Source organism: Micromys minutus (assembly GCF_963924665.1).
Source record: "Micromys minutus genome assembly, chromosome: 25".
NCBI classification, from domain to species: domain Eukaryota; kingdom Metazoa; phylum Chordata; class Mammalia; order Rodentia; family Muridae; genus Micromys; species Micromys minutus.
In genome coordinates this window covers 16,457,748-16,529,836 of record NC_137960.1, presented here as the reverse complement: position 1 = coordinate 16,529,836, position 72,089 = coordinate 16,457,748, and the positions used below count along the sequence as shown (strand labels likewise).

Genomic DNA, 72,089 nt, shown 5'->3' with positions numbered 1-72,089 from the left:
TAAGAAAGCCAGTCTTGCTGGACTAAGGGTTTACTGTTATAAGGCCATTTGTTCTTAATGATATGCAAATGCCCTTGTCTTCAAATACAGTCAGTTCTGAGGCTTTCATATATGTATATAGGTTGGTGGACACAATTCAGGACATTACATTCTGATGAGGTATCAGGAGAGAGGCAAACATCAGTCAAAGGCTTCACATCATCTTCTGAGGAAAGAATCCAGTTTTAACTATACAGAGGATAGTTGTAGCCTGGTATAGTGTATGGTATTTTTATTTTTCCTTGTTGATTATGCATGATGCTGTAGGCGTATGATGGAGATGATGTGTGTTCAGAAGAGGAGAATTATAGAGGTTGTGTTTGTAGGTCAACTTGGTTGGGTCACAGGACAAGAATTCAAACATTGTTCCGCATGTTTCTGCAAGTCTGAGTTTGGATGAGAATAACACTGGACAACAGTGTGTGCAGGTCTCATGCAGCAAATCAAAGATGTGAATAGAAGAAGATGCCGAGTTTTCCTCCAAGAGAAAAAGATTTCTTCTGCCTGCCAATCTTTTTGCTCTGGATGTCAGAGAAGTGAGATCCACAGTTACTTCCTGTTTCCATGGATCCCTCCTAGTCCTCAGTGTCAAACTGGATCTAGACTCTGAAGATTGTGTGGATTTCAGTTGATTCTGTTTCTCTTGAGAACTCTGACTCATGCAGATGTGAATCTGCAAAGCCAGCTGTCTCTTCCTCCTAACTTGTTCATGTGTGTTGTGACTCTTGCCTACTTAGTTATGTTTGTCATTCTGTTGTTGCAAAATTTAGAAATCGGAAAAATCTACGCCCATAATTTCTAGTTTTATGACTCCTTGTGTGAATCAGAAGCTTGAGTAACCACACAATATTTAAATTACTAAGAAAAAAAGTTTTCTAAATTTTATGATACATATGTCACATGGCCTAGGGGGAATCATCTGAAAGCTGTGACATCTAGATTCCCTCTCCGTAAAATGGGAATGAGTTGTATTCCCTTTCATCTCATAGAATCTCTTTAGATCTCATGATAGTACATGTCAATGTTCCTTAAACTTATGAGTCTATTGCATAACAGAGTTTGGTAGGAATTCTGTATGATATACATATGACTTTGTGAGGATGGGTTTATTTTAAATTAAATGTTTCCAAAAGTGGTGCTGGAGGTACACCTCAGCAGCTAACAGCACTTGCTATTCTTGCAGAAAACAGGGTTGGTTTGCCAGCACCCACATGGTGGTTCATAGTCATCTGCAACTCCAGTTCCAGGAAACCTGATGACTTCATCTGGCCTCAGCAAGGGCTGCATGCACATACACACATGAAAACAAATACTATTCATACACTAAAAATAAACAAACCTTTAAAATTGTTGATACACTTCTAAAACCTAGGAAACATCTTTTCGAGGTAGACTCCTTGGGGTAACTTCCAGGCAGCTAAGGTCATTCCTCCCATTCATTCATTGTCTTGGCTGACTTGGGAAAATGAGCAAAGATGCACTCTTCTGGTGAAGGTTCTAGAATTCTTCCATGACCAATGTTTCCATACAGCACCAGAGAACCAGAGGAGGCACATGCACCATTGTTACCTCCAAACTCCTTGCTAACTGATTGATCCTGTGGGCTAGCCTGTTCTATAAAGGTCGTGTCTTACATAACAAAGAGGTATGGATGAAGTTAAACACATGGAGTGTGAACGATTGCTGTTAACAATGAGAGCATAGATTCACCTCAGTCAGCTTTTCTAAGATGTTTACAGCATGTCTTTTAGCACGTTAAGCCCTAATGGTCAGAAGGATGGGCTTTTCTTTTTTGCTGTACAGAACACTAAACCGTGGGATTCAATCAACACTTCAGAAAAGAGTGGTTTTCAGGGAAGAACAGCATCAGATAAAAATGTCAAGAGTAGAAAGTGTGCCAAATTAATCTACTTCCCCCTCCATCCTTTCTCACCTTCCACCCACCACTCTGAGCGTGAATCCTTCTGAGAATATTTTCTCAACTTATTTTTTTTTTTTTGTTCAAATTACACAGGAAAAAAAGAGTTGTGTGATTAAAGTCAGCAGAAGGTTTTGTGTTTCTTTTTGTCACTGAGTCATAAAGAAAGAAAACAAAACACACTCAGCTCGACCTAAATCTAACCAACCACATAACTTTATTAAACACAGCATCAACAGAAAGAAAATGTCTAGTGTTTTCCCAGGAAGGAACAGTGCCAAGCACAGAGTAATTTTCTGGCTTTGTCTTTGGTATCTATAAATTTTGTTCCATGTGGTTCACTATGTTACTGAACAGCTGTTGATATTAAACATGAGGAGAAAAATCAGAAATAGACAGTGAAATGCATCAGGAGTTAGCAGATACTAACTAGCCACACTCCACCAGGACCCTACTCATAACTGTTTTCAACCTCAGACTAAGCAAAACATTTTCTTTTCTATTATTCTCTCCATTTTTTTTGTGGCCAAATGTGTATTGGATACAAAACTTGCTCAGACCAAAACTTGGCATGTGAGCTCTTGATTTGACTGCAGTTGGGTTACCACCAATTTGCAAAAATGGAGTATGAATAATAATCTTACTTCTGAGAGTGCAAAGTAAAATAAATCTTTGCTTTGCCATCTTATCAAGAAATATAAATCGATCTGGCATGCAAGTCAGCCTTAATTTCTTATGTAAAGGTTCCAGATGTTGTTACAATTCTGTTTTATAAATATAACCAACATGTTAGACGAAATGATATCTAAAGATGCCATGAATCTCAGACATGGCTCTCGCTCAAGGAACTCCATCCAACCCTTGAGCCACTGACTCAGAAACTCAGCTAAGTTCACTTGAGAGCATTGCTTCCGTGTATACTCTTCTGGTCTTCAAAGGTTCGTTGGTGAACCATGGACTGCTCCAGTTGGATATCAGTTCCCAGCAGCTCCCCCACTACTTGTACCTTTGATTCCAGGGCAATCTGAGGCCACTCACTTTTACAGGCACTTACACTCATGTGCACACACTGCCACGTAGATATGCATCATTAAAAATATTAGAAATAATAAAGGCAAATCCATAAAAGGGGGAGTTGAAAAACAACATCATTGTCTGCACTGAGAGTAGCCTGCCAGCTTGACAAGCAGAGCAAGCCCGGACCCTCACCCAGTGTTGCTCCTTTCCCTGATCATGACAGGCATTTGGGCAGGTGCTCTTCCTGTTTGCAACCAGCCGTCCCTCATAAGAAGTTATCTCTAACCCACGTCCTTTCCTAAATCTATATACTTAACACAGTGAGTGTGCATGGATGGACACTGAAGGACAACTGGCAAGAGTCTGTTCTCCCTTTCCACTGTATACACAGGTTCCAGGGCTCATTGGGGTGGTGCTTTGGCAGCAAGCATCTTTACCCCAATGTGTTGGTTTCACATTGGCCACCTTAGGCTCATATATTTGAATGCTTGGTTCTCAGTTTGTGACCTGTATAGGAAAAATTAGGAGGTATGGACTTTGTTGGGAGATGTTTGCCACCAGAACAGGCACACACCATACAGAGTCTCTCTCTCTCTTTCTTCCTCTTGCCTGGGCATCAGATATAGGCTCCCAGGCACCACTTCAGAGCCATGCCTGTTTGCCTAATGTCATGATGCTTGCCATAATGGTCATAGATTCACCCCCTGAAATGGAAAGAAATCCCCAAATTAAATGCTTCCTTGTTATCAGTTGGCATTGTCCAGATGTGAGTTCACTAACCAATGTGTTGAATTATCTCATCAACCTTCCTGGCTATTTTTTTCTCACACTTTAGATTTGTAAAGTTCTTGTATACTCCAGGGCATGGAGTGTCTACAATACTGAAAGTTGATTATTGTGGATTGTATAAGGTCATTTCCATGTATGTATATAATATGCTTGATATATATCTCCTGAGCTCTCCCATCTCTTCCCCTCTCTTATCCTCCTCATTGATTTTCTTTTTGCCTAGATGGCTTCCTTTATACTTTCTCATATATGTTCATTAGCATCTCACATGTATGTATCAAATCTATGACCCACGACTGAGAGAAAGCATGGTAATCATTTTCTGACACCAACTTAACAGACATGATTTCTTCCCGTTGCAAAGGCTATCACTCTATCCTCACATCTGAAAACACTCCACTGTGTACATACACCATAGCTTTATGTGTTCCTCTGTCGGTGCACACCTAACCAAAGTACCACAGAGTACCATGTCTTTGTGACATGGTAGCTAACATAGTAAAGAAATAGCCTACAGAATGGGAAAACTTCTGTATATCTCACAGAGATGATGAATCGAGAATATACAAAGAACTCAGAAAACACTGTAACTACCAATCAAGCAACACAATTCATGAATGGGCTAATTCGATGAGCATGTGGTTCTTCAAAGATAAAGCGCCAATAAACAAGAGAAAGATGATTAACCTCACTACCCTTGGAAGAGATGCAAATAGAAATTATTCTGAGACTCCAGCTCACCCAAGTTGAAATGGTGGTCCTCAGGAAAGCAGATAAAACAAGTGCTAAGGAGGATATGGGTATAGGGGATTTTCATGTACTACTTCTTAGAATTTAAACCTGTCCAAACTCTATAGAAGACAAAAGGGAAGCTTCTCAGAAGAAGATCCATTGTGTGGTCAAGATATCTCTCTCTTAGGTATTTGTTTCAAACCTCATCATCCTTTTTGAAGTTCTATCCTCACCTGGAGTCAGTGGCAACAGATGTTTTTAAATTAAATTAAATTTTATTTTAGTGTATCCATGTAGTCTCTCTCTCTCTCTCTCTCTCTCTCTCTCTCTCTCTCTCTCTCTCTCTCTCTCTCTCTCTCTCTGTGTGTGTGTGTGTGTGTGTGTGTGTGTGTGAACCACATGTGTGCTGGTTCCTGCAGAGCCCAAAAGTGAGAGTCAGGTCTACTGTCCCGTGTGGATGGTGGGAACCCAACTCAGGTCCACTGAAAGAGAAACAGGCATTTTTAATTGCCACCCCTCCAAGTGAGCATTGGATTTTGATGTCCCTTGCTTCTCTTCATCTGGGACCGTCTTCAGCCTCACTCTTCCACCCTTGTCCCAAGCCATCTGTGCTCAGACTTCATGATCCTCTTATATTACATTCAGTTTGAACAGGTTTTACTTTTCTTTTAGCATAAAAAAAAACCTGACTTCCTTGATGTCTCTATTGTTTTCCAATTTGTTGAATTTCTCTCCCTCCTCACCCCTTTTATTTGTCTCATGTATTGAATAGTTTGAGACTGACATTGGAGTTGCCATCAGTCATTTTGTGTCTCCCTCTCTTACACACACACACACACACACACACACACACACACACACACACACACACAAGGTCATATTTTCTGCTGCCTCTAAGAAGGTGAAATCCTAGGCACTGCTGCCCCATTGTTTCCCCTTTTCTACCCTTAGACAGCTGCAGGTTACTGGAAGAAATAATACAACCTTATATATTGGTGTTAATGTCAGATTAGAATCTCCCATTGGTGTCATGTATCCTTTGCATAGACTTGGCTTTCTGGTCCTTAGAGTCAGGCCCAAATCTTCTCCAGGTTCCTTCGGTTCTCACTCTCAATCCCAACCCCTCCTTTCCCATAACAACCTTATGTCCTACTTCAGTATGACAGCTGAGGTCATCAGGGTTGACTCATGCCAACTTCCTGCCTCTCTTCAAATTTTACTTTATCTTAACCCACACCCTTCCTTCCTCCCTGGAATCCCAGTAGACTTGGTGCTGCTTTTCCCAATTTGGAATCACCTCCCCCTCCCCTTTCTCGCCATGAGTTTAACTCCTCTTTTATTTGGTAAGGCTTCTCACTTGGTTGCTGTTCTTGAAGAGGTTTTTAAGGCCAGTCTAATGGTTGGGTTGGCGATTGTCTTTGGAACCTTGCCAGCACATACATGTACCCTTCTCTTGGTGACACCAGGGCATAAATCTGTCAGTTTGTCTGTTTCCTGTTGCGAGAGCCTTGGGAGGGGAGGGGCCAGATTCTACTCACCCAGTGCTTAGTGAAATCTTGTCCCATTGGGGCATAGTTTTACTAATCTGCTTTTTAAAAAAGTCACACTTTCTTTCTTAACCAAACCTGGCTATATTCTCTTAGAAGCCTGGACCAAAATCAAAACCCAAGCAGGCTAAATAGCTTGGTATGTGGCTCAGGGATGAAGAGCTTTCTTGGCATCCACAAGGCCTTGAGTTCTTCCCTCAACCAACCAACCAAACAAACAACCAAACAACCAAATAACCAACCAACAAAACAAACAAATAGGAACAAAAGCAAGATGAACAGATCCACAAAAGAAATGTCTCACGCTCTCATACCTTTTTAAGTTTTAATTAAAAACATGTGTGTGCCTTTTACTGAAAATATAGATACACACAATACCTATTTTTCTAGAACTTTATTGTTATTAAGAGCAGATGTTTTAGTTCACATTCTTAATGGTGTCAAAAGACAGGTTTTTACTTTCATTAAATAACATGTTGTGCCTCAGTTGGAAGGTTAGACTATATGAAATCTGTGGCCATTGCCACATAGAGGTACCAGTTTAGTCAATTATGGCAACAACAACAACAATAACAGTAATAATAAAAAATAGCAACACAGAGACTTTGCCCATGAAAAATATCAAAATAAATTCTGTCTGATAATCTAAAAAGTATTGTAATACATAATATTTCTTTTATTTGACAACTTCTAAAGACAAGAATTTACCTTTAAGTTGACTTCAAATAAAATCAAATAAGCAAATAAAATTGTGTGCAGTTGGCTTTTCCTGTCCAGGGATATCTTATCTGTGAAGTCAATGCACTGTGAATCCCAAACTTAAGACTCTGTAAATTTCCACAAAGCAAAGCTTGAAATATTTGTGTTGTCAAGGATCTTGCTGAGTCTACAGGAAGTATGGCCATAGTGAGAAGTCCCTGCTGTGCCCCTGCCATGTCAGGGACCCCCACCTTTCCTCAGGCACGGTCATTGACCTTGAAGCTTGTGCTAGCACTGTATAGTCGAACCTACATAAGAAAATTTCATCCGCACAGAAGGTGGGCAGGCATTCTCCTCGCCATGACTCCCCTGACCATGCAGGCGGTCCAAGAACACTGTGCATCCTGCACACCTTGTATTAGGTGTTACAAGCAACCTATGGAAGACTGGAAAGCATACAGCAGAAACTCATATGTGAGTGAGAATATTATCAACACCACAGTATTGTGTGGGATAATTTTAAGCATCTCTTGGCTTTTAGTACTCTGGTCCTGTGATCAATATTTTAGAAATACCAAGGGACAATTTTATTTATACACCACTTAACACAGTGGATTAATTGAATTATGTCCTGACATGACTTTTCACATGCATGATGCATACTGAGCACACACTGGCCTTTTCCCATCTCTTTGCCTCCCCCACCAGCCTCTTCCTGCCCGCAAGGCTTTCTGACACTCATGCCCACTCATTTTGCTTTGTGTCCCACTGAATTAATATTTTCCAGACTATATTTTAACTTGGATAACAGTTTTATATTTACAGAAGTTTTATGAAAGTAAGAACACTTCATTATGCTCCTTCAGTCAAAATTTCCTTTCGGGTCAACACTTCACGTTGTCACGCTACAATTTCCCAACCCATATGGAGCCAATGTCGGTTTGTTATTTACTCTGCTAGCCAATCTCTCACCACCACACATCCATCCCAATAGTTGTTACAAACAAGGCCATCTCTGTGTTCCAGCATCGCTCTCTAGATGCAGTGTGGCATTTACTAACCGTGTCCCTTTGGTTTTAACTGCTTTTAAGAGGATCTGTCCAGAGTCTCACAGGTTTGAGAAAGATACACAGCAAGACAGCTCAATCTGATTCTAGAGCATTTTTCATGGTGAGCTGAAAAGATATATTTTAGGGAAATGCCTCTCATTCATCATGGATGGACATGATCTCTATGGCTAACTACCGGTGATAGAAACCTTTACCTTAGTGTACACACAATTTTCTTACCAGTCCTTGGGTTGATTTCTGTAATAATCATGGAAGGGACAAAGCTGTCTGGTTCACTCTACTTTACAGTAAAAACCTGGAGGTAGGAAAAGGTGCTTTGAAATATTGGTTGCCCCATATACTCTGACTACCTCCTTGCAACTACATATACAAGATAGTAACTGATTTTTGCAGTGCTTTCTAGTATTACCTACCCCTGGGCTCCCAAGATTAGCTGCGTGCAGGGTTCAATGATCCGTGTTGTGTTTTCTATATGGTCGTTGTAACCAGCTTTGGGAGAATTCCACATCAGCATAGCCAACCAGCCAACCAAATAATCAGTGGTGAACTATACAACTAAATATCTTGATTTAAATGCATGTTTAAAATACAATTTTTTTCTCGAGCTATTATTTTTTATGTCAAACGTTTATGTGCCTTAAGACTCATGAGCACTTTTTAATACAACTTTTTAAGATTATGTGTGTGTGTGTGTGTGTGTGTGTGTGTGTATGTGTGTGTGTTTGTGTGTGTAGTATGAGTATTGATCTGTATGTGTGTCTGTGCATAGTGTACCCTAAGAGTTCAGAACAAGGCATTGGAAGATCTGAAACTGGAATTATAGATTATGGTGAGCTGCCATGTGATTGCTGGAGATTAAATTCTGTCCTCTGGAAGAACAACCAGTGTTCTTAAACACTGAGCCATCTTCCTTGGCCACTTTTTGATCTGACACTAAAGGCAATTTAATAGGTAATTGTCTTATAAAAAAAAAGTGATTTGTGACTTCAAAAGACTACACCATGTTTGAGTGTGTACCAGCTGCTTACTGGTCAATCACAGAGAAAGCAGAGCTTTCTCTATATCTGGTTCTACTTAAAACAATTACTGTGGTTATAAATATTATATATATTCTTTATTGCTATACAAATTAATACTTTTAGCCATTAAAAATAATGAATATGTTTAGCCCGTAGTAGGATCCAGACTTTTCGCTAATGATCTCACTCCGTGCTCAAAAAACTACAAGTTAAATCCCACTAGTGCATTACTAGTGATGTATTTATAAGTGTTGCCATTTTCCTCTTAACCCAGCTAACTTTCAAATAATTGAGACTGGACTATTAAATATATATATATATATATATATATATATATATATATATATATATATATATATATATATATACATATTTAACAAGCTTTAAGTGCTCAACAAACCAGCAGTGTTACACTATTTTTAATTCTAGAAGATAAATCAGGTTACCTCCCAGGCAAAATCCATGTGATACTTGCATTTTAGTACTGATCTGGCTCTCTGGGCTCTGGGTGTTTTCTGGTGATAACTCTTGCACTCTCTCCTGGTGGAGAATCCTCACTTCCTCCTTCCCCTCCAGTGCCTGGAAGGAAGTCCAGCGCTATTTTTTCCCTTGTTTAGTCATTGGTTGATCAGCTAGCTTTATTGACCAATCAGGCAATGATTGGGGAGCAATGTTTACAGAACACTGAGAAAGGAGACTCTCAGAGTAAGTGTTGTAAGCAGATAGGGGACAAGGAAGTCAGCATTTGAATAACACAAGGACAGTCTTTGCTTAGTGCACAGTAGCATCATACCAACAGTACATTCTTTTCTAAAAGATTTATTTTTACTTTATGTATATGGGTGTTATGTCTGTGTATCATGTGCATGAAGTACCCATAAAGGACAGAAGAGGGGATAGTATCTCTTAGCTAAAGATGGTTGCTGTAAACTAAGTGGCTTACCCAACACTAACTTACTTTCCCACATTCTGGAGGCTAAATGTTTTAGAGTAATAGCCAAGACCTGCCAGATTTGACTTGCTCTGAGGCCTTTCTTAGTCACTTGCAGAGAGAGCTACCATCTTATTTTAACCCCCATGTTTGTTCTCTTGAAGCTAATTCTTCTGGCATTTCTTGGGCCCCGATTTCCTTTTATCCTAAGGACAACAATGAGATTGGATTAATGCTTAGACAGTTGTGGAAATTTGTATGTTTTGCCCTCTAGCTCTCTGTAATTTCATATCTTGTTCTGTCCTTCAGAAAGTAGACTGTTTATTGGACCAATGGCTCTGACAGAGGCTGGGACTTTCCCCAGTGCCCAAAATTATGAGACATGAGCAAACAGTTGTGTGAACAAACCAGTCTAAATATTTTGTTAGAGGAACATGATTAGCTAAGACAAGGTCAAGCTCTTTCTCAAGGTAACTAACTATCTTTCTCAAGATCTTAATCATAAAACCATATGCAGAAGATTGAAACTGGACCCATTTCAGCCTATTTTTGGACAAAGGCCTTAACACGAGGCCTGGGACCTTGATTTTATCATAGAAAAATGTGGAAACATTTCAGCATATAGACCTGGGCAATTACTCTCTGAATGAGACTAGTGGATCAAAAAAAAAAAAAAAAAAAAAAATGGAAAAATACTGACAATAGATTGGGTCAAATTGAAGTCTTTGCACAACAGAAGAAACAATATACAGAGAATAAATGGGCTACTCTTCAGAGAGAGACTGGGAGAGACTCTGTCAGGTTTTCATTTAACATAGACTGAGAATCCAAAATGTATAAAGAACTCAAGGTATTGAGAACACAAAACAACATGTAACCCTACCAACTATGGGGAAAATTCACCAGATACTTCAAAAGAAATGCAAACAGCCAAGGGGATACCTTTTTAAAATGTTTAGTATCCTTAGTCATCAGGCAAATTACAATTATATCAACATCCCATCTCACATCAGTCATAACAGTTATCACGGAGTGAAAAGAATCAAATCAATAAGGAACATTGGTAAGGATTGGGGGAAGGGATGTTCATGCACTGTTGGTAGGATTGTTACCTAGTCCAGTCACCATGACAACCAATATGGCAGTTTCTCAGAGTCCTATATGAATTATGATGCCTAGCTTTACCACTGCTGAGCTTGTACCCGAAGGCGTCAAATGGACCCTGATCATGGCACTGATCATGGCACTGTTGATGGCAGCCAAGTTTTGGAGTGATCTTAGGTGCCTGTCAACAGATGAATAGATACTGGAGGCATCTGGTAGAGAGATTGCAGATTAAAGAGCCCTATTCTCCATGAGGAAGAACAAGACAAGGATGCTGTCAGGAAAAATCATGGAACTGGACGTTTTATAAGCCAGCCTCAGGACGATCATGAGTTTCCTCTCACATGTCAAATGTAAAGACATAAAAGTAGAGTATGTATGTAGGAAGAGTAACGTGGTCATGGAATCAGGGTGATGAGCATATGGGAGACTAATGTAATATGCCCTCAGGAATGTTGTTCACATGTCTAAAAGCATCACACTGACTCTATTTTGGTATGTATTATTATAAGTTAAGATGATGCAGGAGGACAAAATATGACTTGTTCTAGATATAGTTGCATTCTGAGATGCCAGGTGCTAAGATTTTAATATAACACAGGAAGGAGCGCTGTTCAAGTATAACCTACCTGGAATTCAAATTTAGCAATATGGATCTGGAGGCTAATTAAACCACTCTGATGTCCTGGGAGGCGTGTCTCACAAGGGTACCAAAAACTCTAGCAATGTTAGCATAACTTATCACAAAAGATGCAACTTCCTCACGGTTTTGCTGTACATGACAGAATAAGATATTAAGCTCACATACCCACAGGAATGACACTTACTGCTTTTTAATTGTCTTTTACCCCTGCAAGAAAGCCAACCGTAAAGGAACATTCACTAGTGACAGCTTCTGTGGAGACACAAGTGGGCTTTGTGTGCTGTTCATCTAACCCTTGTGATAACTCCATTTGTTGATTCTACAAATCTTTGTTAAGTTCCTGTAGTCTGGATATTTTTCTAGGAAACTTTTCAAATAGTAGCTGGTTTAATTCTAAACCACAGACAAGAAAGTAATGTCACAAATTCAGTGAAGGGACTTGACCACAGGCACATCATGTAAGAAGGCTAAGGAGAGCCAGAACCTGGAGAAGACAAGTAGAATTTAGACACATTTAGATACTTATCTGAACTTTAGCATGTTCTCTTTTGCTAGCTTTCAAAATAAGTGTCCACTTACTGATAATTACATTTGAATTTGCTTTTTTTTTTTAAAGAAAAATATTCACTACTCAGTTCCCCGCCACCTAATGATAAGCTTCTCACTAGTCTCCTCTGCTCCATCATCAGAAACTTCTGGGGATAGCTGTGCTGTGGCTTGTATTTAAACCATGCATTTTAAGAGAGTAAATAAATCTGCTTGCTTTATGTTCTAGTTTGTGAATCAGGAATCCAAGGTAATATGGACCTTTAAAATGATAGAAAAATTTCATAAGCCTGGAAGAATACAACCGAAGCAATACTAACTTGTGCAGGAATTGGGGAAAGGGATTTTAAGAACGCTCAGGCAGACTCAACCTTGGTAGAACCATTAAGTGGAAAAGCCAGGGGAAGTAAGATGTCCTGACACAGTGAAGGGGCTCAGCTGCTTCCCCAAGAACATGGGGAACCTGATACCAAACACTCAGCAGAAGTAAACAACAGTGGTGTCAGCTTGCTCAGCAGCTGTTATCAAGAGCAATAGAAACTGTCAATCATCTCTGTCTCCTTCAAGGGTCCATCAATGGTTACTTTAAAGTAACATGAGCAGGCCTCTCAAGGAAGGGACAGAAGGTAGATCTTGAATTAAGTGACGCTGTAGAGGACACCAAATAGAAGTGTCACTGTGGGTAGATGCAGACCAATTCTGAGGCCACGGCTGATGTGAGGGGTGGAGAGTAGAACCATGACCTGAGTCACATCTGTGAGGCACCCAATCTAGACACCACTGCCTGCTCCTCCTCATGGCACTCTGAAAGAAAATGGATCCGACAAAATGCAATGAACAGCAAAGGGAGCATACACTTTTATTTCTATCTATCTATCTATCTATCTATCTATCTATCTATCTATCTATCTACCTACCTACCTACCTATCTATCTATCTATCTACTTACCTATCTATCTATCTATCTATCATCCATCTACCTACCTATCTATCTATCTATCTATCTATCTATCATCTATCTATCATCTATCTATCTATCTATCTATCTATCTACCTACCTACCTACCTATCTATCTATCTACTTACCTATCTATCATCCATCCATCTATCTATCTATCTATCTATCTATCTATCTATCAATCATCTATCTATCTATCTAATGATGATTACTATCCCAGAAGAATGTAACTTCTGAGATCAACCTGTCCCTTTGGTAATGTCTAGTTGGAGATGTAACCTTGGACTGTATCCCCACTTCAAACACACAGATGTCTTCCTAATCATATAATAGGGTGAAGACAGTATGAAGCAGGAATGGATACTTGTATCATGGAACATATTCTGTTCCATGTAAATGCAGATATGAATGGTTCTACATGTGTCAGTCAATGTACCTGACATACATATGCACAAACACGTATGCATACATACTAATGGACCACAGTCTGTTGGATGGGTATTGCCTACAATTAGGGTATGTCTTCTCTCTTTTGTTAAACTACTCTGGAATTAACATCCAATATATCTTATTCTATATCTACACATCTAGTTTGTATCTAATCTGTATCTATAGATGCAGCTAGCTCTCTCTCTTTCTATATATATATGTATATCACCTATATCTATATCTATATATCTATCTATATCTAATCTATAGCTATCTACATCTAAATATTTAATCCATCATCTATATCCATCTGTCTCTATCTTCAACTCTATATCATCTATATCTGTATCTGTATCTGAATCTATATATCACTACTATTACTGTGATAAAACATCTGGCATAACTAACTTAAGGAAGAAAAAAAATAACCCTTCATAGTTTGGGGGCTCCTGTCCATCAAGGTTTGGGGAACCCGTGAGAGGAACATGAGACAGTTGCCTGTAAACAGAGAAAGAGGAAGCCCAGGGCTCAGCCACTCCACTCTCTTTCCCTGCTTCTTCAGCCTCTGACTACAGCCTGTGGGATGCTGCTGCCGACCATTGAAGTAGGTCTTCCCTCTTTTGTTAAACTGCTCTGCAATTGTCCTAACACATACACTAAAAGGTGTGTTTCCTAGATGATTCTAAATCCAATTCAGCTGACGGTAAAAGCTGGCTACAACAGCTTCTCTCATCCTGTGTGGTCCACCCAGGCACTGATTTCCAATGTGAAAAGACAGAGAGCGTCTTCAGTTCATTGAGAATATATCGACTAAAAAACACAGACAGCGAAACACGGGCTTGAGTGACGTGAGCAATCGGAAGATATAATTCAGGAGGACAGAACTACTTAAAAGCTGTAAATCATGTTGTTAAAGGTATTTTAAAAGGTGTTAGTCTACACCATGTGAGAATAAGGCGGTGTGAAAAAGAAGATCAATTCACGATTAAGTAGCTTTTCACAAATTGAAATAAGTTGACAAATTTCACTGCTGAACCTTAATAATAGTCAGAAGACAAAGGTAGACATGCTCAGAAACACCGTCAGAGGATGGATATAAAAGACACAAAAGAAGGCACCTGTCCAGTTTGGTTTTTGTTGCCATGATTAAACACTGAGCAAAATCAGTGTCTCCTATGAAGGAAAGGCTTTATCTGGCTTATATATAGTTCATGGAAAGAAAACAAGACAGAAACACGAGGCAGGAACCATGGAGGAACCCTGCTTACTGGTTTGCTTCCCCTGGATCATTCAGTTGTCTTTCTTAGACAGCCAAGCTCTGTCTGCCCAGGAATGTCACTGTGCTCAGTGGATTGGGCTGGCTTATATCAATTAGTAATCATGAAAGCACACATACAGACTAATCCCATGGGGAAATCCTTCCATTTCCACTTCTCGGGTATGCCACGTTGATAGCTGAATCTAACTGCAACCACATTCGAGAAGGCAGTAAATGTAATAGAAAAATGACCAAAGTGTGTGTGTGTGGGGGGGGACTAGCATTTAGACTCAGCTGAAGCGGAAGAACATAAAATATATGTTAAAGGTATAACAGTAGCCAAGAGAAAAGGTGTCAATAAAGAATGTTGATTGAGACTAATTCCTCTGGGGAATAGATGTGCACCATTAAGTAGTAATTGACTTCTTCTATTGTTGTCTTACACGTGCAGACACATATCTCTGTATCAAAATGATATCTACATAGTGTTCATATGAAGTCAAAGGGAGAAATGGAGATTGCCACTCCAGAGGAATGTGACTGCTGAGACCAACCCCTTGGTGACCAACCTCTGGATAGAGATGTAACTTTGAACTGTAACCCTACCATAAAGACACCATATCAGGGTGAAGGCAGCAGGAGTCATGGATATCTGCACCATGACAAGTTCTCTGTGTTGGCATGTAAACACGGATATGAACAGCTCTACATGTATCAGTCAACATACCTGCCGCCCTCCACTCCATGGCTGCTCAAACAGCTCCACCCAGAATCCCATGATGGAGGACCATGAAAGCTGCCCTACAGTATCCACTGTGTAAGGATTGTGGAAAGTGACTGAACAGGGCTGGTGTTGTGACCTGGTAAATGACCACCCCCTTGCTGTAACAAAATACTCAACTTTAACTCTGCAAGGGAGGGATGATGTATTTTGGCTCATGGTTTCAGAGTTTTCATAAGTGCTTGACGGACTTCAAGCCCATGGCAAGAATAGAATGATGAAACCGAGTAAAGCAAGTTCATGTCACTGATAAATTGGTGCCAGGAAACAGGGAGTGGAGACGAGATACTCCTTTAACGTGGCCAACTAAGGACCAGGCCTTCAACACGTGCACCTCTAGGGAATATTCCAGGCACGTGCCGCGAGTCCTGGTATCTAGCTTAGCGTTAAAGCAAGTGATTGGAATCCCTTTCCAACCTGAAACTGGAAGTCAACAAGGTCAGCGTTGCTGGGCAGTGATCCAGGACCCGGACCCGCAACACTGAGAAGAGGATGTTGCTCAAACCCACAGCCCACCTGGTCCGCTCATGCTCCGTTCTAGGTTCACAGGGAGTCTACCACTACCTTAGAACACGCCTTCCCGCCCAGCAGCTCCTCCTCTTACTTGAGCTGCGAAACGGCTCTACCCTGAAACCCAGATCACAGTATTTTAAAAAGAATTTTTGAAGGAATGGTATTCACTTTGCATTCGGAAGGGAAGAGGGTTCTGCTGACCGCTACAGGGGAGGCGATGGGAGGTGGCGGTTGAGTTTTGTGTACAACCCCAGCTGATATCTCAAGGACTATATACTAACACTGAGACTCTTTGTCAAGCTGTGTGGACATTTTAAATTGCTTAGTGTTTTTATACACTTAAAAGCATTCTTGAAGATCCTCAGATATTTCTCAAAGCCCCGCCCCTATTTAGATAGATGTAGAAGGAACGAAAGAAAACTTTTAAAGTGTCTTTAATGACAACTGTTTATCCTTCAGATCCAGACCAATCAAAACCAAGAAAAATGTTTAGAACACACTGAATGTCCCTTGTGTTATGCCCTTTCTGGAGAGCCCTTGCTGGGATACATGGGATACAGGGACAGAGAAGTCCCTGGCCGTAAGGGACCAATGTGTCTCTTGTCTCTGTCTGCTCCTTGACATCCTCCTCTGGAACAAAGAAAAAAAAAACTCATACCAGAGAAGACAAACTCTGTGTCCCTGTAGATCAGGATACAAAGAGTGTCCCTTCCACTCAGGTGTGAGCACAGTCAGAACAAATTATCCAAGTGGCAAATGTCCAGGCACTGCCCAATCCAAGTCAGGCTCAGGGAGACCGCCCATCCCTTCTCTATAGCACCCAATCTAAAACCCTAAGGCCACCTAAAACAAGTCCTTCTAGTAAGTCATTTCCAACAGCTAAAAGCTTTTCGAAAACTCTTAACCAATACGGCCTGTGTTCCATGGAGTGTCTTCCTCCAGGAAACCATAGTCAATCCAATTTGTCTGGCTTCAGGGAGATTAGCTTGTTTTTTTGCTGAAGGCTTTGACAGGTCTTAGGAATGCTGTGGCTCTCTCCTTCCCTCCTTTGCTGATTTTCTTTGTCTTGGTCACTAAATTAGTGGCAGTCATCCATGTTCTCCCTTTATGACCCTATGGATGTTTTCTGTGGGTCTTTGCTAACATCCCCTGTAGACATACCTTTTGGTTACTTGTATGGACAGGAGAATATTCCTGCTTCACAGTGCTAGGGCTACAGCTCTGTAAACCCAGTAGCCAAACAAAGAGGGAGTTAGCAGCACAGAGCTTCGAAGGCCCTTGGACAGCTTGGCAAGGTTTCAACAACCTAGTTCACTTCAACAATTTTGCAATCGTCTCTCCTAACCATATAGTCCTCCAGTGGACAAACATAACTCTTTACGTTTTTAATACATATGTCACTGAGATATTGAATTCGTTTTTAAAAACTGCAATGCAAATAATGATGATGATGATGATGATGATGATGATGATAGAGCCCAGAGGACAGAAAACAAAGAAACAAACATCACACAGGGCTTGGAGGACCTGACGTCAGTTCTCTCTTTGGCTCTGATGCTGAGAAATTAACTCACAAATCTTCATCTAAAGAGTTCTAGGTACCAAAGCTCTATCTCACCTGCTCGTATGGATCCGTCCCGCCCCCCCCCCCCCCAGCTCTCCCGCCCCTACCCCGTGCTCCACAAGAACTCTGAGACTAAGCTAAAGCTGCAACCTTCCTTTAATTTTTTTCCAGTTATGGTTTCACCCCGTAGCCCAGGCTGGCGTCTAATTCACAGCGATCCTCCGGCCTCCACCTCCTGGAGACCAGGAGCCATCAGCAAAGAATAAGTCACCAGGGTTACCCATGCTCTGAATGAGATGCAAGGAAAGGTCAGACTGTCCGTTGACCCGTGGTTCTGGGGAAGTTTCAATTCTTCAAATTGGGTGCAGGCAGGGGCGGGGAGGGGGGGCGCAAAAAACAAAAACAACAACAACAAAAAAAAAACCCCCTTCGGTTCTAAAACTGCTTGGGCAGCAGATTCTTTGATTCTCCGGAGTCCCAGCTTCGAGTAATCACGAGGACCAGTTGCTCTCCTCCGAATGGGGAGAAAAGCAAAGAGAAAAGCGTGAGCTCTGTGCCCCCTTCCCCCTTTTGGTAGCAAGCAGCAGCACCTTGGCCATCAGCTCGTTTCCAGCTCCTTGGAGTGGGGGTGGGTTCAGGGCATTCTTATGGACTCCCTGGAGTCCTGGGGGTGGGGAAGAGGACAGGGATTGAGGCTGGCCTCCAGCATCCACAGGAGGATGGGCAGTGTTACAGTATAACACTCCAGGGAGCCAGGGTGGTGCAGCCCCAGTTGCCTGCAGAGCCCAGCAGCCAGGGGAAGCTGGCTTTGGATTCCGTCCTTGAAGAGTTCTCTGGAAGTTGGAGGGGCGGGGCAAGCGGCGCTCTCCTGTCCTACTGGAGTCTTGCGCGGGAGTGTGAGCAACAACTCGGCCGGCAATCGGCAATCACAGTCCCAGGGCTTCCCCGCTCCTGAGCTGAGGTGGGCACCCGGTGCTGCCCACGGGGTCGGTAAGGCGCAGGCGCCGGGCTGACAGAGAGCAAGGGCAGAATGGAGGGGCTGGTCTTGCTCAAGGCCCTGGTCACCCGGCTGCTGTTCTTGTTGCATTCCCTGGTCGCCGTCTGGAGAGTGACCTGGGTGAAGGAAGAGCGCCGTTACTGGTTGCTGGCCCTGCTCAACCTCTTGCTGGTTCTGGAGACAGTGCTCACCCTCAAGTTTAAGCGCGGCCGAGGCTACAAATGGTGAGTACCCTCGGGAGGGAAGGGGCACAGGGTCCCGGGCATTGTTCCTCATGGCCCTAGCAGGCAGCACCAAAGCCCTTGTCTCTGCTGCCTGTGGTTTCCTCTCCTTTTGGTCCCCCTTTGGTTCTCGGTGGACTTTGCTCGGCACGTGGGATACTGGTTGCATCTTTTGGATAAGCCGGTAGTACATTGGGTCTCAGCGCAGCGCTGGGAAGGCTGGAGCCGGACGGATGGACCTAATTGGCTGATCAGTTAAAACTGTCTACCTTAGAAAAGTGGCGCTGATCACTGGGTACCCTGCTTTCTTAAGTTGGAGTGGGAGCCAGGGGCCTTTCATGGATGTATATGCAAGAACTATGATGCCTTGTGGGGCATTCGGGATCCTTGCAGAGCTGAGCGCTCCTGAAGTCTCAGCCTCACAGTGCCGCCCAACCCCCACCCCCACCCCGCCTCCAGCACCTTTGGTTTTTAGCCTCTTCCGTTCTCTGTTCTCGACAGACCTCACTGCGTCTGAGGTTTTAGCCACTTCCAATTTCTTCTAACCCCAAACGTCCCTGGCTCTCCAGTGTGGAACCAGTTTCAGGTGTCTGGGTTTGGTGTCTTGGGAGCTTGGCAGCCCACCGGGCTCCCGGATATGGCTTATGCTACAGACACTGGAGGAGGGACCAGCAGGTAGCAGTTTTGTCTTAACCTCAGCTTCGAAACTGAGAGCTGGCGGCTGCAATTCCCCCTAAAGACCCAATGAAAACGCAAAGACTGACAGAAAGGTTGCTTAGCTATTTGCAAAGAGCACACACAGCTGCCCACCCTTACCTTCCAGGGCGGTTCCATCTCAAACTGCTCCAAGTTAGGCCCCTTTCCACAAAAAAAAAAAAAAAAAAAAAAAAAAGAGGAGAAAGTAGTATCAGTTCATTATTAATTGTATTCACTTTGCTGTTGTATTAGCTGTCATGTTCCGGGACAGAGAAGCGCCCTCTACAACGGCGTGCACAACGGTTATATATTTCATGGTCACCGTGGGAAAAGATCTTTGAAGTTGATGTGAACCTGACTTAAAAAATCTCTGCTTCGGGGAAGTGTCTAGAATTGTTGATGCTGGGGTTCTTGGGGGGATTGGAATAGGGAGCAGAACCGGGATAGGCTTGGTAGTTCCTAAAATCTTTTCCACGGACAGTTTATTAAGCACGAGGCAATTTCTAATCGGACTTTTTGATATCACAAAGAAAATTCCTATTCACGTCCCAAAAAGAAGTCTGGCTCATCCGGGAGAAACAAAAGAGGAGAAAGTGTGTTCACCCCACACTCCTATAACAGATCAGTCTGAGATCTTTTGTCGTTGCATGGTTGAAATGCACTAGAGTAGGCATAGCTTCCATCACAGGAGGAAGTGTGAGGCCAAAAACTGTTCCATGTAAAGTTGTCCTGACACCAACCATGGGTGCTTCTGGGACAAATGTCAAGCTCAGACCCAGAAAGGAGGCAGAAAAACCCGAAGTAACCCCTTCTTTCCCAAGAGTAGGGAAGCCACCCTGGGCTGGTAGACTGTTAGCCTCTTGTGTGCATTTTGATGGCTTGCTGATCCTGACTTGTGGTATCCATACCCAAGAAGGGAACAGTCAGGACAAGATGTATGTGTGCCAGTCACATTGCTGGGTAACTGGAGCCATGTAGGATTTAAGGTGTGGGCTGCAGACTGGAAATGGGGTGTCGGAAGCGTTTCTTCTTACTTATTGTGTGACCCCCCAAGGAAGTTACTTGGTGTCTGTAAGCCTTACTTTCAGAACTGCAAATACGTATTTCACAGGTGGTTGAAGAATTACATGAACATAAATGTGTTGATGGTTAATGAATCACAAGAGGTTTCTTTTTTTCTCCTGCTGTTTCCCTTTTGCTTGTATTTAAAACATGCTATATTAAAATACAAGCTAGCCACATTGTGTTCCTGTATAAGTCAAGGGACTTTAACAGAGGGAGTATTGCTTCAGAACAAAAAAACACAGAAAGAATCTTGCATTTCACACTGGAGACCTGTGCCGTGTGTGGCACACTAGCGCAATGGCTCAGAGAACATTTGCTGGCTCAATATCCGTCCCAACTAAATAGTCGAAAGTAGGCAGAAAAAAAAGTTGAGACATCTGGGTTATAAAACTTCAGAAACAAATGAGTGTTTGCAACCTGGTGCAAATGACCCACTCAGAGTTCCTCCCAAGGCCAACACCAAACTTTGATGTTACCATACATAAGCCATAAGTCAGTCCGCAAAGATGGTCATTTGCAGTGTAGATAAAAACCACAGACAAATGTGAGAGAAAAAAACAAAATAATGCTATGCTAATATATATATATATATATATATATATATATATATATATATATATATATATACATAAAATTATCCTTGAAATATCAGGACTAGGAGATGGGTTTTGATTTGGGATCTTTTGCATTCTAGGTTGGAGTTTTCTGGGAAAAACAGCATAATTGCTTGCTATTTGACAGTGTTAAGAACAGTTTTTTATCCAAAATTTACAGCTGACAGAACCAAAGAGGGGGGAAAACCCAACAATGTCATAATATCTCTGCTGAATATATGCAAGGAAGCAACACATATTATCTATATGGGAAAATGGTGATTTTATTTAGTTGTATGTGTAGATTCATATGACCTGAGATAGTTAAATACGTGGGTAAACTTTTGGACCATGAGCTGTTATAGTTTATAACCTGCCCTAAGAATCAAAAGTATCTGCATGTAGAGAAATAAACAGAACCCTCAACAGCATGTCATGTTGGGGAAACACTATGACTCACATTAAAGGACTAACTGAAAGAATATGGTTTACTTATACTGATACTATTGAAAATGGTGTGGTTGATTTTAACCACTATACAGGAGGGCTAGCCACAGTGTGTCACCAGGACACTGCAGGTACATACAGACTTCTGTGCGATGGCCTATTTGTTAACAAGGATGGGCTCGGAGGACAATTACAGGTCCTCCATTTGGAAACCCTTGTTATTTCCGTCCAGGAAAGATAGGAGCGGACTGAGAGAAGAAGAAAAGGGGGGAAAGAGGAGGAATCGTGGCTTAACTCCTATGTTTTTTTTCCTCCATTACCTGTTAAACAATCCTATGAATTGACATTCAAACACACAGATGGGGTTTCAGTTGCCAGAGAGAAGGAGTCCATCTCAGAAGCTGCGACTCTCCCATATTAAAAGATTCATCGAATCCAACGGAATCCAATCACTGGCCATGACAGAGTAGAGCAAAGAGAACAGCTCAACCCTGCAGGCAGAGGTCAGGATGCAGAGGGAGTAGAAACTCCGATACAATGACAATTACACCCATGGACTTCCCTTGATCTATTCAAGGCTAATTTGAAAAATATTAATTTTGTTAATATTTAAGCCTGGTCCCTGAAAAGTTTTTAAAAAGTGGGGAAGGGGGATTTGGCACATGTCCCAGTGCTATAAAGGACAGCAGGGACTTAATTTTCTAATGTAGCAAGTGTGCACATGTCTCCAAGGACATCTTCGAAACCCCTTGGAAGGGAAACATGGAACTAAATGCTGAGCTCAGCTGCTCTGGGACAAGGAACATTACAGCATCCCAATGAGCTTGCCAGCTGGAGCAGTTGATGCTGGAATCCTATAGAATCCAGAGGGTGGATCTGCGACACACCCTTGTGAAACCCACAAGGAATCCCAGAGGAGCTTGTTCTTCATCCTCTCTATGTTACCTGGATCTTCACGTGCGTTTCTGCAAGATGGAAATCAGCAGCCCTTAGTTTAATTTTTTCCTCGATTTTTTTTTTTCAAAATTTTTGTCCGGGCAATAATCCAGTGGAACATTTAGGTAAAATCAAGCACAAGACAATATTTCAGTTGCTTTCCAGCCAATTGTGATAAAAGACTCCTCAGGGGATAGAAAAATTACCCAAGATTGTGACAAGTTTGAAGCCTGTTTCCTTGGAAGGAGGCAGTATCTGGAAATAAAAAAAAAAAAAAAAAAAAGAAAATAATGAAAAAGAAACCAAGTTATCCAGGGAGAAAAAAAAAAGTCATTGGAAGTCAGCAAAAATGGAATGTAAAAAAAATCGCATGAATATTTTCCTGAAGGAATTTCATTCTTACTAACAATATAAAAATAACACACTTAATATTTTATGTATTTCTGCACAAGTACAATTGAATTCATACTATCTAGTCACTGGCTAACTCTATAATTCATGATAATCAAATATACCTAATTTGCAATAACTGCATGCCTGAAACTTTAAAGTAAAAGGTAGTATTTTGATTAAGGGCCCAAATGTGTGGAATGAGAATCATTATGAATCTTCAGCTCTTGCCAAGTTTTAGGATCTGCCATGTTCCACACAGGTGATCCCCTATAATCTAACAATGTTAGGATTGCCTTAGCTTTCTTCTATTACTGTTTTCAGGAGGAAACTGAGACATGGGGTTGCTAATGGTTTCACCTGGGCTCCCAGCATTGGGAAAGAGGAGTGAGGGAGTCAGGAGCTCTCTTCCTTGTCTGCCTCAGTCTTCAACACTCCACAGGAGTCAGAGCCAGGTGAGCAACAGCAGGGAGAAGAGGGGGCATCAGGGCATTTGGGCAGCCAGGAGATCAAAGGGCTAAGGCCCACATCTGAAGGGAGGGTGCAAAGTTCATTTGAATAAAGGATGCTCACAGCTAGCTAGTGGAGCCTAGAAACATGATACTTCTCAGGTGGGTGTCCTGATCTTCAGCCTTCATTCTAGCATGAAGAACTGAATGCCAACACTCCTTGTATGTAGTAGATGTGCAAGTGTGTAAGACAGGGAAATAAAGAGAGGAAGTGCATTCCTGACCTCCGACAGGTCACATTTTTAATAGAGGGAATCACAAAACAACTAAGGAAGGATGTAATGGGTAAACTAGTGAGCTAGCATATCAGTGAACAGACGCTTGGTATAAACAATGAATGCCTATGCAATGTTAGCTTCGGAATGAGAAATATTCAGGCTCTGTCTGGTAGCCGGGAGGTACCATAGAGGATGTGATGTCTGAGCAGAGGTTATAGGAGTGACCAGGTCCATAAGCCTTACTTTTCTTTTGCTGTGAAGAAACACCAGGGCTAAGGCAACTTACAGAAGAGTCTGGCTTCTGATCTAGAGGGTAGAGGTCATAATGGTAGGGAGAGCAGGATGCCACAGGGATGATGTCAGGAACCAGAAGCTGAGAGCTCACATCCTGGACCAAGACCAGACACAGATCAGGGCCAGTGAGCTGAAAATGGTACCAGGCTTTGAATCTCTAAGCCTCCCTCAGTGACATACTTCCTACAGCAAGACCACACTTCTTAAACCACCCCAAACATCTTTATCAACTGAAAACTAAGTATTCAAACAGCCTCAGACTGCGGGGAGTGTTTCTCATTTAAATCACCAAAAGGACTCAGGGATATTAGTGTTATCCAGGGAGAAAAAAATAATAATCAAAGGAGATCGTCCTGTGCGCTTTGAAATACTGACAATGCACTGTCAAAAGACCTGTCATCTCTTTGCTCCATGCCTTTAGCAAAATGTGGTATTTGATTGGCCTATCGCCTATCTGGCTCTTGGCCACGTGAGCAGTGTCAGGCATGGGTTTTATCTCATGGAGTGGGCCTTAAATCCAATCATAAAGTGTCGTTTGTCTTCAATCCCATTGATCTTTGGAAACTCAAGTGGGGTGAAAGAGAGGGGACCATTTGAGGGGAGACCCAAAGACTTCCAGGTGGCCAACTGGTACCATGAAAAGTTTTCTCAGGAAATAGATGCTCAGCCTGACCTCACCTGTGGCTCATACTTCCTGAAAGTTCTCTAGATGCTTAGTTCTTCTAGTCACACTTTTATGGTTAATCAGATTTTCCAGCCCTGTCTGCAGTGAGTCAATATATAATCCCGAGACCCACCACATTGTCTTTCGTATTCTCTGTACTTGTAGAGATGTGTATCCTGGGGCTCAGTCTTGGTGTAGACAGCTGAGTTGAGGTCACAGTAATTTTAGAAGCACTCATTGAGTGGCTAACTTCCGAGGACATGGTTTTGTGTCATTCTTGTGGAGACTCGATCCCAGGTTTCCCCTTATAACACTTCTGTGATGGCCTCTCAAGGTAAAGTCGTTATTTCATGATGGACTGGGGACAGATATAATCATTATACTTGAATAAGATAGAGATATCAAGGGAACTGAAGTGCTGACTTCATTAATGAGAACACACAACAGAAACTTAAAGAGCTGAAATCAAGGTGACCGCCATCTTTAGAGATATTTTACTTTCTTTCTTCTTGTTTTTTTTTTTAATTGGGAGGGGGTGTCAAATATCAATATGGGTAGCTCAAATCCATCAGCACAAAAGTATTCCTATTTTAAAATTACTCGTGCTTCTTCTCATGACTGTGACATTATTGCTTACACAGAATTGAGACAAATTGTGAACTGTTTGATTTTCTCAATCATTAGAGAATTCACTTTCACAACAGGCTGAGCTCCCTGTGTGGGTACCCCATACTTCACATATTCTTCTGGATTATTAGTATTGAGACTGAAGCCCCAAGTGTGTCAACTAAATTTGTTATGGAACCCTAGTGTTTATTCTGAAGATCATGATGCATGTACCATGAGAGGTAGTTATTTGACATAGAAATGAGCTTTGTACAAGGAGATAAGAAAGGGTCTATTTTCATTCTTCTGGATGCTGAGTGCCAGTTGGACCAGCACCATTTGTTGAATAGGCTGTCCTTTTTCCATTGAATGTTTACAGCTCCTTTGTCAAAAATCAGGTGACCATATACATGAGGGCTCATTTCTGGATCTTCTATTCTATTCCATTGATCCACGTGCCTATTTCTGTACCAGTACCATGCAGTTTTCAGCCCAATTGCCTTGTAATATAGCTTGAGGTCAGGAATAGTGATTTCTGCAGATGTTTTCTTGTTGTTGAGGAGGGATTTCACTAATCTAGGTCTTTTGTTATTCCATATGAAATTGCACATTGATCTTTCCAACTCAATGAAGAACTGGGTTGGAATTTTGATGGGGATTGCATTGAATCTGTAGATTGCTTTTGGTAGGATGGCCATTTTTAAAATGTTGATCCTTCCAATCCATGAGCATAGGAGATCTTTCCATTTTCTGAGATCTTCCTCGATTTCCTTCTTTAGAGGTTTGAAGTTCTTGTTATACAGGTCCTTCACTTGCTTAGTTAGAGTCACACCAAAGTATTCATATTGTTTGTGACCATTGTGAAGGGTATCTTTTCCCTAATTTCTTTCTCCACATGTTTGTCCTTTGAGTATAGGAAGGCTACTGATTTGTTTGAGTTAATTTTGTATCCAGCCACTTTGCTGAACTTGTTTATCAGCTGTAGGAGTTCTCTGGTGGAATTTTTGGGGTCACTTAAGTACACTATCATTTCATCTGCAGAGTGATGTTTTTACCTCTTCCTTTCTGATTTGTATCCCCTTGATCTCCTTTTGCTGTCTAATTGCTCCAGCCAGGACTTCCAGTACTATGTTGAATAGGTAGGGAGAGAATGGGCAGCTTTGTCTAATCCCTGATTTTAGTGGGGTTGCTTCAAGTTTCCCACCATTAAGTTTGATGTTGGATGTTGGTTTGCTGTATATTGCTTTTTTTATGTTTAGGTATGGGCATTGGATTCCTGTTATTTCCAAGACTTTTAACATGAAGGGGTGTTGAATTTTGTCAAATGCTTTCTCAGCCTCTAGTGAGATGATCATGTGGTTTTGTTTTTTGGTTTTTTGTTTGTTTGTTTGTTTTGTTTTGTTTTTGTTTTTTTGTTATTTTGTTATTTTTTGTTTTTTTTATTTTGTTTATATGGTGTATTACATTGATGGATTTCCATATATTAAACCACCCCTGCATTCCAGGGATGAAGCCTACTTGATCATGATGAATGATCATTTTGATGTGTTCTTGAATTCCGTTTGCAAGGATTTTGTTGAGTATTTTTGCACCAATGTTCATAAGTGAGATTGGTCTGAAGTTCTATTTCCTTGTAGGGTCTTTGTGTGGTTTAGGAATGAGGGTTATTGTGGCCTCGAAAAATGAGTTAGTTTTTGTTTCATCTGACTCTATGTTGTGGAATAGTTTGGAAAGTATTGGTATTATGTTTTCAATAAATGTCTGATAAAATTCTGAACTGAACCCATCCGGACCTGGGCTTTTTTTTTTTTTTTTTTTGGTTGGGAGGCTTTTGATGAATGCTTCTATTTCTTTAGGTGTTGTGGGATTATTTAGGTTGTTTACCTGGTCCTGGTTTAACTTTAGTATCTTGTATCTGTCTAGGAATTTGTCCATTTCCTCTAGATTTTTCCAGCTTTGTTGAGTATAGGCTTTTGTAGTAGGATCTGATGATATTTTGAATTTCCTCAGTTTCAGTTGTTATGTCTCAACTTTCATTTATGATTTTGTTAATTTGGATACTCTCTCTTTGCTCTCTTGTTAGTCTGCTAAGAATGTATCAATCTTGTTAATTTTCTCAAAGAACCAGCTCTTGGTTTTGTTGATTTTTTAAATAGTTCTTTTTGTTTCTATTTGGTCAATTTCTGCTCTGAGTTTGATTATTTCTTGCCATTTACTCCTCTTGGGTGTATCTGCTTCCTTTTGTTCCAGAGTTTTCAACTGTGCTGTCAAGTTGCTAATATATGCTCTCTTCAGTTTCTTTTTGGAAGCACTCAGAGCTATGAGTTTTCTTCTCAGTACTGCTTTCATTGCACCCCATAGGTTTGGGTATGTTGTGTTTTCATTTTCATTAAATTCTAGAAAATCCTTGATTTCTTTCTTTATTTCTTCTTTGACCATGCTATTGTTTAATAGAGCATTGTTTTGTTTTCATGTGTATATGGGCTTTTTGTTCTCTTTGTTGTTATTAAAGACCAGCCTTAGACCATGGTGATCTGATAGGATGCATGGGAGTATTTCAATCTTCTTATATCTATTGAGACTTGTTTTATGACCCATTACATGGTCAGTTTTGGAGAAGGTGCTGTGAGCTGCTGAGAAGAAGGTGTATTCTTTTGTTTTAGGATGATATGTTCTGTGGATGTCTATTAATTCCAATTGGTTTATAACCTCTGCTAGTTTTACTGTGTCCTTGCTCAGTTTCTGTTTCCACATTCTGTCCATTGATGAGAGTGGGGTGTTGAGGTCTCCCACTATTATTGTGTGGGGTGCAATGCATTTTTTGAACTTTAGTAGGGTTTCTTTTATGAATATGGGCGTTCTTGTATTTGTAGCATATATGTTAAGGATTTAGAGTTCCTCCTGACAAATTTTCCCTGTAATGAGTAAAAAGTGTCCTTCGTTATCTTTTCTTGATAACTTTTGGTTGAAAGAATCTACTTTATTTGATATTAGAATGGTCACTCCAGCTACATACATATTTCTTACAATGGTATTATATTTCTATTGTTATTTATGTGTTCAGGCTCAAAAAGTTAGATGATTTGTCATTGACTTAGCTCAGTGTGTGTATTGAGAATTAATAATTCCTAAGAGAATATAATTTCTCCTCTAGCTTGCATGACTAACCCTGGCTGGGTTATATGTAATTTCTCTGCTTTCTATTTTCCTAAATATGCTTGTTGTCATAAGTAATGCTGTGGCTCACTTAGATCAGCCACCGGATAACTTGCTTGCATTATTCTTGACTAGTCTCAGGTAATACTGAAGAGAAGGATGAAGGTGACCAGTACAGGGTTACAAAGGAGGTGATAACAGTCAGTAGTCATAGAACACTGGGGACATGCCAAACTTTGTACGTATTCATTATCTTCTGCCATCCTCAAACAACCTTATAAATCCATTTTTCTTTGAAATTCTATCTAAGTGTGATTTTACCAATGCCTGGCAAAGTAACTTGTCTGAGGTCCCAGAAAGTGACAGTAAACCAAGATTTCCATTTCATTGTCTCTTTTTGCTATGAGGGATAGGGTACTTTTCTTAAGGCAGCAGAGTTCATGCTAAACACATGGTTCACACATTCATGTGAACGCAGATGTCTTTGTAAAAACTAACTAGATTCAAAGGAAAAGAGATATGGAAATTCTAGATGGCTTCAGTTTGGTTCTCTAAGGAAAGACTCAACCTTATCTACAGAAGATAGTAAACACATACTATTTATTATCTTTATGTATGAGGAAGTAAATTATATTATGACATATATAAGATTCACACTGTATTTTATTTATCACAAACCACAAAATTCATATAACCATGACCAATTAAATTTCACTTAGTAAACATTTATTCTCAGCCAATGAACCTTCCACATTCAAGATATTGCTATGTCCCTGAGGAATGTGAGATTTGTCCTGCTACATGAGTGTAGGTGAAAAGTACCCTGGCGGCAGGGGGTCGGGGGGGACAAAGACTCTCCAACAAATTATGTCCTGGGTGTGAAAGAACTGGACAGTCAAGACACCGCAGCAAAGACAACTGTTGTTCCAGGGAGAAGAAAAGACAGGAGGACATGACACTGTTGACATCTGAGGGAACAACACAGAGTTAATGACACGGGCTGAGAAACTATGGTGACAGGGATTATCCAGGTTTTCCTCATAACTCTCTCATGTAGAAAGATCTCGCAGTTTCCTCTGCTCAGAAATATTTTATGTTAAGAATTGTACACGGGTTCTCAAATCGATCCATACCTTTCCCCTGTCACTAGCTTAGTTGTGAGGCTAGATCCTGAAGCTCAAATATCGTTATTTGATTGTAATACAGTTCGCCTTGCTTCAGACATGCTTTGAGGTGGAGTAAGGAATTTTGAGATGGAGGACGGTAGGTAGAGAACAGCTTTCTCTTTCCACTTACTTCATACTTTGCAAGCATGGTTTTTATTTGCAGGGATATTAACAACTATGAAATTTTATAATTCAGAATTTTAACATTCAGAATTATCTCTCTGGACAAAACCTTTGTGTCAGCATTCCTCAAGGAACCTCAAGTACAGAATGTTCTATTGCAATGTGTAATCCATTCCTGATCTTTTCAGAATTCCCCTCTCTTCTCTTGCTAGTGCCTGTCATGTAGACTTCTATAACATAAGAGAAGAAAGAATCTATCATCTAATTGACAATCATTAAAATATTCCAGTATATTTCTTGGGGGTGTGGGGTTCCTATGAACTAACAGCTACACAGTAATGACCTCCCTTGCCTGTTGTAGGCACACACAAGAGATCCTGGAACAGTGGTAGAGGAGAGGGGTATGTTAGTTAAAAAATAAACGGATGCTGGCTGGGGTCAAGACAGTAAATTCTTAGGAATTCAGAAGCCATGGCTCTGCAGACTGGGATCATTTTAGACATTATAAATGGGCAGTTAACAGACAGAAGCTGATGTGTGGGCAAACATAAGTTTCCTGACTCTTGGGGAAGGTCCTTACTAAGGAGCCAAGATGGAAGTCACATAGGCTGAAGGCCACCCAAAGAAATCAGCCTATTTACAAAGGGGCCAACACATCTTTAAAGCATGACTCAGGGCCTCACAGAAGGACAACTTGGCATAGTTTCTTAATATCCAAAAAATGATGTTTTCAGAAATTATATTGGGTATTTAAGGGGCTTTGCTCTCAGATTTTGAAACTCGAGTGTATGATCATTTCATCTATCACTATTGTTTTCTGTAGAGTGTAAAACGCCACGAAGTGAAATGGAAATTAAATCAGTATTCATGAAGAAGTAATTTTTGCACAGTATTTTTTGCTTTATTTAAATATTATCCACAACCACGTTTGTATATATATGATTAGAAGCCAGAAACATTTTTAAAAAGAAAACAAATGTAACAAGTTATATTATGGTTAATTTCCCTCTACATGTGTGTATATAGTGTTCTATGCCTAAAAATGAATAGGTGTTACATTTTCAATAAGAAAAGAACAATAATCATTTTCAGAAAGAGCAAAATGGAATTCTAATTCTAGGCTAATGCTGAGTTGAAATAAATAAAAATCCACTCCAGCCCTAATATGCTAAATGTCACGACATAATCATTTTATGAAAAGCGTTGTAATTTGTAGAAATGACTACTTTGCATGGTAAATAGCATTTTAGTTTCAGCACTGAATGAAAAGAAAGAATGTCATGAGTACATCTTTTAAAGAACTAAGTGCAAAGCTGGATGTGGCAGTGTGTGCTTACATCCCAAATACTAGAAAGGTGGAGGGCAAAGGAACCGGAGTTCAAAACCAGCCTGAGCTGCCCAAGACCCTACTTTAAAAGTAAAAAGAAAAAATATATAGAGATCTCAAAGTTGTGTTGGGCAAGGCATATATAGATGCACACATAGACAAGAAATGAGACCTCGTAAACAAATTTGTTAATAGGCGAATAATTACATTAGTGTACAGAGGTAAAACCTACAGGGTGTTTCTGTGGAGAGAACTTGTATTAGGAAAGAATAGTCAAAGGAGGTTTTACTTTAGAAAACACAGCTGAGCAAGATAATTTGGTGTTCTTGAAAAAAGCTATGTCTAGCAACTTTAACTTTCTGACCAGATAACATTGATTGAGATTATACTTCATTTGATTTTCTCCGAACAGCTAGCTCATGGGTGTTGGGCTATTGATAGTTTAGCAAAGATATGTGTCAGTGTCCAGCAGAATAATGTATGGTATTTTTATAAATAGCTGTCCAGAACCCCAGCTCATTTGATTTCTGAGCGGATCCTCTTGTGGCAGTGTTCATCAATGTGTTGATTTGAGCCTAATTATTCCCAAAGCCATCAAGACAAACAGATATAAACACACAAACACACACACACACACACACACACACACACACACACACCCAGAGTGCAATTATCTGATGACTCTTCCAAAAACTCATGTGAATTGATTTAAACTCTCCTTAGTTCCAAAGCTAAATAGTATTGATGACATGAAATCTATTGCAGACTTGGAACAGCAAGTTGGCTCAATGCACAAAGGCACTTGCTGCCAAACCGGAAGACCTGAGTTCAATCCTCAGAACCCACATGATGGAGGGAGAGCACCAACTCCAGAAAGTTATGATCTGACCTGCGTGACTGTATCATATCATGCATGCGTGCAACATACACCAAATAGATAAATTATAAAAGCGTCTTAAAGGATACTCTGGTCTTCCAAACTAATATATTGTGGCTATCTTCTCAGAGTGAGATACTGAACATTCAGAAGAACAAAAAAGAAAAAGAAACGAACAAACAAAAGAAAACTATTAACAGCTTTATTTCAAGAAACTATTTCTGATCAAACCAGGGCCTTTGTCACTGGCTGTGGGGAGTCCACATGTGTCATGCACTCTGAAGAAGCAGGGCATCATTTAATATTAGGGGCAGAGAGTCAAAATTGTATGCACACTGAAAGTTAGGATTCCTTGGGGGGGGTGTACGTAGCTAATTGATTTCCAACACATAATACACACGCAATTATGCACTTTAAAACATAAGGAAAATACATAAAGGGAAAGTTTGCAACTCAAGTGACATGGGGAAGTTCTGTAGAGGAGTCTACATCTTGCTGACATGAGCCAGGAGAAGGAAGTAACCAGAATGCATGGTGGCAGAGGACATCCCAGACAGGCAGACATGTTCGTGAAGGCCTGAGTCGGGGATGCAATATGTCTTCAAATAGTGGAAGAATCCTGCAAAAACTTCCTGAGGAAGAAAGGTAACTCAGCTCAGAGGCACTCAGGGCTGGGGGCCGGCTGCCTTGTGAAGCCTTCAACAGGCAAATGACCCACACAGCTCTCCACCTTGCAGAGGTCAAGTGTGAAGCTAGCATTTGTGGGTTGTGGTGTTCTCAGCCATGGTAACAGCACCTTCTGATGTAAGCAAATGAGTACTTTCTGTTTTATTTGCGTGCAGAGCTGATGGGGAAGGTAAAAGTTCTGTAACTAAGACTCAGAAATGTCGGTCACGTGGTTCACATTGCTCTGCTAACACCCTTAACCGATCTTATGTCTCAGAAGGTAAGTAATATACAACCATTAAGGAAAGGAGGAGGTGATACCGTAATTGACCTCTTCCAAGTGGGACCACTGTGACTGACCATTCTGCCTCAGACATGATGAGACATTGGACTGGAGACGTGGGTGGCACAGAAGTCAAGGTCAATTGCTGCTCTTCAAGAGGATCCAGCTCTGTTTCCTAGCTTCCACTTCAGGCACACCACAACCACTTTAACTCCAGGTACAGGGGGCCTGATGCAATCGTCTGACCTCTGTGTACACCTGCATGGATGTGGTGTGCATGCACACACAAACACACATATCTGCACAGACATAAAAACGTATATTAACCTCTTTTTAAAAAAAAAAAGAATAAATGTTGAAGAAATAATTCTTCAAACGTCATGGTTCTAAGAGTGTCTTTGGAACAAACTAGACTTCCAGAAAGAAAAGGTCCCATGTGGCGTGTTTGTAGATTCTTTGCTTTTCCTTACTCAGTCATTTCATATTCACAAATAATAGCATTTAAGCAGTTAAACATTTGCTGAGCAGACATTAACTGAACATTAAACACGCTGTCTTGGAGACAAGGATATGAAAAATTAGGGAAAGGGAGGGATCAGGAGACATGTGTTCTGCATTCAGAAAGTGGGCATTCCGAAAGCTAATCAAACATCCACATGATTGCAATGTAGCTCTCTATTCCTTGGGTCTCGTGAACAAGGCAGATTCCGAACACTGCCTGCTGTGCCCTGAATGTTCAAGTTGGGTGCAAATGGGCCGCCATGTATAGAAGAACATCCCCAAAAGGCGTTTGTTGTTTGTTGTTGGGGGGACCTTCACTTTAAAGGTGGTTCTCATCCCTTCCTAGATCTCAGCCACATTAGGCATGCTGTTCTGAACAAGGGTGATGATTTGTTAGAGGGAGCCATGGATAGAGTTGAATGTGATTTATTCTTCAACCTGAGTCTGCCTTCTCACCTTCTGTATGTCACAGAGCCCAAAGAGGGAAGGGTTGAAGAAAGGAAGCTTTTTCAAAACTGTTTTTGCTTTTGCAGCATTGGGTCTGGAACCCAAGGCTGTACCACTAAGTCCACTTTTTGGGGGGGGGTTATTTTGCTTTGTTTGGAGTGAATATTAAGTTGGGGTTGAAGTTGCTGGTCTTCATAGGATGTGCTAGGGATAAGGCATTAAAACAGATCACAGAGCCCTGACTATGGGGTGAATGAGGTTAGACTTTCTATATTACACAGCACAGAAATTCTTGAATACCGAATTGAGTGTGTGTGTGTGTGTGTGTGTGTGTGTGTGTGTGCCCTCGAGGGAGCATATGTGCACGTGCATACATGCATGTTTGTGCTGCGCTTATCTCCTAATTAGGGAGGGGTCATCGAAAGGGGATAATGATATTCTTTCTAATTATAGAGATGGATCTAATGTATCAAAGATATTACGGTCATTGCTTTATTTTCAACTTCCTTTGAGATCTACTGTATTCCGTGCCTACCACTTCCTGAAGATTATTATTTTAACAGTATTATGAGGAATGTTAGGCTCAAAATTAACTTGAGATTAATAAAAATTTGTTTTGCCATCATTCCGTGTGTCCAAACAGAAACAAGTGACGTAGGTAGCCCTTGGACCAGAAGTGACGTCCTTCACTGCATCCCTCAGTAAATCATCCTCATGTTTCCTGCTGTACATTAGGTCAAAGAGTCCATGGTTTCTTTCTTTTGAGAGCCTGCTTGACATGGGTTTTTGACATTTCTCTGCGGCTCAGACTTCTTCCAAGTTAGAGTTTAATAATATCTTGACCTGCAACCTTTTGCTTCAAAATTGGTTTTGGCAAGAAATCAAAAGTAGAAGAGTGTCTATATTAAATATTGATTTTTTAAAGACATTTTTCCCTTGAACTTTTTATTTCTTCTTTTCCTCAGAAAATAACTAAAGATAGATACCCACTTAAAACTCCACCCATTTTTCTCTTTTATCTTTTTATTTGTTTCTTTTTTACTCTTTAGCTTAGAATACTGTAGTTTAGGAAACATTTAATCTCACAACTACAAATAGGTACTAAAAACATTTTTACTAAAAGGAATTAAAAGGAAGAATTTACTCCAAAACCAGGCACAATTTGAAGAAATATGTTTGGAAAGAATCTTAATTGTCTCTTATTATTTCTCATTATCAACACCATCATCATCATCATCATCATCCTCATCCTCATCATCATCATCATCATCATCATCATCGTTTTAAAAGGAAAAATCTTGCTATGCATCATGAATTGACCTTACACTTGCAATCCTCGTGCATCTCAACCTCCAGGGTACTGGGATTACAGGTGTGCCCAGTTTATTCAAAATTACACAGATACTTTTTCATTGCCCACTGTACTTGCTTGATTTCCTTTCTGTGGTAGAAAACATTCTGACCCAAAGGCAACTTAGAGAGGAAAGGCTTCATTTGGGTTCTGATTCCAGGTCACAGTCTATTATTGTGGGGAACAGGGTGTTTCCTATGCACAGTCACAACACAGAGAAAATAAATGCTTGGGTGTTTTTTTTTTTTTTTTTTTTTTTTTTTTTTTTTTTTTTTTTTTTTTTTTTTTTTTGCACGTTTCATTGCTAGCTGCCTTCTTGCTTACAATGTTCAGAGGGCAGGCTTAGAGGATGGTGCCACCCACCGTCACAGTGGATCTGCTCAAGTCAACCAGCTCAGCCAAGAAAAATCTCTCTCACCCGTGTCTACTGGCACCCCAAGTAGACAATCTCTCTTTAAGATTAAGATGATTGAGGATTGTGAAACTAATTAGCAGAGGTAGAATTCAGCAGTAAGTACTGGTATAATCCACTATCCCCCGAGCTCTTTACTCTACCAGACGCTGAGGCATACTGGTTCTTGCTATGTCAAAACTGCTACTGTGTGCTACTGTGGTTCTGCTCCAGATTCATATTCATGAGCAGGGCAGGATTTAGAAATGAAATCATTTTATACAGGTGGTTCACAGTCTAGAAAAATTGCCTTTAACACGTGAAGGTAGTTGATAAGGCTCTTCTAAACCTGCATGCTGAGACAGTACAAAGACATCACACAAAAGTTCTCATATAGGAGCCAGAAATGGAGACTCACTGAACCCTGCCCCTGGTGCCCTCTATCACCATAGAGGTTAAACTTCTAGAACTCAGAGAAAGTCAACTCCATTGGCAAAGCCATGCAAATTGACCCTTGGCATGAAGAGTTGATAGTCATCATGTTTGTCATCTCTGTGTGCATTGGGAAATAAATTAGGAGATCATCAACATAGTTCATTTGAATCTGAGCATGTCTCCTTCAGTCCTTTCTTCATCTCTCCTTCTGAATTTTGAATCAGGAAATAACACATATTGATGTGATGGTTTGTATATGCTCAGCTCAGGAAGTGGCACCATTAGAAAGAGTGGCCTTGTTGGAGTAGGTGTGGCCTTGTTGGAGTAGATGTGTCACTGTGGGTGTGAGCTTTAAGACCCCGATGCTAGCTGCTTGGAAGTTAGTATTCTGCTAGCAGCCTTCTTATGAAGATGGAGAACTCTCACTTTCTCCTGAACCATGCCTGCATGAATGCTGCCATGGTCCTACCTTGATGATAATGGACTGAACCTCTGAACCTGTAAGCCAGACCCAATTAACTGTTGTCCTTATTAAAGTTGCCTTGGTCATGGTGTCTCTTCACAGCAGTAAAACCCTAAGACAATTGAACCAACCTCTTGAAAGTTCCAAAACCTTTAGATGTTATTTTTCTTTCTTTCTTTTGTTTTCTTAGGTTTAGCAAATGCACAGGAGATCCATCCTTGGATCCATCCTCCATTCTTGTCCCCACCATTTGGGTTTTGTGTCTAGCGAGAGGTTATCATCCGAAAGCTCAGAAGTCTAGGTTGACGATCGGGGAAAAAAAAATAATTACTCTCAATTTCCTTGAAATTGCAAAGTTGGAATAAATCCAGGATTTTCTCTGGCTGCAAAATTTGCTTTCTGTAAAACATCTTAAATACCGTATAAGCAGTGTTGTGCCTGAATCTAATTGGTGGTGTCCCAGGATGCCATATTACAGTCAGCTTTTATTAATTGGATTAGGGATGCGGTAAGAATGGCAGCTGGTAGCAGCTTTGCAGTTACTGTGTGTCTCTGTAATCCCTGTGGCAGAAATCACGTGACGCGGAACAATAACCGAAGGTGGCAGTGACTGGCCTCCGGCTTTTACTCGGCTTCTTTCAGGGAGGTGTGTGTGTGTGTGTGTGTGTGTGTGTGTGTGTGTGTGTGTGTGCCTACATTGTGGGGGCTCATTCTCTAGGGGTGCAGGTGCATAGGGGGACAAAGGGTAGACATTGGATACCTTCTTCAAGCTCTCTTTAGCTTTCGTATTGAGGCAGGGTGACACACTTGCACCTAGAGTTTGACCATTCAGAGAGGTTGCCTTCGAGGTCCTCTGTCCCCACCTTCTGCATAATAGGATTACCCAAGGCTTGCCCTGGCATTTACATAGTTCTTGGGATCTGATATTAGGTTTTCAGGCTGTACAGCAAACACTCTACCTGGAAAGCTGTCTCCCTCACTGCTTCCTTAATCACCTTCCTTGAAACTAAAAAAAATAACAGCTAAAGTCTCTTTCTCTCCCTTTAGGCTTTCTCCAGCCATCTTTTTGTACCTGATCAACATCATGCCATCCCTGTGGCTCCTTGAAATGCACCATGGAAACCAGGTATTTGTTTCTAAAAACATGGGTGACTTTGAGCAGCGATCCACTTTCGGAATAGGTTGTAAATTTGTTTTGGTTATGAGCTTTTCCATAGGGACTGGAATTATCTAGAACTGAAGAACTAAGAGGCCACAAGCAAAAGACAATGACTCCTTAATCTATCAAAAAATTAATGAGATAATAAAATAACAGTGATTACTTCTGAGTTACGTTTACTTAACTAAAACTTCTTGTCAGTGATATCTTAGTTTGCTTAGTTTGTCATAATTAGATTAAAACCATAACCAAGAGCAACTTGGGGAAGAAAGGGCTTATTCGGCTTATATGCTTGATCATGGTCTATTGAGGGAAGCCAAGGCAAAAATTAAGCAAAGCAAGAGCTCAGGGCAGGAACTAAAACAAAGGCCATGGATGGGTGCTGCTTACTGGCTTGCTCACCATGGCTTGCTCAGCCTGCTTTCTTATACAGTCTAGAACCTCCTACTCAGGAATGTCACTGTCCATTCTGATCCAGGCCCTATTATATGAATAATCCATTAAGAAAATGCCTCCCACACTTTCTAATAGGCTAGTCTGATGGGGGCATTTTCTCATTTGAATTTCTCTCTTCTCAGCTGATCCTAGCTTGTGTCAAGTTGACCAAAATGCAGCAAATACAGTGATCTTTATCTAAGATCCACCCTCCTGTCCCTACAACACGCTAGCTATGGTTCATAGGAGAATGTGAAAATGATATATTTACCCACTGATGTTTGCATGTACATATGTGAATGTGGTGTGTGTGTGTGTGTGTGTGTACACTCACATGCACATGCACATGAATATTTATAACTGTGTTGTTCCTGCAGAAGTGAATGGAAGACACAGGATGCTCTCTGTCACTCTCCTCTGAATCTCTTCAAGGCAAGACTGAACTCTGCCAGTAGCCCCAGTTATTCTCTCTCTGCCCCTGTCCCTTCCAGCTCTGGAAACACGGGATCATGCAACAGAGCTTACCTTTCACATGGTTGCTGGGATTTGCCCTCTGCTTATAGTTCTTGTGAAGCAACTACCCCTAGCTCTGAGCCATCTCCCTATCTCTGTGAATGTGCTTACACTCCCACATCTTCAGTGAATTGCAAGAAGCTATGGTATCAGTCTCACCATGCTAAGGCCTCATTCAGGCATCATTGGAGAAGATATTTCTAAGAGACAGAGGCAAAAAAAAAAAAAAAAAAACTGGATTAAACAGGACCCCTTTAGCTATGTCCACATGAATGCACTCAAACTTCTAGGAACCACTGAACACACAGGATGGGGGCCGAGTTCCAGAGGCCATGCTGTTGGAGCTTGTTGGGACACAGTAAAGGAGAGTTTGGAGAGAAAGCTTGTCAGCTGTTAGGAACACTTGCCGCTCTTGCAGAGGACTAAGGTTCAGATCCCAGTTCCATATCTGGCTGTAACAAATCCAGGCTCTCAAATGGCCTTTTCGGGCCTCGGGAGGAACCAGAATTCAAGTGAACACACACACACACACACACACACACACACACACACACACACACACATTTAAAAATAAAACACAGAACATAAGGGAGTTATAGTATGAGGTTCATCACAGAGAAAGGTATCGTGTATACCCAACCACATATGACCATGTCTTCCCATCTGGTCTTCATTTGTAATGCTCCCACCATACAGCTCTGCTTGTTTTCTTAAGTCACAGTCTAAGCTGGTATGTGCTACATAGCCCAGGATGGCCCTGAACTTGTAGTAATCCCCCTGCTTCACCTTCCTGAGTTCAAACATTTCTCCACAAACGTGGCTTATACTACATCTTAAATATTGACCTGTATCCTCCGTGGTTGTGTCTGGCTCACAGGCTCAAGACTAAACCTATCATTTGTTTCGTTAAATCTCCTGCACAAGCCTAGGAGGCTTCATTGATAAAACACTGTAGGCAAGATCTGCTCCAAATTGACCCCTGTATGGATTTCTTTGTTACAGCTGTTATTTTGGATCAGAGTCGAGTCTCCAGTTTATATGTAACCTTATCTGAAAAGGTTTCTTTCAAACTTGAGGTACACAGAGAGCAAATTACCTTTGTGGATCTCTTTCGAAGACACTCCCAAGCAAGCATCAATCCTTTAGCCATGAAGAACTCATTTCTCCTCCTCAGAGCTCTTGGAGAAACTCATTAAAGTCTGAGGTGGCCTCAGTGTCTGCATTAAAGAATGTTTGTAGCCATAGACGGGTTGATTCAACTCACTGTGTGTTTGATAAAAAGACCATGAGGAGCCAGGGGACCACTTGAGTCTCTTTTCAGGACTACGAAACCAAACTGGGGTGATTTGAATCAATGTCCTGTCTAACAGATCCAATCATACTACATGGCTATCATCCACAATGGCAGTTCATTTCTCTCAAATGTATCCATAATATGAACTTATTACACAACTAATTGCTACGCAGGTCAAATCTCATTATAGCCAATGACATGCAACCCAAAACTCTCTTTTTAATAATAATAGTAATAAGTAAAGAGTTTCGACCCTCAGGCAGAATGTCTGTGATTTTCATGCTCCAAAAGAAATTGAACCTTTGTCGCTAGGATTTGACACTGAAACTTAAAACGAATGTCCGGAGGTTGAAGCAGGCAGGTCAAGCAGAGACAGAAGTCAGGAGAGAGATGAAAATATTGGGATTGTCTTTAAAGAAATAGGTGACATTGAAGAACCAAAGGCATTGCAGAAATCCACTCTGTCCTTTCCTGATCGTCACTTTTGCTGCACAGGACCTGATATTTGAGAGCTTTCGGTTAGATTTTCTCTTTAGATTTAAGAACCTCATTAATTAAGCCCAGTGTAGCCATTTCTGCTTTACAGAAGAAAACCCCCGGGTTTAGGAGGCTTAAATTCAGAACCAACACATGATCCAGAAGAACATACTCTAAAGTTACTGAGGAGCTTGCATAGGAGTCATCTGAATTTTTCTGTGCTGGAGAGAGTCATTTACTTTCACTGATGGACCAGAGAGATGGAGCCATGACTAAAAACATGCTCTGCCCTTACAGAGAACCCAAGTTGGAACCCTGATACCCCCTGGACACACCCTTTTTTAACTCCAGTTCTAGGAAATCTTTCCGGCCTCCTCAGTCACTCACAGGCATGTAGTTAAAATAAAATGTAAATCTTAATTTCCGGTATTTCCCATTCATTTACATTCCAGTGGTTCTAGAAGACCAGATTCCGACTGCCATTCCCGACATGATATCATCTTCACAAATATAAACAAAGCCATCCTAAGGACTTCAGTTCTAACCCCTGCGAGCTCTGACAGCACACTGAAAATGACAAGAAGGTGCCTGCTCTCCGTGATGTCCCTCTTATGTTTGAGCTGATGAGTTAGGTTTTAATGACACGGCCATAAATATGTAACATGCTGATACCAAAATGACCTTCATAAAATCCATCGCATGATGATCCCTGAAATAACGTGGCCCAAAGCAGAACAAGTCAACTTAGGGGCAAGGATTCAAACCCCATATTTGTGGTGGCCATCATGTTGTGAAGAGGAAGGTTCCGTTGGTCTAAAATGGAGTAGCAGGAGAGCAAAGGAACCCAATTACCATGATGCTCCTGAAAAGCCCTTTGCTTCCAAATGAGAAAGCACTGCGCTCGAGGGTGACATTTTTCATAAATAGCAAGGTGTTCGTGAAATTTTAGACATAAAGGGATCAGATCCTATCATCTCGTCAATTTTAATAGACAGTATATTTTCACGCCTATAAAAACGAGGCCAAATTTTGTTTTTAGTAACAATCATGTACTTAAGCTCAAAATCAGAAACTTTAAATGTTAATTTGGGGTCTGATCAAAAGATTAACTGTTTTATCATCATTATCTCCTCTTGAAACCTTAGTAGCATGAATGTTTATACATGTGCACACATAACATGCACGCACATGCAAAGTCACACAGATCTTCATACGTGCACAGATGTGCACATAAGCACACACATAACATGCAGAACATATAGGCATTCACGTATGCTACACACATACATGCACACACAATTGTGCATACACATATAAACACATGCACACAAATGTGCATCTGTTCAAATACTCACTTGTTCTTTCACTTGCATACATACACACACATATACACATGCACACCTCACATGCATGTACACACGTAGTATGCATGCTTCTAGTTATTCATGATACTTCATGTGCAACGTGAGCCACTTGGGCTCAGAGCAGGAAATAATGGCTTCTTGACAAATTTTTGGTCTACTTGTCACATGCATTTTGGTGAGATTAAATGATATGGTATTGAGAATAATTAAGAAAATTTGTTTCTTATGCCTTGAGCTCTCTCGTTCCCCCAATAGTTCCTCTTAAGAAATGTGTAGTGATGGAGTATGGTAGCCATGTTGTTGATTGTAATAATGGTGGTGGTGGTGATGGTGATAGTAACTCTCTTCCTCTGTTTGTCTGTCTGTCCCTTTATGTGTTCTTTCTCTGTCTCCATCCATTTCTCTCTCTCTCTCTCTCTCTCTCTCTCTCTCTCTCTCTCTCTCTCTCTCTCTCTTCTCTCTCTCCCCCTCTCTCTTTCTGCGTGTGTGTGTGTGTGTGTGCGTGCATGCACACGCAAGCAGGTCTGTAAATATGTTCCCACAGTGGTTACATTGTCAAGGGTTATCTCTTTACTTTCTTATAAATTTTGCCATTTCTTATTTTATCTCAGTTTCCCAGTATCTGTCCATATCACATCACAAACAATTTGTTTGCAGACACTCACATACAGAAATGAAAAAGTGAAAGAAAGGAAATCATCTTCTCGGTCAATTCTCAATTTTCCCACAACCCTAAGTTGACTTCTATAGCAATACTGGTGTCCGGGACATTAGACACACTGACTTTCTGTTTGTGCCAGTGCCAGGCCCACAGGGTGAAAAGTGCTTCGATTATTTAACTGGAATGGTATTTTTAGATAGAGTTCTTGGTAAGGACCAAAGTCATAAAAATAAAAGCTTTGACATGATAATATGTATTCTCAGAGTTTGTATCACAATTATTCCAACAAAGGTTGAAGAAAGGGACTCCTGTTACTAACCAGCAGATTTTACAGCTTTCTAAGATGGCTCAGCATCTGTTTCCTCCTGAACTACAAGACAGGGAGGCAAGCAGTGAGCATTCTTCTTGGGTGTCTTCCACCTCGTATTCTGGTCCTGTGATGTCTATGCGGTCTCCGTAGGCATCACACATCTCTTGCATGGAGTGGAGTTGCTTTGCTGTTGTCTTGTTGTGATGGTTTTGTGAAAACCTGCTCTCAATTCTTAGTACTGCAGCACCCAGTCTGAGAAAATGGCACAGAACTCCAGCAGAGGAGGAGATGTCAATCAAACCCTGTCGTCCCACAGAGACACCAATGGAATGGCGAATATCCTAGAGCTGGTGAGAGCTTTTTCCAACATTTATGAAAAGATTCCTAATGTGGCCCAAATTTGGGGGACAGGAATGGCAAACAAAGAATGTATTTTGTTCATTAAACCCATACCACCCATACTTTACATTAATGAACCTGTGCATTAGGAGCATGCTCTCAACATGTATATAGAAACAAACTAAAAAGGCATTACAGCATATTAACTATATACAAATTTATGTGTTCTAATTATACATCTATATTTGTAAATATGGTTATGTATAGTAGTATACATAACTTTTTCATTCATACATAACCTCCCCTCTTATTACATCTGGTACCCTGATGATATGTTAGAAGAACATCTGTATAGATTTGAAGCAGGATATCACACAGGTTGGCTAAATACTCACTGTATAGCTGATAATGACCTTGAACTTCTAATCTTCCTACCTCAACCTCCCACATGCTAGGATAATAGGCATGTACCTCCACATCAGGTGCGTGTGGTACTGAGGATTGGACCCAGAGCCTCATGCATACTAGACCCCACACCAATTGAGATATATTCACAATCCCAATATTTTTAAATAAAAATTGATAAACCTACATGGATATGTCATTGTTATCAAATGTCATAGTTAACATTAGAGTTCACATTGGGTATTGTGCATTTTATGGGGTGAGACACATGTATCATAGTCTGTCTGTCTGTCTGTCTATCTATCTATCTATCTACCTATCTATCTATCATCTATCTATCTATCTATCTATCTATCTATCTATCATCTATCTATCATCTATCTATCATCTATCTATCTATCATCTATCTATCTATCTATCTATCTATCTATCTATCTATCTATCTATCTATCTATCTATCTATCTACCCATCATCTATAGTGTCTATTCAAAATATGTGCTTGCCTCTCAATGGACCTCCATTTCCTACCCACCCAATCACTTTTAACAAGGAAACCCCCTTCTCCTTCTTTGTCTCCTTCCCTCTTTCCCTTCATCTCCCACTATCTCAAAGGTTCTCAACTTGTGTGTCAACACCCATTTGGCCGATAAACAAGCTTTTCAATAGGGGCTTCTAAGACATTGGAAATAACAGATATTTACAATATGGTTAGTAACAGCAGCACAATTACAGGTATAAAATAGCAACAAAAATAATTTTGTGATTGAGGCTCCCCACAGCAGGAAGAACTGTCTTAAGGGGTCCTGTTTTCTTCTCATTTTAGTGAAGCTCAGCTTACTAAGTCTTTCTCGAATGCTTGCTTAGATATTATATCTAAAATCACCACAATACACACATGCTGGCTTTCCATCACCTGAGCACCTGACAGCTTTATAAGAATGTCTAGGTTTTTGAATTTTGGGAAGAGGGAAAGCTCTAGAGTTCCATGAGATACATTCATTAATTAATGCTATCTATCTATCTATCTATCTATCTATCTATCTATCTATCTATTTATCTGTCTATTTGACATCTATTTATCACCTATCATCTATCTACTTATCATCTATCTATCATCTATTTATCACCTACCTATCTACTTATTTATCTATCTATCTAGCATCTATAGTGTCTCTCTGTAGGTTTGAACCAGCATTTGGAAGCCTAATTATTCTAGGACCATGTTTTTAAAAATAATTTTCTCATCTCCACTGAATACATTTGTTAATACATTGAAAATTACTTGTGGGTTTGCGGGGTCTCTTTCTGGGTTCTCGGTTTTGCCCCACAGTTCTGTTTGTCTATGCCTTTTACCCAAAGTGCACTGTCTGTGTAATTGTAGCAGTAAGTCCTAAAAGTCACTTGGTATCGGGGCTCCAGCTTTGTTCCTCTTTAATGTCGTGTGAGCTACTTTGGATATTTTAATTCCTCACATGAACTCTAGACCCAGTTCTTCACTCAGAAAAGAGCTTTTCAGTTGAGCTGATATCGAATCCATGTCAAGTCACGGACCACTGGCATGTTGACGAAGTTGAGCCTCCTTATCCATGAACGTGAGACCTCTCTCCAGTTAGTTCATCTTTGATTTCAGCCTTCAAGAACTGCACATAGTTCAAAGCTAGAGCCCATGCCTCATAGACACAAGACCCTTTGTTTGATTCCCATAAAGCAGAGAGACTAACTCCTCAGCATTTAGTATTTTTGCCATACATGTGTGTGTATTGGAAACACACACACATTTATGTGTATATATACACATATATCTATATATCTATATATATAGATATTGTGTGTAGTAATATATATATATATATTTGTATTTTAACAGAAGTGTACATATAATATGTATGTACTTTAACATTTTGTTAGATTCATAAGCATTGGTTATATTTTCCACAGTGACAACGTAAGCAATACTGAGTTTTAACCCCAGTATCTATTTCTTTACCAGTATATAGAAAAGAGATTGACTCTTGAATATCAAATTCTATTCTACCATCTGTTTACTACGTTTGAAAATGTTTTTTTCTTCTTTCTCCCACCAATTCTTCAAGACTTTCTATGCATAAAGCAATGCATGATGTCTGAACAAAGGCCATAAGTACAACTTTCCTTTTCTATATTATATACATTGTTTAGATATATAATATTTGTATACTAGACAAGGATATTTGCCAAAATAGAGTGGTATGGTGGTTCTTTTTCTTCACACACCTTATATTTATCAAGTTGAACATGATCACTTTGAAAACAGTTTACATATGGGAAGCAGAGCTCCCTGCCACAGAAGGGTGTTTTCTAAAATAAGTCTCAGAGTAGAAGAGAGAGATTCACAGCGTTATTATCTGAGTTTTAGTTAGAACTTACCTGTATCACCGTGGACAAGTCACCCAGATTTTCATCTTAACTGAAACAGTCCTATTCATCCTGATAATGTGTTGCCCCCTGGGAGTTGAATGTGTTGTATGTGAAGCCACACAGGAGAAATATCAAGAGGAAAGTGACCAAAAAAATAATAATAATTCTTGATCTTCCCATGTGGATTTGATCAGTCCTTGATGATGTTACTTGCGTATGTGGTGTGAGAATTAACCCAAAGCATGTCAATTTTGCACATAGTAACTTTGCTGCTTGTGTAGACCACTGAGCCATTATCCTGAGTACTTGTGACATAGATCTTGCAGTCTTTAAATACTTTCATCTAAGCCAATAGGAACATAATTTCAAATTTAATTAGAAGCTGAACAAGAAGGATCTTTCCTCCAGGATATACTATGGGATCTAACATCTCCTTTAACTTAAGATTTAAGGCAGACTAATTTTTTTTCTTGCTGGATTATAGATTATTGGCTAAAATGCCTATTATTCAGAATAAAGATAGGAGATATTACAATTATTCTCTTCCACTGAGTAAACAGAAAAACACTATTTTTTGTAATTAAGATTTTAAGGGCAGCTATGGGCAAAGGCAAGGTTATAAAAATTCCAATGTTGACAAGTTCAGATTTTTGAATCAGTAAGAGAGTATTGGATTGTTTTTGTAATTTTAATATGGAACTTATCAAATTTCATTATGTGTCATACTTTATTATGGACTATAATAAAACACCCAATGATTCTTAAAACACTATTAAATTAATTCACAAGGCATTATTTTACTAGTTATGTAAGGTTTAAATTAGCCACATGTTAAGTAAGCCCTGCTTCAAACCCCCACTGTATTGCTTTTGTAGAGTGTTCACCTAAAAGGAGTGTCATTCTGCTTCGTGACTAAAACTTGGAAAATGTTGACAAAAACACACTGTTGGCCGAGCGCTGAAATCCATGTTGAAGTAGATAACATTACACACCGATGACTTCTAATCCTGATGTCTCTGTTCTACAGGCCAGGGGCTTTGTTGACAACTTATCCATGGTATGTGAACCAGTCTGGACCTTAGGACTCCACCAAACACTCCTGCTGATATTAATCATTGGACGGTGGCTTCTCCCCATCGGAGGCACCATTACTAGAGACCAACTCTCAGAACTTCTTCTGATGTTTGTGGGGACAGCGGCCGATATACTGGAGTTCACAACTGAGACTCTGAAGGAAAATAATGTCAGGTAAGGTCCTGATCCAATGTTAGCACCACATGCTTGGCTCACTGTTCTGTCATTTGTAGCTCATGTGGCTCCTTGTTCTATTGTCTGTACTTGGCACATGTAAGGCATTTAAAAAGCAGCTTTATGTCAGGGCTGAAGGGATGATTTATTTACTTGTTTTCTATGCAAACCTCAGGACCTGAGTTCCAATCTGAAGTTCCCATGTAAGCACCAGGGCACAGTGCTGTGTATCCATGCTTGTGTCTAGGATCACACAGCACTGGAGATATGAAGACAGAAGAATCTCCAGGGCTCACTGGAAAGCTGTACAAGCCGAATCAGTAAACTCCATGTTCAGTGAGAATAAGGCAGGGTTGATAGATGAAAACATGCCACATGAAATGCCTGGACTCCATATGCACTACATGTGCAGACATGTCAGTACACACAAGAACATGCATGAACATGAATTCACATATATACCACATGTAATATATATATTACATGTATATATATATGTATACACACACACACACACACACACACACGTTTAGGTACATGCTAAAGACCAATCCTTATAGTAAAAAGAAAATGCAGGAAGAAGGCTCAGCCTGAGAAAGAGACAAGATAAACCCACCCTGGGTTACAACAGAAGACCACCATAGGGTTACACCGTAAGTCCAGGGGCTTTGTGGCAGAACCACAGTGATACAGGTATCTGGAGACCTTCTGGTGTCTCTTTACTCTTCACCCAAGTGTCAGCAGCATAGCCAAGGCCAAGATTTACTCGAAGGTCACGTGGTTCTAAGAGCCTTGGAGATTCGGAGCCTTTCTCCAGCCGAGGAAGTTACATTTCCCGGTGAGGAGAATGGAACAGATGAAGTTTGAGTGCATGAAATTTTATTTGTAGTCAGTTTTGTTCAAAGCGCCCACAGGCTTTCTGGTGGAGATGCCTATAAATTAAAACTTATTGAGTTGGTACTTTTATTTGTGCCACTAGCAAGTAAACACAGAATCCATGATCACATCTGTTTACGGAACTGCTTTCTTCCCATTAGGGATTTGAGTCTCGGTGCCTGAATGTACTTTAAGCTTGGGTTGTTCTGTATGATGCCGTAAAAATAAATTGGAATGAGGCTGGCTTTTAATGCTATGGTTTACTTTACCTCACTCTCCTCAAACAACCAAACATAAAGCCTGAGCAAAACACAGCGGCTTATTAAATAAGCCAAATCTCTCAATTACAGTGGGAATCGTTATTTATAAACAAGAGATACTTTTTACAAGAACACTCGTTTTGTACACTGTTTTTCTTTTCGTGTATTAAGTTGACGTCATTTTTTTTGAGGCATCAAAATACGAATTGGATTGCTGTAGTCACGGTGTTTATTTGAGTGTTGTGGGTTCAATGCCTCGTGGCTGATCAGCATTTGACATTGTACATCGCCCTCAGATACGTTTAAGATCATTGTAATACAATGCAATTACGAGAGGAGCATGAATGGATCAGGGTGGAGCCCCTGAAATTCTGAGTGTGGATAGTTACAGAGACCTGACATCTATTTATAAATGGATGCATACATGCTAAATGTCTCCAGAGCACAGGGACAGCACAGGATTGTGCAGGGCTCGAAGAGGGCGTGTTTTATGGAGCAAGTCGTAAAACGAGAGAAACGCCAAACCCAGTTATCTTAATGGGCTCTGTGTGTCCCATCTTGAAGTATCATCAAAGAGTAATGGATCCCGTGTTTACCAATAAATGTTGATTATTAAATAAGTTTATTTAATTGCTTGACCCATAAAAAGATGCCTTTGGAAGTCACTCAGTACTGTTTAACGGACTAAGAACTGGTTTGTTATTTAACGTGTGCCAGGTACCGTGTTAGGCAGAGCCTGGGGAGATGAACCATAAACAAGTTATGAACCAAAAGATCACGCAGTTCAGCCAAAAAAAGGAGTGTTTCTTTCCAGCAAGAATTTAGTGAGCACTCGATTTTTGGAAGCATCGCCAATCCCCCCACTTCGAACACTTTCTGAGTATATATTTTGGAAATTTTGAACTTGTGTTTCATGCAAGTTGATGCTTAATGAGATTGAATAAATTAGAGTAGACCCTTGTATCCGCAGACTTCTCATCTGTTCTAGAAGTGACTCCAAGTTCCCTATAGCACGGATTATACGCAATGTTTTGTAAGAACTTGTGTGTCCTACAAAACCGTCCCATAGGTAATATAGGATTTTTGTTACGGATTATATTTCTAAATATATTTAAATATTGTTTTCAACTGTATTTTCTCAAATTGAACTTTTTTTCCGACATTTGCAGATTGTGCAAGTGGCCTTTTGTGATTTTCCATCTCTCCCCTTGCACCTTTGTAACCCAAAAGCGCCTCCCTCCACACCCCACACCTCCATTCTATGTGGTCAAGTCCTTGAATGTGTCTAGAGATTTTTCTCTCTTCAGAAAGCTTGCTTCCAAATTCTAAGTTCCTGTCTTGGGTCTCACATACATTGTTAGAATTGACAGAAAAAATGTTTTGCCTATGTATGTGGTGTGTGTGTATGTGTGTGTATATGTGCCTGTGTGTGTATGTGTGTGTGCATGTGGTGTGTGTGTGTGTGTGTATGTGTTGTGTGTGTTTATGGGGTGTGTGTGTATGTGTTGTATGTGTGTGTTTATGTGGTGTGTGTGTATGTGTTGTGTGTGTGTGTTTATGTGGTGTGTGTGTGTGCATGTTGTGTGTGTTTATGTGGTATGTGTGTGTATGTGTTGTGTGTGTGTGTTTATGTGGTGTGTGTATATGTATGTGGTGTGTGTGTGTATGTGTTGTGTGTGTGTGTATGTGGTGTGTGTGTGTATGTGGTGTGTGTGTGTATGTGGTGTGTGTGTGTATGTGTGTGTATATGTGCATGTATGTGTGTATGTGCATGTATGTGTGTGTATGTGTATGTTCATGTGGTGTGTGTATGTGTTGTGTGTGTGTATGTGATGTGTTTGTGTGTCTGTATGTGCTTAGATACTCTTCCATTTGCCTTTGACTTTCAAGTCCTTTCTCTGCTTTTCTACATGATTCTCTTGAGTCTTTTATTATTTCCTTTATTATTTTTTATTTTTACATCTTCTATTCTTTCTAATGAAGAATTTTTCCTCTACTTTCCTCTTCTCACTTTTAGCTGCTTTAGTGGAGACATTATTCATGTCCATAATGATGTGGTGACCAACAATGACACACAAAACTTGCATATTTTGTTTTATCTCCAGGTTTTACTATATGTTAGATCATCCTATTTATAAATGAAGACACTTCTGGTGGTTGCCCAAGGATGCTCCCATGAGCTTATTTTTCTTGTCTTACTCTCCTATCTTGAAGCCTTCCTCTCCATCAGACACATGCAGTAAACTTGAACATTCCAGTCTCAAGAGAAGCATTTTGTCTTTTCTCTGTTAAGGCTGCTGTTGCCATTTTGCTGGCATGGCCTATCACTGTAAAAGGAAATGTATCTCTTTCCCCTACATTAGTAAGAATGTTTTCTTCTTCTGTGTATTGAATACCATGGAGTCTGCCTTTGTTGATATGATTTTAGTTTGGTTGTCCTTTATTATTAAAGAACATGACTATATTACATTAGCTGGTCTTCAGATGCTAAACCTCCTTCAATGTCAGGATACATTGGACTTAGTTGTGCTGCATTGTCATTTAGGATGCGATTTTTGGTCTGATTTGCCAAAATCTCTTGTACCTTCCATTTTGTCCATGGGGAGTGTTGTTCCACAGTATTACCACCAATGGTGTCTTGTTCTGGCTTTTGGATCCAGATGATGCTGACTTTTAGAAACAAATACATGAAGCATCCTCTTTATTTCTAAATTCTGAAAATTTTTTGCATAATTGATATTATTTCTTTCAAGATCTTACAAAATTCTCCAAGGAAGCAGTCTGGGTCAGGCCTTTATGGGAAGTGGTTTCCTTTTCCTCTTCTCCTTCCTCTTTCTCCTCACTCTCATCTTCCTCCTTTCTTCATCTAATCATTAATTCCCATCATTTCTTCCTCGAGGACTAATTAGACATTTTACGTGTTTCTTACTTGGGGTTGCACTTTTCTCTCAAGGATATCTTTTTCTCTCGTGTAATAAGCTGTCTTCATCATGAAGTATTCCTACTGTAAGCATACATGTGTTAATCTCTGTGGACTCAGAGGTGAGCCATCCTCATCATTCCCAGGGTTTGAATGTTGGCTCACTCTCTTTGCTTTTCCCTAGAGGGGATAGGTTTACTTACATGGTGGGTGAGGGTTATCAGCATATTAATCATTTAATTTACCTATTTATCAAAACAAACCCGTGTGTGTTTCATTGACTTGATGATTATTCTGTGTTACATTTTATTTGTTTCTGCATTGATGTTTGATTTTTTTTTTCTTATGCTTCCCTCGGGCTGTTTGCAGTTCTCACTCCTCACCCAGACCTTAGATTGCCAGTTTTTCTTCTCCAGTGTCTGCCAGGCCACTCAGCTGTCTCCTACTCTCTCAGATCTAGAGGTGAAGTCAAACCATGAAGTCTTTCATGTTGATTTTTCACGCATGGGTCCTGTTGACTGAGTATTTCTGTATTCATTCCCCGCAGTTGCTGTATCTTTACTTAGTCTTTGGATTTGTTGAGTCTTTCACTTTCTGCTTTTCTTTAGCATGAGCACAGAACTGTTTTCCAGTTTTGAAGAGATTAGCATCTTTGATACCCTTGCTTTATGCTACGTCATTCCATCTTAAGTTTTAGGACCCTCATTCCAGTTTTTGACGTCTCACGTGCTTTGCTGATAACTGAGCACTCTACTTGCATCTAAGTACATCTCTGTCAACGTCACAAGCTTCTTCATCTATCAGCTTAAAAATATTTTTCTTTTATGCATATGAGTTTGTCCACACGTATGTGTGCCCTCTGCATGTGTTCAGTGCCTGCAGAGACCAGGAGCTGGTATATGGGGCTGGAGTTACAGGTAGGCACTGAAAGAGAAGCCAGCGCTCTTGACCACTGAAACATTTCTTAATCAGAGCAATCTGTCACCTTCTGTAGGACACTGGCTGAGCCTTGGCGTATTCACTTGTTTGTTTAATTTTGTTCATTCATTCGCTTTATTGCTTATTTGTTTTGTAATACCGTTTTGTACGTAATATTATTATTCATTGTATGCTATTTGTTTTATTTATTTATTTTATTAATATATTTATATCTTTGATTTTTTTTTCAGCGTTACTTTTAGCCTGAGCCTTGCACAGTTCCTTTACAATAATGTAGTTTGCGGTCTGTCTGTAACTAGAGAAGAAGTGGCTATGAAACATTTAAACGCTTGCAGCCACGCCCACTGAAGACGAGGTGTATTCAGAGGGAGCCTTCATTTAAACAGGGCTCTGTTGGGTCCTCTCTGCACATGCCTCTACTTTCTTAGCCTAGTGCACAGCTCATGTCCCCCCATAACTTCCTTGGTTTTAGAAATTCCCCAATAAATCTGAAATCTATTCATCACTCACCTGAATTGGCCTAACAGTCTTGAAGTTAGTTGTAAATTTTCACTTTCGTTTCTAAACAAACCCATCAAGTCTCTGGACTACCACATTTCTAAGTGTGAGCTTGCTGTTTCTCTCTCCCGCCCCTGCCTCCCTCCCCCTCCTTTCCTCCCTCCCTCCCTCCTTCCTTTATTTTTTTGAGAATGTATCACTGTGTAGCTTTGGAGATTCTGTAACTCAGTATAAAGATTAGGCTAGTGTTGAACTCATGGAGACGTGCTTGACTCTGCATCCTTAGGGTTAAAAGTATGTACAAACAAGTTTAGATTGGGTGGAGATTTTTAAACTGCATTCTAAGCTAGTTCAGCTCCTTCCAGCCGCAAGGAGCCTCTCTTGCTTTCAAAACCCAGACCTTGACTGATCAACACGCCCGTAACATGTTTTGTTGGGGTACAGAAAACGACTTGGAGGCAAAAGGTTTTATTTAGCTTACAGATCCTTACAGGGCACTCACTGCCATCAGGCTGGGGAAGGCATGGCTGCAGGGACACGAAGCTGGCCTGGCAAACAGGAAGCAAAGGTAGAGGAGAGGCTGTAGAAATTCCAAACCCCATCTCCAGTGTTGTATTTCCTCTAGCTAGGCTCCGCCTCCTAGAAGTTCTAACACCTCTCCAACAGCGCCACCAACTGGGACCAAACTAGTGACCAAGTGTTCAAACACGTGGTCTTCAGTGGGGGTGGGGGGTGGGGGAGGGCAGACATTTCATTTTCCAGTCACAGCCATCCTTTACTTTCTCTTCCCTGGAGCATTTCTTACAGGAAATCTAAAATGGCTCTTTACTTCTCGTTCCTGTTGAGTTGTAAGCTCCTCCCAGCTCTCATCTTTCTCACAGACCTCAGATCCATGTCTTCCAGATGTATTAAAGAACCTAATAAGCAGACAATGCCGTGGAGAAAGATGGGGTTCCATCTTGCCGTGTTTGTGGAAACATCCTGGCCTCGCTTTAAAACTCAATTAGCAAACAGAAATCCCCATCTATTTCAATCAGCCGCCCCATCCCCTTTCTCCTCCCCATCATCAATCACCTGCGCCCCCTCCTCCCCGGGTGGGGGGGTTCCCTCTAGTGCTTTCTTTCCTAGGGTTTAAAACCCGCTTCCATCTTTTGTTGCAGCATATTGCAGCGAATCTTCCCACAAACTGCAATCATCTGGAAGAAATTCTTCTCGCCCCTTTACCTCTGTCCTATATGATGTCTCTCTCGGGCTGCTGAGCCCTGAGTGCGCAGACACTCACTGCTCTTACCTGAAACTGTACTACATTAACGAGAGTCAATGTTGCTGAATGTGTTGCTTGTCTCTGGTTAATTTCTACAGCATGGATAGTGATCTTTGACAGCGTGTCTAATACAATCCATATTTGTTAGGGGGGAGAGGATCTGGTTGACCTTTCAATTAGCTTAGCTTCTCTTTCAAAATGCTCGTGAGCCAAAATTCAGTATATTCGGGAGGAATAGTTCATCACCTCTGGGAACACACTCTGTGTGATTTCTGAACAAAGATTATTTATTAAAAAGAAAAAGTCTGTTCCTGCACTATTACTATATCTCAGAATATTTGACAAGGCAGAAAATGTCCTTCCTGAGTTTCTCCTGGGCTCAATTCTTTCTACGATTTTCTCAGTGAAATCTTTCTACTTTTCTGAAACCTTTGTGCTTTCTCTTCTTTATTGTGTTTGCTACATTTTCAAATGTCCATGAATCCTATTCATGGACTATATCTTTTATACTAAAAATCGTCTGTGTTAAAAAAAGAGTTAAGAAAATAATCAAAATGTGATGTATTTTGTGTATTTTTTAAAAATGTATTTTTATGTCCGTGGGTGTTTTGCTTGCATGCATATTTGTGTAGCACTTGCATGCCTGATATCCACTTGGCCAGAAGACAATGACAGATCCCCTGGGCCTAGCAATACAGACGGTCATCAGTCTCCATGTGGATGCCAGAAATCAAATCTGGGTCCTATGGAAGAGCAGCCAGTGTTCTTGATGGTTGAGCCAGCCCCTGTCATTTCATATTTTAAATTTATACTTAGTTGGTTGTGATGATGCATCAAAAGTTAGTAGCTTATCTTCTCATTAACTAAAAAGAAAAAAAAAGCATACACTCTCCTCAGTAATTTTATTTCTGAATCTTTTAATTTTTGATGAGAAGATTCATCCTGAATGTAGATGGTACCATTCCCCCAGCTGAGATATGACAGTATACAGAAAAGGAAAAAAAGAAATGAGACAAGCTATAATTATATTTCATTTGTAATATGTAATATATAATTATATAATATATAATCTAGATGTAATTATATTATTATATAAACTGTGGATGCTGTGGGTATGATTTACTATTGTAAATCATACTTCCTGGATAATATTTCAAAAGGTTGACTGGTTTACAATGGTAGTAGATAAATCTACATTACAGTCCTTAGTGATTCTTGCCTGAAACTTCAGATCAGTAACTTATTTATTTTCCAACATTACCCTTCTAGGGACTCCCTTAGCTAATAATTCTTTATCCTCCTTTAGATTATTTTTCACATGTACCTTTCCAAAGTCTTATTTTTTGATAGTTTTATTTATCAGCACTCACATTATTCTATACTTAGCGTGTGGACAGATGATGGTGCATACGGAAAACTTTGCCATCACTGTTTGTGACTTTTTAACCTTGACTATCAACTTAATGGCATTAGAAACAATCTAAGAGATGCATCTGTGGGTGTGTCTTTGAGGGTCCTGCCAGAGTGGTTTAACAAAGGAGGCAATGCCCTTCCTGAGTGGGGAAGGTAGCATTTTTTTAGGCGTGGTTCTGAGACTGAAGAACAAAGACAAGTTGAACAGTTGAGCAGAGCACTAGAATTCATCTGAGTCTGCATCCTGACTGTGGGGTACAACGTGACCAGTCATTTCCTGCTCCAGCCTTTGTGATTCTCCAAGATGGTGAACCACACCTATAAACCAGGAGTCTGAATCAACCCTCATGTCCTTCAGCAGGTCAATTTGTCATATCAATGCAAACAGTAGCTAATAGAGAAAACTATATAGTTACACTTAGACATGTTTAGGTCTAACGGTAGTCTAGAATTTATCTCCATATAATTTAAGCATGAAATTGAAACACAAAAAAATTAGACAGAGGTAGCATAAAACATAAATAACAGACTTAATTATTACTTACTTGTCAAGATGTGTACCTTGAATTGTTCTAAGGTCTCTAGGTTAATAAGTTATTTAATTATTACATTCATACTGAGGCAGACACTGTCATGATCATCATATAAATATAAACATTAGAAATATAGCCTCAGGACTATATGTACTAGAATACATAATAATTCTAGTAACTAATGTGCATTGCCTTTCCTCCCCCAGACACAGCCTGAGTCAGGTGCTGTATCAAGATATATATTCACAGTAAAATAATACACTTAAAAACAATCCTATGAAATCCTGTAGCCATTGTGATTGATTGTCAGCCTCTTGGTACAAAGGAGTTAAAAAATAATAAAGAGATGGGGATACAATGTAGTTCATAAGTGTCAGTCTATGCATATGCTAAATGGGAAGTGGCTACAATGTAACCTATAAGTGTTAGTCTATGCATATGCTAAGTAGGAAGTGGATACAATATAGACTATAAGTGTCAGCCTATACAGATGTTAAGTGAGAAGTAGATACAATGTAACTTATAAGGGGCAGTCTATGCAGATGTTAAATGAGAAGTGGATATGATGTAACCTATAAGTATCAGTGTAGCATTAAAGCCCTTTATTCTGCTCTCCTGGGGGGTAGGGGAGCTGACTTTTGCATCCCTAGAAACCAGACCTGCCTGTACTGCCAGTGCACTCCATGGTATTACAGACAAATGGTTTTGACTGAGTTATTGAAGATTGAAATTGAAAAAAAAAAGACATCAAAAGTAACGATTTTAGAAAAACTCTCCTTGAGTTTATTTCAGAAACCCTCTTTAAAATATTAACCATTTTCTTGCATGCTCTTTGGGAATAAACCTAACAGAGACTATCTACCCCAGAAGTGACGTATTCCGTCTTTAGGCAATATTTTTAGAAATGTTAGATGTATCTTAAATTTTTTGATGCTGAGCTCTCACTCTGAACTTACAAGACAGGGGTTTATTTCTGTCACTGGACCCTTTTAAGCTTAAAGGGGAAAAAACATTTAGCTCCTCAATCTATTTCCTACCTAACATTGCTTTGAGTTTCCTACCAATGTTCTGCTCCTTTGTGAAAGTTATAAATCCTTTCCTCAAACATGAAGCATGGTACATGCTTCCAACGTGTGCTGAACATTCTAAAATACAGTAAGACTAAAACTTACCATTTAATTCTTGGCAATGGGACCAGGATGATGATTTGATGACTGTCACCTAGGAGACACATCTGGGAATATCTGTGAGGAAACCTTCTGACCAGATTTGACTGAGAAAGGAAGACTTACTTTGAATGTGGGGGGGGGTATAGTACAGTTTTTAGTGAGTTGGCTTGTGCACAGGTTCCAGGGGACCAGGATGAAATGAAAACTGAGAGAGGGAGGGCGTATGAGCAGAGTGCTCACATTAACCTCTATCTGCTTTCTACCTTCAGATTGCCTGTCCTGCAATTAAAAGTGACATCACTCAAACTTTGAGCCAAGATAAACTCTTCGTGCCTAAATTTGCTTTGGTTATCTGTTTTATCACAACCAGGAGAAAAATTACCTATCAAAATTAGCCAAAAGACTAGATGTGGTCTGGACTAATGGCTCAGCACTTTTTAAGAGTGTGTACTGCTCTACGTGAGGACTTGGGGTCTGTTCCTAGCACCTAAGTCAGGCAGCTCATAGATGCCTGTGACTCTAGTTCCAATGGCTCTGCTGCCTCCCTGTGGCTTCCATGGGAATCTACACACACACACACACACACACACACACACACACATTAAAAAGCCAACAGTCACTCTTTGAAGAGGATAAATACTAAAATCAACTATCTAGCTTTATTCTTTAAAAAAAAATCTATTTGGACATACTTCCCTGACTTACTATGTCTTAGTTTCCATCTTGATCAGACATAAAAACACAGATGCCTTCTTTGTTGAGTTGCTAAAGGGTTGAGTATAGTCATAGAAACCATATTTGATATGAGGTAAACATGGAAGGTTTTCTCTGTAAAGACACTGACAGGTAAATAAGTGGTTTAGTCTACATTCTCAAAGGACTTCCACTTAAAATTTGATTTTATATTTCTTGTGAACTGACCTGTGCTTGCATTTGACTCTAGAAAGCCATAAATCATGTCCCGCCACAGGCACATAATTAGATATCAAGGGAAAAACCACTTACTGCTCCTGGGAAAGGAATCTTTTCTATTCTGCTCCACCCTAATTTAGGTTATTTTAGTCCCATCGTTTTGGGCCCATGACCGGGGTTTCTAGAGAACTGCTCTCTGTTTTCATATACTCCATGCACATGAGAAGCCTTCATCAGCATCATCTACAAGGTCATTGATCAAACACACAGGGGAGCTGAGTCATAGACAAAGCCTGTGGCGATCAATTAGGTCATTTCATTTGGGGACTCATTTGCCCAGTCTGAAATCCACCTAACTGTACTTGCTCACAATATCTCTTAATTTTGTTAATAAGATACCATGGGAGATATTTGAGGGAGGCTTATCTAGGTCTGAATGTCTATTATCAATTTATAGCATTATCAGTCTGCTAACCCGAGGTCATTTTTTTTTTTTTTTTTTTGGAATAAAGACAAAATAATCTCAGTTGAGAGCAGTTATTCTTAGATAACCCACAGGACTCTGATAATTATTGCCTTTTCTGAGACCTCGCAGACACCATCTGATGACTCCTTATATAACCTAAGTAGGTGTTAATGGTTACTTGCCTTCCATCCTTTGGAACCCTGCTTCACTTTGAAGGTGGAAACTTTTAAATTTCTGTCACCAACCCCTTCTCCAAATCAACTGCTGAGGAAGATGATGACAACTTAGGAGTTTTCTTCCCAAATTCAGCTCTAATTTCTCAGGGTCTCCACACTTGAAGCATTTATGGACACCCCTAAAACCACCTTATCTAGCTTTCTCTTTGTCACACTTCCTCTCTAGCCCTCCACAGGCAAAACTCCCACTTGGAAAAAGTTGGAAAGAAAATATCTGTTGTTATGTCCTGTGGTCTTGGTATGTCCACTTGTTTGTTTGTTCATTCATATCTTTAGATTTATGCAATTTCTGTTTATTCTAAAGTGACCTGTCCAGATTGCTCTTCTGGGTCTGTGAAGTTTGGGAGTTTCTTTAGACATAGACCCTTATTTAGTACATCCAATCAAAATTTTCTATAAATATATACTGAACACCTATCATTTCCAGCTATTAATCTAGGGATTGAGAATATAACAGTGAAAGAGGAATGCACACACACACACACACACACACACACACACACACACACACACAAATGCCCAGACACATACACACTATACACACACATCAAGCATACATAAAACACACACACACACAAACAGATACACACCACATATACCAGACATACATACCCTACACATGCATACATAATACACAAACAAACACACACATACCATGAACACACCACACATATCACACACACCATACATACATATACTACATACATGCACACACACATACCACATACACACACACATACACTGCACATACATATGATACACACACAGACACACATACACATGAATGCATATATACATATAGACACACAGATACACCACACACACACACATACACACACATGCACACACACACATACACACACACACACGCACACACATGCACACACACACATACACACACACACACGCACACACATGCACACACACACACACACATTTTGCCTTTTAGCCTATATTTTGTGGCAAGTTGTTTTTCACTGAAATTATCACTGTGGTTTTCCCTCCTAAGGGTGGTCTCCTTTTACTATGTTGAACTTTGGGTAGATAAACATTAGCTTGCCCTTCTTAGTTGTCTCTTTGTAATTTTTAAAATTGTGTGTATATGTAATCCTCGGTGTTAATATGTGTCCCTAGTGCTAGAGGTCAGATTCCTGTGGACTGGGATTATAGATGGTTTTAAGCTGCCCCTTGGATGCTACAAACCCAAACCAGGTCCTCTGAAATAGCAAAGCAGTAATTTTAACCACTAGGTCATCCCTCCAGCCCTTTGGATTGTCTTTTCAATAGAGTTTTGGAGTCCTCGGGCTATCATCAGCCTTTCTGGAAGATCATTACTGAAGCTGGGGGGGGGGGTCAGTGCTTATATCTATATGTAACTGTTTCTGATAGCATTTCTGTCCTGTAATCTTTCTAAGATGTCATCAAATTAGAGAAAAATATGCCATCAGTGGGCTCTATTCTCATTTATGCTTATCACGATTGCTGTTGTTGTTTATGTTTTTGAAGAGTGGTTCCCAGGCAGACCATGCTAGTCTCAAACTTGCTATGTAGCCAAAGACCCAATCCATTACCGTGCATGTTTTTAAAATAGATTTATTATAACACAAGATGCTTGCCCACTCACACAATCTTTAATTATTCCGTAAGAAGCTGTGATTTATTACCTCTCTTGTCTGCATGTGGTTGTGTGGTGAACTGCTCCTTTAAAATGCTATTGTCTTCTAGGAATAACCCCACTCTGGTCTCCGGAATTCTTGTGGTGTGGACATGGAGTATGCTGCAGTTTCCCCTTGATCTGGCAGGTAAATGTTATCACGTTTGTTTAAATGAGTTGAAAATTAGGACTCTTAAAAACAAACCGTGCTAGTACAAAGGAGGAAACTGAGTGAGGTCGCGGTTTCATAGCTTAGTGTTAGCTCTCCTCCAACTCAGAAAGAAGGTTGGAACTCAGGAAAACCAAGTGTAGACTCACGTTGGTATGCGGTGTACTTAGGACACATGAGTGTGGGCAGGTATGGTGATGTATACACAGGACCTCTGATGGTGAAACCAGAGGGAGCAGGGGTTTACACCCGGCTACATAGTAAATTTGAAGTCAGCCTGATCTATGTAAAATTCAGTTTCCAGAAAGATCCCCCCCAAAATTAATAATAAATATGTGAGCACTTAACTACCCTGCTTTATATTCAACTCAGTTAACACTTCTATTACTTAGTATCTCTAATCCTGCCAAAGTTAGTTGAGATATAGGCACCTCAAGTTTTCCATCTGTGAAATGGGATGAACAGAGCAGTTCAAGTGATGACTCAGTAACGCAGTGAGTGCCTAGTGACTCGGCAATGTGCAGGCTCCATATTTTCAGCCAGTCAGATTTTTGAGACCCACATGTAATGTAAGAGGAAGAATTTCTAGCCCCAGTGTGGAAAATTAAGATTTCCTTCAATGGCAGCCCTTATTCCAGTTTTAATGAATACATAAATCTTTAAGGGTTGACAAGAAGCAAACTGTTTGGCTGGTCTTCCATATTAGTGATGTTTTAATAGCAGCTGTATTGTTCTACAGTATGGTACCCACAGTCACACACAGCTGGGTAGATTTATACTATGTGAAAGCAAAGAAACCAGTCTTCAGTGACACCCGCCATGTTTTACCTACTCCTTTGCCCCACGTGGCTCCCATGGTGAACAGCAAAGATATGAGATCATTTTTTACAATCATAAAACATTCTATTGATTGGTGTGAGCTTGAAATCGAGCCATAACTCTTTGGCAGGTTAGAAATGTGACTCAGCGATTCCTCTCCTTGGTGCTTTACTCTCGAGAAACCCCACGCTTTTATAGTTCTTTCCCATAGTCTATTTTAGTCTTTATGACACTCTTCCTGATGGCGTCAGGGTGAAGATTGCTCAGAATGAGCGCATCTTGGGATCCATGTTAACAGGCAAAGAAGTCTCGAGGACATTCAGGGTCTTAAGTACCCACTATCTTGTATAAAATTGTTTCCTGGACGGGTAGAAGAGTCGTCTGGCCTTTTTTTTTCAAATTAGGAAACCGAACAAACAAGCAAAGAACAAAACTAAACAAACCAATCAAACACAGTTTGAGCGTGGCAATGTACTCTTTCAGTCCCAGAACTTTGACGATAGGGGCAAATAGATCTCTGAGTTTGAGGCCAGCCTGGTCTACTTTGTGAATTCCAGGCTAGCCACAGCTACATACTGAGATCTTTTCTCAAAAAAAAAAGGGGGGGGGGAGAAAGAAAAATACTACCCAGTTACAGATTAATGATCAAAAATAAATAGATGCAAACAACTTGCAGAGGTTTTTCTGAAGTAGGCCTTAGCTGTCACCCTGGTAGACTCCTGGGCCGCCCCTTTATCTATTGATCAGTATTACCCTTAGTGGGTCTGCCAGGAGGAATTTCCTGAGCACGGCTTCTTAGAAATGGCGCCTACTGACCATATGTTGGTCTTTCATGGACATTTATTTACTCGCCTTCTCCTATCTTGTGGTTCACAGACTTGCTAAGAAAGTTTGTATTCAAAAGGGAAATTTTGTAAACGTGCAGAGGTGACAATTCTCTGCAGCTGTTTGAGAGACAAAGACCAAACGTTGCTTCTGACTAAACCACTATTGTTTTTCTCTAACTAGCCGTACTTACGTTCACCCATATCAAAACCTCTTCATGGTATTTGCCTGCTATTGCTGGACTGAGACATCCTTTGTTGGAAAACTCCAAACCGGAGGCTTTAATTCTTGCAAAAAGGATTATTTTCCACCCTTGACCCTGAATTAAATTTACATCTTAGAAATTAAAACAAAAGTTTCATCTGTTGATGGACCCTCCTTTTGTTCAACTAGGGGGAAAAAACTATGCAATTATGTTCATTTTCTCATAAACCGGGCGACAAAAGCAGAAGGAATTAAGACCAAATAAAATAATGGCTTTTATTCGGGCCACCACACATACACGCACCATCACCAACATTAGACAGATATGTTTAACGGGAGTTAAATTTGAATTTGAATTCTAAGCACTTGAGTTTGCGCAGCAGAATTTGCCCACATGGTTGAATTGGGTAGCACTTAGGGACCATGTGAGGAAAAACTATCTGGAATGGTCCGTGCTGGGAACTCTGCCGTTCACATGCTGCACTTACTGGTCAAGAAAACCGCTCGCCCACCTCCCCCAAGAGGAAGGCTGAAGGAAGAAAGAAGCTGAGCAGAAAGGGAGACAGAATGTTACCTTATCTGGAAAACAAGCCAATGAGTAGAGACCCCCTAGGATTCATGCTATCACCGGTTTCAAGGAAGAAGAACTTAAAGCGCCTGGGGTTATACAACACGGCCAATATCTCAATGCTAAAGAGTGAGGGCGTCAAGGAAAGTGCCCGGCTCCCTGACTTGAGGCCCTGAGTACTGCTGTCTATAACAAATCACCAAATGCAAGTGTGCATGCACGCACACATGCACGCACACATGCATGCACACGCACACAATTTCCTTTACATCTCCCTCTCTACAGTCTCTTCAATGGATCATTCCCTCCTGGGAGGCTGGCGCTTTCCTTGGTGCCAAGATGGATGCTAAATCTTTAACGTGGATGGAACCACGTGCCCAGAATCAGGGTGGGGCTGAGGTGGAGAAATGTCTCCTGTTCCTCCACGTTAAACTGGAGAGTCCTTCTCCCTCCTTCACAACCAGACCGCTCTAATGATTGTCACATGCCATTTTGCATTTCAGAATGTTAACTGTTGTTTCTTCCACTTTTTCCCCCAGTCCAATTGAAACTGGTATGCCCCGCCTCACTGAAAGCAAGAGGATTCCTTCGAATTTTCCTGTGCCAGTACAGTGCGGATCTGTGGGCCATTGGCCTCAGTTTCTTCATCCAAGATGGCCCCTTCCTTGTGGTGCGCCTCGTCCTCATGATCTACTTCAAAGTGATCAACCACATGTTGGTGTTCTTTGCTGTGAAGAATTCCCTGGTGATGGCTCTGCACTTCTACCGGCTTGTGGCTTTGATCATGGCCACCCGAGATTTCATGCAAGGTCATCAAGAAAGCTCCAAAACGGAGCAGAGTGGCCCAGACGAGCCCTCGGAGGGCGGGCCCAGTGATGGAGAGGACGCCTCCCCGGAGGCTTTGCCTTTGAGAACCTCACCGGTCACCTCTGAGGAGTCTTACCCGACAACACCTTAGCTACTGTTTGTAACACAGCCACGAGGCTTGCCTCTCTCACTCTTTTCTTATAGACTGGTTCTCTTCCTATGCCCCCTCCCCTCCCCCATGCTTGCATACAGCAGTTTTTAAGGAATCAACACAAAAAGATGGTCTTGTATCAAACCCAAGGTACTACTTTATTTTTTTTCATCTGAGTGGAAGGAACTTTGACAAGTGGCTGTCACTACAATCGTCTGCTTTGATCGCGGGCATTCCACCTCTCTGAGAACCATTCTAAATGATCGGTTCTTAATATATTGCCTGAAAAGTTGCCCACGGGACGTCATAGCACACTGTCCAATGACTTAAGGCTGACATTAACATGCACTTCCTTACTTCTTCCCCCCTCCCCCCGTTGCCTTGTAGTACAGAAGCTTTTGACTGGCTGGACTGTCACTCATCTGATGTTTTCTGCAGTGTCTCTCTGACATTAAAAAATGTATATTCAGTGAATGCTGAACAAAGGAAAGAAAAATACTGTTAAAATCAACTTGCCGTGGGCTGGAAGCTAGAACTAATACTGCCCAGCTTCCTCCATGCAGAAAAAGGAGCTGCGGTCGGACCTTTACAGGAATCTCATTTTCCTGGACCAAGGTGCCATTCTGTCATGGATCCTGTGTTCTTAGAGCATTATTTTTGGCTTTGATGGTACAAAGTTACCTGCAAGCTCTCCACCTAATACAATGTATAGGACCTTGGTATTTGAATACTTAGTTACCTTTCTCTTCATTGTCAAATGCATCATGTGACCAGGTCCCAAGGAGCACTAGCATGCAGTGATGAAGAAGTGTGAGGCCCTCAGGGTTACCATGGTTTCCGGTCACTGCCAGCAGCTGCTGCAGGAGCAGCAACAGTAGCAGAGATTAGCGTGGGTCCTGGAAATACCATCACTGGCCCCAGCTTGGTTTCAGGAACAGGTTGGTGAGAGTTAGTGCCAGTTTGGAGCCTCTATGAATGTAGAGAGTTGCTATAGCACCCAGTCACCTCCTGGGAATCACGGTGGCTTCATTTCCCACCAATAAAATCGTTTTTCTCTTCCACAGAGCTGTACATCCTGGGTGGAAATGACTCCTAGCCTTTGAAAGTGGCTCTTGTTTGTAAATACGTGGTAAAAATGTGATTGACAATCTATGAAACGCTGCTAAAATTGCAGGGCTAGAGTTTAAGGCACCAGTCAAGCCACACTAGAGTCCCCAGGAACCCAAAGACATTTATTCAGCAAACTTCCTAAATTGGAGGTGACCATTAGACAATCAGATGGGACAATTATTTTTTTTTAAATCTATAAATTTCTGGTATGGTAATTATTCACCATGTTTGATAACGAGTTTTATATACAAATTCTGTTTTATTGCAAAGCCACAACTATTTTTCTAGTAATTTCTACATCTTTTATCCCTCATGCTTTTTTGGTTTTAACAATGTCATGGTTGTAAAATGCTCAGCAAACCAATGGGATGCCTTGGTAACTTTTCATAATAAGTGTATATAAGTTAAGGTGAAGATTGTATTTACATAAGGTGAAGATTGTGACAACTTTTAAAGGTGTGTTATTGCTAAAGTTCTTATCAATGACACTTGGGGACATGTCTCCCAGTTAAGAGCACGTCTTACTCTTGCTGAGGATCAGAATTTATCCCCAAATCTACTCCGCAGGTCCACAACCACTTGTAGCTCTAGCTTTGGGGACCTTCTTCTAGCCTCTGTGAGAACTAACTGCATTCACCTGCATTCACATGAGCATGCACGCGCACACACACACACAGATTTATTAAAAATAATAAAAATGTTTTATAATAAAAGGTCAGGAATAGAATGCAACAAGAAAAAAACCACTATTCTTTCTCAAACTGTCTTAGCCACCACTAATTGTGCTGGATGCTTTGTTATGAAATGTATGTGCCCCCCAAAACATGCATGTGCCCCCATGGCATATTCCTGCCCCTATTTTATATATGTGCTCCCATGACATATATGTGCTCTTATATGACATATATGAGCCACTTCTTACTGCCTGATTGGTCACAGCATTTTTTTTTTGTGATTTTGCCCCCCCTGAAAAACAAACAGTGAGCCTCCAAAAATAGCACACCAAGCCGTATGACTGTGGCAAAGATAATTTTAAGTGCTTTCAAATCTGAGGCTTGGCTTGGTTTCGTGACTTTCTTGTGTTTCAATAAAGTATTTGGTAATTAGCCCTCCTCCTCAGGCCTGTCCAAAATCTGGCTTAACTTAGAATGCCAGGAAGTCAGAGAGCACCCAGGACCAGCTTGGTAATTAATGGATGGTCAAAAATAGACACACGGTCTTCCAGGCTTTTCCAGGAAAATCTGCTAAAGACAGCGTTTAACTTAACTGCCAGTGTTTCCATATCCTTACGCTGGCTGCTTTGATCACAGGAAAAATGTCTGTTTGCTTAGTCTAGGTTTTATCTCTGATGAAATGCTAAAAATATACTCAGTTGTATGTTTATAATTATTACTATTATTTTACCCTTTAAAACTGTATGTTTGCATTGTAGGCTCGTGCACACTGTAATGTTTTTAGATATCTAAGCGTTTGTCAAAAACGGAACAGAATATGATTCATCTTCCTTGTGTCAGGGTCCGGAGACTTGTTTACATTTGTAGTGAGATAGCTTAGTCACATAGGAAGGATGCAGACTCTATCCTCTGCCCCTAGCCACAGTGCATGCAAAACCCGACTCCCTAAACCCCTCCAGAGGGGGCCTCACTTGCAGTTGCCGGAGCTGTTGCTGACCAATTAAAGCTCAATCAAATATCCTTCCCTCAAGCATATTCTTCCACTAGTGAGAAAGCCTGGAGGTGTCCATGTTTACATGGTACTGTGTGAACACAACCTCAGGATCCTCTCAGGCTTTGTACAGACCGAGTGAGTCTAAGTGCCGTAATACTGTGTCTAAGATGAGCATAGTACGCCATCTTTGATAATTCCACCAAGTTTGGTTGCTATTGTAAAAGACGGTGTTAGAATTCGGAGGCTTAAACTCGTCCATAACATTGGGAGCTTCCAAGTGTAAGACAATTCTGCCACTGGCTCTGTTGTCCCACAAGACCTTGAAGCCATAAAGTCTGTGTGCTGATAGGATTCACTACTACCACACTACCTCTTTGTTCAACAGGAGCCTTTCAGAGCTGTGGGGAGGAACACCGTGGAGAGGAATCTGTTAGAACTGCCACGGTTCCAGCATTCAGTGTGGACTCCAAATCATCTCGGTCCTTTCCCATGAGGAACGCTTACCCAGATTCTCCAGTTAAAAGAAAGAACTGTCGAGACTCGGCTTGTTGACTCAGTCCTGCGACTTCTTGAAACAGAAGCAAAGGCTCACAGGTCAAACAGCCTTGGATTACAAGATGAAAAGCGCTGTTGTTTCTTTCCCTGTTTTCTCATTCTCTGCTTTGCCTTTTTCTTAGAGTGACGGTTGATCCATCCTTGGCCATATCTGAACTTTCAGGATAGTGAGAGCAGCTGAACAAAAGAATGAGCCACCATGGGCTTGTACTTTATCAGTTTATGTCTTTGAGGTCTTTTTTACTGAAATAACATGTGAGTGTATTTTCTGGGACTATTTCTAGATTTTGCTGGGACTGGCCGTTTTGTTTTATTAAGGACATTAAACATTTGTGTATGGCTTCCTCCCTGTGCCTAATTTTTTCCCCTTTGCCTACTTTTTGGGTTTCTCTTCTCTATTGCATCTCATTTCCTCCACGGTTCTTAAGCTCTGCCTTAATAAGTAAAACCGATCTATTCAGGAGATGATTAAAGTGGCATTTCCAACCAGCAAGCAAAGAATGACCAATTTTATAAATGATGTTCGGAAAATGTTGCTATCCATCTGGAAAACATAAAGTGGGATTTTTTTTTTATCTCATGAAATCTATAGAAATAAATTCCAGATGGATTAAATCTTGTCGTAAAATGAAAACTATAAATATTAGATGGAAATACGGAATGTATCTTGAGTGTGTGGGGGATGGGCAATGTTCTCTGAGGCAAGACCTGGAACCTAGAAACAATTGACTGCAGCATTTTTTCTATGCAAATTCCTCATATTTTTGGTAAAAGGTGTCATGGACACCAATTCTGGAAATAAAAAGAGCTAGTTTAGTCGAGAAACCAAAAGGGGGGAAATTTATTCATAAAAGGGCGATCTTTTTTTAAAATGCTAAAACCTACATAACAATTTAATATTTACCTTGAAAGCAAATAAGCTTAGTAGCATGTATGAGCAATCAGCATGCAACAAATTTTTGAACAATTTTTTTCTGCATTATGAATTAAGGCCTCAAAGTGTGTAAATGTAAACTTCAGAAGTATAAGACAAGTTTCAAGTGATGCTCAGAGTCATAAGTAAGTTAACACACACACACATAAGTAAGTTACCAAAATTACATATACACATACATATACATATATATTCCTCTATAAATCTAAAATCATCTCCTTCATGTTAATAATGGCTTTTTTTGCATGTGTGTATGTGTGTGCTCCACATGCATTATGTGTTCTAATGTGTGAGCCTGTGTGAAAGCCTTCACAGATGTATGTCTTCCTAAGTCACCTTCCACCTATGACTGGCTACTCCAGGGTGTCCCCAGGAGCCCAGCACACACTAACTCACCAAGTCTAGTCAGCCCGCCCGCCTGCCTCCGCTTCGATGTTTCAGGGTTGATTGTGATCCACCATGCAGGAAACTGAGTGCAGAAATCCTAGGCACTCAAACCCTGTTTCTTGTGCTCATAGAGCCAGTGCCTTACCCACTGGACAATGTCCCTGTTCAAGTCTTTGATTTCTAGTTGACAAGTACTGACTTCAACAACAGGTTTTCTGTTTTCACGACTACTTCGAATTCTAAAATCTCTTATAATGAAATAAGCACAAAAAAATAGCCAGAATGTGTGTTTTTTTAAAAGACAAATGAGAGACCGAGTTCAGTATGTTTAACTACATTATACAGTTACAATTGACAAGAGAATTTGGTTCTGTCATCTGAATAGGTCAGCCAAAAACGTGAATGGAATAAAGTCAGTAAATATGCTGAACTACCCAAGGGATTTGGCTACATGATAAATCACAGGCCAGGAGTCGAATATTACGAATAGTTTAGGTTTTCTAAAATATTAAATTGGATCTCTGCTTCGACCCATATGTTGGAAACGCTTCCAGATGGGATCAAGCGATTAAAGATTAAAATAAAAAGGAAACTAGAAAACCTTGCTTTTGTACTTGAAATGGCAAGCATGACTTTTTAATAAGACATCAAACGAGGACGCAGAAGGGATTCACACAGCAGCTCATGGAAAATCGCACATCGTAAGAACGTCATGAGCAAAGGGAGCTCAACAGCAAACCAGGTCACAGGATAGTAAAGCAATACGCCGAGTGGACGGGTCTGTGACAAGTATAACCGAGCAAGAGGTTTCCTAAGGGACCAACAGTCCCCGAAAATAAGAAAAAAATACAAAAAAATTTAAAAAGGCAAAATGTCATCACAAATTCAAAACTTAAGCAAAAGTCCTATGCATATGAGTCAAGACGGAGTGAATAACAGAATGAAATAGACTACGATGAGTAATAAAATAAATAAGCAAGTAAAAAACAAAACTGTGAGTAATCACTTCTCACACATTGTGCAGAAAACAGCCCATGTTTGTTTGTTTGTTTGTTTGTTTGTTTTTGGAAGGTGCTACAGTGAAGGAAGCTTAGAGGAGTCAGGTACCACTCTCCATGGGTAGCGAGGGCACACACTGGTCGAGTTTTACAATAGAACTCAGTCATGACAGACATGAAAACGAACGTTTCTCATCTGACCTAGCTATTCAACATCGAAGAAAACCTCCAGAGTGTGTGTGTTGGAGTACGCTGTGAATTTGGTTTTTTGTCCTTCCTTACCTACCTAAGACATTCAATGATTAGCTTTCATAGAAAGAAGGAAAGAAAGAAAGAAAGAAAGAAAGAAAGAAAGAAAGAAAGAAAGAAGGAAGGAAGGAAAAAAAAGAAAAAAAACTGATGGCTAGTTAGCGGGGCAGGAAGTAAAAGGCAGGACTTCCTGGGAGGGAGAAAGAGGAACTCTGGGAAGAAGAAAGAGGAAAGGGCTTTCACCAGGAGGTATCAGAAGAGTAGCCATAACTACAGATCTGGAAGGTATAGCCAGTCACGTGGCTGGTGGGGCTAGGTGGTCAGGTAACTTAGATGAGCTAATTGAGAGTCTGCCCCACTAAGACCCAAGCTCTGAAATGAAAAGGTCTCTGTGTGGTTATTTGGGGGAACAACTAGCTGGTTAAGGAATACTTGCCCCCACATTAGGTTCCAGCATTAACTAATATATAAAGACTTTTAATTATCATTCTTATTTGCATGAATGTATGACAGACCCTAGAGTCATGACTACATGATGGGACCATTATTTCCTATCAATTTTAGAAAGGCTGATTGATCTAAGATCGTTGATAGGAACAATTGCTTAGAGCAGCGCTTCTCAACCTGTGGCCGTGACTCCTTTGGAGGTCAAACAACCTGTTCAGAGGGGTTGCCTAAGACCATCAGAAATATCAGATTCTGTATTATGATTCTGTAGCAGAATAACAGTTAGGAAATAGCATTGGAAATGATTTCATAGTTGGGGGTCGGCACAACACGAGGAGCTGTACTAAAGGGTTTCGCAGCTCTAGGAAGGTTGAGATCCGCGGGCTCTCTGGCAAACTAAGGATGAACACAACCTAGCCTGCTGCTTTCTCTGTGCTAGTGGCACCTTCATAAGTGGCTAATAAACATGAAACGATGCTTATTTGTAGAGGTTATGGATTTCCTGAGTCATTTGTTTGTAGTCCTTTTCATTTATTTGTTAAAATATATTTATCTTCATTAAGTGTATGGCTTTCTTTTTTTCCCTGCATCTGTATATGTGCATGATGTTCATGTAGTGCCTGTGGAAGCCAGAGAGAGTATCAGACCCTATGGGACTAGAATTCCAAATGGGCTCTGTGAAACAAACCCGGTCCTCTGCAAGAATAGTAAGGCTCTTAATAGATGATCCATCTCTTCAGCCTTGTACTTATGGGTGTGTGTGTGTGTGTGTGTGTGTGTGTGTGTGTGTGTGTGTGTTGGGTGTTACAAATTGGCAAATTACATCCAACACTTAAAAGGAACTCTTGTTTTCTTGCAAACATTTCATGAATCTGCTCTCTTGCATAGAAACTCTGATAGCATTTTACCAATAAAGTAGCAATCATTTCTTTTTTTCAACCCAAGAAAATAAACATCTTACTATTGTAACCAAGAAAAATCCCACGAAATGCTTGATGAACCAAGGGCTTAGACCGTGTCAAATTCTGTTTGCCTCGTGAAGAATTGAACACATGGGGAAGGAAATCATAAGTAGGTCCCATAATAGCCTAGGAAATCAAGCTGACTAAAAGGCTCACTGGGTTCTGATTGATAAGCATCACAAAGATTAAATTATGCTTGCCAGTCTGACAGATCCTTACTCGGGGAGATTTACGGCGCTACCAAAACTAACCATACAGAAATTTAGCTTTGAATCACATAGCCAAGCTTATTTTCTGGAGAGAGACTGAGTATTGGATAGAGCCTGGGGCAGCAGAGGGGGGGGAAGTATATGTCTGAAAGAATCGATGTGTTTGTTTCCAAGTTCATTTTTACAGCCCATTTAATTTGAGTATGTAGCCATTTCCGTTTTTTTTTTTTTTTTATGTCAGATATTTACCAAATGTACAGTGGGCTGTGGTGTACATTCGAAAGGGTCAGATGCAAATCTGATCAAATCCCGGAGCAAAAGAAAAATCTGTACGCCAACCATATGTCAGACATGATAGAGACTTTGTATCCAGTGAAGAATGTGGGCCAAGGAAAACTGGCTCTGTAAAACAGATACATTTTCTCTGTGGAGAACGCTGGTTCCTGCCAGTAGTGTGGCTGGAAAAATACTGATGGCTGGGGTCGTAGTATCTTGGGGGTCGTTCCTTCCCTCGAGTAAAGATCTCTGCTCTTTATCACTTAAAGGTTCCCACCTGATCTTTGTGACAGTTAACAGGTGGGTCAAAGGCTGAAATTATGTCATAAGATCTCTTGGTTTCAACTGGTTCAGGTGACTTGGGGGTTTTACCATCTGTCTAGATGAAAGGTTTCTATAGATGCTGTGTTTGCTCTCTCTCCTGGTCTCCATAATTGTCACAGACGTAACATCAGGTACATTCTGTAAGAACACACTGGCTCTCCTGCTCAAGTACCCGTGACAGACTCAGATGTCTCCTTTAACCCCGAGGTTTGTTCTCCAAACTCCTTCCTAAAGAGCTCTCGGTTCCACAAGATATTTTGGTTGCTGTTCTCTGAGTATGTTTTTCTCCCATCTTTATTCTGCCA

At 40.5% G+C, this 72,089-nt stretch overlaps 1 protein-coding gene across 1 annotated transcript; it reads left to right on the top strand.

Moving 5' to 3' along the window:
* Positions 1 to 18,587: 18,587 nt before the first annotated feature.
* TMEM26 (transmembrane protein 26) lies at positions 18,588 to 63,665 on the top strand (the record flags this gene model as incomplete). The annotated part of the gene is made up of 6 exons (XM_080937647.1): positions 18,588 to 18,778; positions 37,427 to 37,505; positions 42,829 to 42,942; positions 46,762 to 46,982; positions 60,194 to 60,270; positions 63,247 to 63,665. The coding sequence occupies 6 exons, from the start codon at positions 18,588 to 18,590 to the stop codon at positions 63,663 to 63,665; spliced, it is 1,101 nt and encodes a 366-aa protein (XP_080793773.1).
* Between the last annotated feature and the right edge of the window lie 8,424 nt (positions 63,666 to 72,089).